A 72,089-nucleotide genomic window follows, 5' to 3' on the forward strand; every position below is an offset into this window, starting at 1 on the left:
GAAATCATATTCCATAATTGTACAGTCTTCTTAGAGCCAGTGAAATTATTAGAGCATTATAAACCCATCACTTTTCGGTGTAGGCTTACTATGTGTATTATAGTATGGGACATAGTTTTCAAAGTCAACCAGAAACTAAGATACTGTTGTCATCCATGACAGGTCGATCATAATGTTATCGCTAATAACTAATCCACGTTGAAGAATGTAGCTATCAGGCTGCTTCTCAGTGTAATCTATCGTCTAAGTACGCGGATCCGGCTCCAGAAGCAGAAATTTCAAACGAGTGAAAGGACAGTACGTTCGTTTGCTAAACTTTCCCTTGCAGGTGGTATTCTCTGGTTTGAAGTCATAGAAACATGAAAAATAGATACGTATACTTATGTCTACTTAGACAAAGTAATAGATATCCCAAAGTGAATCACATGCATTACAAGCCATTCTTGTGTTCCACGAAATATAGGCAGTAACACAGTGGCAAAGACTAATTTCAAAATTCGCAGAGTTATAATGAGAGCAAGTAATTCTTCGTATTGAAGATACGACTAGTCTCTCGTGGTCGAGAGACAGATCGACTACGTGATACGCTTCTTCGCGTGGTTCTTGACCGACTACGATCATTGCGAAAAAGAAGGTAGCGTGTGAGAGTATGATATAATTCAGAGATGTCATTCGGGGTCGTTTGAGGCTTTTCTATGACTGAAAAGACCTCGGCACTAGTGGATTTCGTAAATTCTAGAATTCGATCGACAGACGCAGCTAGTTCGTCTACGGCAATGTTTTGGAACGAGACGAGCGCAGCCTGTACCTATTTTGGGAGTTTGGATAAGAAAAGTTGTTTGAATAGGCCTTCGTCGAAGGTTCTTTGATCTATCACTTCTCTCATCCTAAGCAACATATCTGTCGCAGAACCATAATGCAGGTTGATGTTATTGAGGAGTTGGTCTAACCGTTGTCCGTCAATTAGATCTCCACGTCTCAGAATCGATTGTTTTAGCGTTTCGTAAGGTTCTGAAGCATTACCAGTAAACATACTAGGTGCTATGTACCTGTTAAATTCGCGCGGTAACGCCTTAACCACTGCGAGGAATTGCGTGCGCGAGTCCGTGATTCCGTGATCGCAAAAGTCGGCTTCTGCGTAGCAGAACCAGGACTCGATATTGTCAGGCCAAGAAAGCGTTAACTGAATCGAAGTTGGGGGAATAGATTGTAACTTAAAGACCTTAGGTGTCTGTTCCGTCATAGTATTATTAGAACGAGAAATATATAGTTAAAATATATCCGAAAAAAGGTATATCACAATATATATAAATCAAATAAAGAAAAACAATTAATAATGAAATTCAAAAAAGGAACACGACTCACAGTCTATGCTCTTGGTGTACCAGATCACGTCAGGTTCACCACTGAAGATACGACTAGTAATCTGGTTTGACAACTAGGGACCGGAAACACCTATATTCGAAGTTTTCCCAACCAATCGAAATCAGAATTTAGACGAGAAGAGGTAGGAAAGATATATTTGATGCGTTATCAATATATCGAGAAGCGTTTATTCTAGGCTGGCTAGTGAACGTAGGAGCAGTGTCACACGCTAAATCAAAACATGATCTGGTACGGATGCATGACCGAACGCCTTCAGTTAAACAAGTCCACTTAAAACAACGTGGTCAGCATCCAATGTCGAACACTTAATGAGCTATTGATTTTGGGGAATTATTCACAGCTACAGATCAATCACCCCTAGTGAGGTAGTGATGACCCTAAGACGTGACCAGCCAACGAGTTTGTCGTTGGTAAACACTCTACTGATAGCTTGCTATGTTTAGCAGCGTCTGGTCGTCTTTCCTTACACTAAGGGACCATGAAGTACAACATAGTAATAAGGAAACAAAATACAATGAAAATTTCGATTCCTCGTTCTTTTCCAGCCGTCCTAGAAAAGAAAAAAAATAGAATGTGTGAGTGCGTGTCGAAATACACGTACTTGCGTAAGGACACAAGGTGAGCGGGAAAAATAAATAAACGAATACATTTGCGACAGCGTAAAAGCGATTGTAAAAAAAATTTGGTTTTTTTTAATAAAAAATATATATATACGCTCATAGGTAAACAAATATTTTCTTTGTTTTTTTGGAATAAATATATAAAAATGAGCATAGTTAAAAAATTCTTTTTTTGTAATGAATAATGCAAAGGGAATTCGAGGTAAAGTTTGTGTCCTACATGCAATAGTCGTTTAAGTGTTCTGGAAATCTTACTCTTCTTCCAGAACGCGTTGTCTGATGTTTATTTTCTGCCGTTGACGAAGTATCAAGGTTTGTGTCGGCTGTCGTATGGGGTACTACAAATGTAGGAGCCGTGTCGTTCGATTATACCGAAGGAAAATCGACGCAGCCAGGGTTTCCTTCTAAGTACGCTGCTTTGAGGCGATCGATACTGATGCTATTGTTCGTGCCGTTCTTATCGACTACATAGTACTCAGGTTCACGTTGAGGAACTATGAAGGGTCCTTCGTATGCTGATTCGAGAGGTCGCCGATGTGAGTCTCGACGAACGAAAATGTGTGTACTATGTCGTAAGTCAGGTTGAACGAAAACATCAGTTGATTGAGGTTGAGTGTGAGCAGGTTTAACTGAACGCATCGTGTTTGTAGGTCTGGAGCATCTGAAGTCAGTTTGAAGATTAAGAAATAACATAAGGATGATCCGCAATTTTACTTTGAGTATTCTGAATTATTTCCTACACCAGACAAATCAGGGCGTTGTGGATCCTGGTGATCGCCACAATGCGGTTGGAAACCTAAGCTGGGGTATCGAAATTGTTGTTTTGCAAGGAAACAGGGTAAGGGATTACTTGTCGTGGAAACCAAAACAAAAAGGTTTTTCTGAAGCCGCTATGAGAAGAATCATACCTAATGGCTTTTCCTATTTGCAACAATATTTTTGTTACAAAACTATGTCCTGACTTATATTGTGGAAATTTTTCTTTAATTTCTGTCGATCCATTGGTTCTCCTCGCTAATGGTTATCTCTTCTAAGATTTCGTCAGATTCTGACATATCTCTGGTAAACATTAAAGATGTAACGCACCTGGTAAACTCGCCCGGTACATGGTTTATCTTGACAAGGAACATCAAACATGGGTTAATAGCACTATACTTGTGAAAGTCGGCCTCTAGATAACAAAATGAGGCTTCGATGTAATGAAAACAGAACAGGATGAGTTGAATCTAGCGGCATTCAGAGTGTTGACTGAAATAAGTTTGGGATTATGGTCAGATATGAGATTAAAATGTATAAATATGTGATAAAATCGGTGTTTGTCTTGTGGGGAGTAGTGTAACGTCGTGTACTGTATTACACCTACATAGTTTATTCTAGTTTCTGGACAAGCCAATTCACCTATAATGTTATGAGTCATATTTTGATCTTGTTAATTATTCGCTTATTGACCTTGACTATATTTTTTATATGAGCGCATGTGTATGCACATTTCGTACCTTATTCATCGCATGTCTGTCATTCATTTTTGTCTGACTATAAATGTTGATTAATGCTTGCTCATAGCGAGTTGGCTTCCCAGCCATCTCCACTATGCGTCATCTTTCCTTCGCTTGCTTACATTTGCTAATGTGCTCACTGCCTTCTAGCCCATGTCATTTATCAATAAATATGTAGTTGCTGCTTCCCTTTGTCTTCTGATATTATACACCGTTTACGATGATATAATAACGGTTATCGAGACGATCGATTAACGAAGCACTCCACTACAGTCTTCGAAATGAAGTTCACAACCAGGATGACAGGATAGCACTTCAGTCTGATGTAACTTGATTTCAAAGTTGAGCGAGCAATAAAGGATTCCTCTCAAACTTTTCAGGACTCAAATAAATCCACTTGTGATATTCTGAGATCTATACATGCAGCTTAGTTCACTCCACTACAAAAGTGTCATTAATTAGGAAAAATCTTGGTGTCTTTTTACCATGTGATTTAAAACTCTATAATAACAGTGAGAATCATGTCTTTCGGGAAGATGTTTAACTGGAAAATTTGAAGTTCATCTTAAGCTAGTTCAACTTGGACCTTCACACCTTTAATAGTTTTAGTTCACCTTATATAGATTATGGAAGTAGACTTTTTACAAATTTTTTCCTAGAGAATTTGAAAACTACAAAGCATATCCAACAGAAGGCCTCAGAATAAGTCCGATGACATAAATTCTCAGTTAATGAAGTACGTGACGCTCGGTAAGTATAATTTCCTCCCATTCCATATACAACCATTTGAACCATTTGAACCTCTACGAGTTTTTGTAAAGATCTAGCTTAGAGACTCGTTCTCGAACACTAAAATTCCGCTCTATATTCCTGTTTTATGTCTGTTAACTCATGCATCCATATGAATTGCCTGTTTATTTCTGCCGGAAACGGTATCTGATTCAACAATACGAAAATAATTGCCATTATTTTCGATTAATGGCAACTTACATCACCTATGGCGAAGACGAGATATCCGTCTATCAATTAAGGGACGAGTATACTGCGCATCAGTTCGCTCTGTTCTACTTTACGGCTGTGAAACATGGCCATTAAGAGTAGAAGATACTCGTAGGTTACTAGTATTTGACCACAGATGTCTTAGAAATATTGCTCACATCTGCTGGGATCACCGGGTAAGTAATAGTGAGGTTAGACGCAGGGTATTAGGGAACGATGGTAAATCAGTTGATGAGGTCATGAATCTTCGTCGACTGAGATGGTTGGGCCACGTGTTACGTATGCCTGAACACAGATTACCACGACGCGCTATGATGACTAGTATAGGGGATGGTTGGAAGAGAGTTAGGGGTGGCCAAACCAAAACATGGTATCAGTGTTTAAAGTCACTAACTTCTAGCCTGAGCCATGTTGGCAGATGCAGACTACCTGGTTGGGGTCCGCGTGACTATCGTAACCAATGGTTGGAGACTCTAGGTGACATGACTCAGAATCGATCACAATGGCGTAGGTGTATACACTCTTTATCTTCCCTTAAACCTTGAGATTAAAATTGCTTCATATCTCTCTTCCTTCCTGTACTATATCCTTATATACAACCTATCTTTTATATACTACCACCACTAAATTAATTGCTTCTATGAATCCGGTGTTGATCTTGTTGTGCTAACGAGGTATGGCAACTTGGACCGATGCATAAATGTGCCTGGTCCTACGTTGTAGCTGACTGACTGAAAATAATTGCCAGCCAAGTAATATTTTACCAAAAATTAGGCTTCCGATTTTCGGATAAGCATAAACGATCCGAAAGATTTGAATGACTTCAGTTTGATTTTGTTTGACTTAGTTTTTCATTCTCTACTAAGCGGCCAGTTAACCTGTGACCTCGAAGTCAGCTGGTTGTGTCGATATGCCTTCTGAACAGTTGCTCTGGGCTGTCAAAAATGGTGACTTGCAATCAATAAAAGAGAACATGAAAAATGTACATGTTTACAGTTATTTAATTATTACTTAGTTTTCTGGCGTTAATTCTACTTTTAAAAATGGAAGAACTCTAATTCACTATGCTGCTGACTATGGACAGAAAGAAATATGTGATTACCTCATACGAAATGGCGCAGATATCAATGTATGCCCCAGTTATCTTTCCCTGATTCAAGGTCTGTAGGTTAATGACGGTTTTGGAGTCACACCTTTGCTTGCAGCCATATATGAGGGCCATATAGACTGCGTATCTTTGTTGCTCAACAATGTAACTCCTTATTGGCTCAATAAGTTTATTTTTCAGGGCGCAAAGCTGGGGCTAGCTCCAGATGGCTCAACGTATGTTGACTGTGCCACATCAGAAGATATAAGGAACATCTTGAGAAACTACTTTACTGTATGATACGAGATACACAGAATCTACACAATAGGTGCCTGAAAAATTTGTATTTTCGTCCCCAAAACCATCAATTTATTGGCACGACTGGACCTCCTCCAAGTTTCTCCAAATGCATGTATTACAGGCTGCAAAATGATGGTTGCTTACGCACTTGCACGACAATTTGTTTTTCACTTCTGCTCTACGTTCACTTAATTTCTAAATATTATTGTCCATAAAACAGGGTATATTTTCTTCCTTTGTACACACCGTTTTTCGTGAGTTGTATGCTTTATTATGTATTAATTTGTCTAATAAACTTTTATTTTTAAGTTCTTAGTTTTTTTAAACTTGGATTTCAATGTTTCTATGTACTCATTGTTCTATGCCTAAAAATCGTGTTATGAAATTAACATTTGTATACTAGTGTTTGGTTTTTTGATTGTCAGGCTAGGTCAAAACAAGTACATTTATAGCATATTTTTACATTTTCCCCAGGTTATTTATTATTATGATCATTTGATACATAGTAGATGTTTTATTATGGTTGACAAATTAATCCGTTGAAAAACAATGGCGACTAAACCATTCAAGGCATCAATGATAAGATACGTTGAAGCATGAGCTGGTTTTACAGTCTCTAAGTCCAGTGTTGTTGCTTTGAGGCCTCCACAGAATTAAGACCTACATCTCGGCTTATCTCTAAACCGTTTGGTTCTGTAATCTATCAAACAATCTCTGAAGAATAATTGCCAAAAACAGTAGCAGTAAGTACCAGACCCAGTATATTGGGTAAATGAACGTAATGTTCTGCGTTGGGGATCACTTTCTTTTATATTAGCACTGATACTGTTACTACCTCGGGATTAGCTCTAACAACGTCTCGCTGCGCTAATGGAGTATGGAAACTTGAACCGGTGTGGATACTTACCAGGTTATATTTTGGGTTTGACTGACTGGTATCAGGGGTCTTTAAAATTACATAATGATAACAAAGTCTGGAAGATAGATGGTGTAATTACTTATCTTTCTCAAATAATTTTGCAATATATTTAGTTTTCATTTGACAGGGTAAGTTTGAGACGTTGTCTATAGGTTTTTTGACAATCATTCGTTTCAGTGATTACTATTGACGCTCTTAGTTTCCTTGGTAAACTTCTATATTTGTCAATAACATCGTAAATAAATCATAGAGCTGTGTCCTTTATTCCTCTGATTTGTAAGTAGTTTGAAATTATGCGTACTTTGTCTCTAAAAGCTCCAATAAACTCATGCTCATTGTAATGTGTAGACTTTAGATAAACATGCACCTTAGTGGAGTAAAGATTTTCAGTGATACATATATTAATCATGATCTACTATCTAAAGTGTGCAAATATGCTAAGCTTTCGGTATTAAAAATTAGCCTTAAAGTTTATTTCTTGGAGATAGAGTCACTCGAAATAACTATTTAGAGTACATATTTACACACAATTAGAGCCTCATAATACTAACATAAGGTAGTTGGTTGTTCAGAGATAATAGTATCGATAACTGTCCGATTTTTCCAATTCATAAAGTAACATATCTTTTTAGATAATTAGAAAATCTTGTTTTTTGATCCCAGTTGTTTTTCTTAAGTTTAAGTATTGTTCTTTCACTTATTCTTTGTATTAAAACTTTATTTCCACTATTAACCGGTCAGTGCCTTGAAAAATATTTTACTTCCATTGAAACAGATAATATTTGCCGTTGCTGACAAAAAAAAATTAAACCATGTCTACTAGTGGTGTTCGGTTCTGCCTTACAGTCCCAAAGTCTTTAAAACATCCAGAGTATTCTGATAATATCTATCAAATACGTGTTGTTCATAGACTAGCTGAATGTCTTAAAACTTCCATTATGGAAAATCGCCTAATGTCAACTTTTATTCCTACTGACAGACAGATTAACACTGAATGTGATGACCAGCCAGTATTTGCATCTTGTTGTACAATTGATGAAACATCAACAACTGGTGATTTTAATAGTTGTGGTCATTCTACACACTTTGTTCTGATATATATACCGAAGTTGTGGCTTAAACAATGTGCATCATTACTAAGACCGGATTTATCAATCGATAAACAAGGTTAGTTCTCATTTAGTGTCATTCAATAAAGAAATAAATCCATAGTTGAATGTTCTAAAACTTTGTACCCTTTCAGAACTGTCATGTCAATTTTTGTTTCATGTACCACTTTAAACTACACGAAAGATGAAATAGACCTTTATAAATATTAAATATGTCATTCTCAAAACCTTACATTTATTGATATTCAAATGATTTATTTAAGTTGAGGTATAACAGATAATTTATTTGAACATATGAATATTTTATTTATTTAAGCACATAGATATTGATACAAAGGGGAACCAAATACATATGCTCTGCACAAATGTCATTTGATTTGTGTAAGGGCTATGATACTGCCCGGGTTCCCAAACCGAAGCAGGTGGTTTTCTCAGGGGATCACACTCGGAGCCTCTGACCTAAAGGTCTGATCCACAAGGCAGTGGAGCATCGTAAGGAGATGCAGTCCCATGGTAGCCGGTGACCAACGATTGATTCATACGTCATTTGTTCCCTCAGGATACTGGAGCCCATGTGCACCATTGGTTTGGAATAAGGGTTTTCCAACTCCCCTAGGTGGACTTTCCGTGTCCACCAACCCGGTTAAAGCGCCGGACATTCGCTTTTCGTCCTTTCAATTTCGTAAACAACGGTAATGCCACGAGAAGGCAGTGAGTAGGACTTCCCTGACAGAGGCTATCTACGCGTGGCCATGTGAGAGCATTTCGAGAGGGAGGGCGGACTCTCCCCACTCTCGGCCATACCAGGGCATTTGGGTGCACCAAATACGTAGTCGATAAAGAATTAATGAAATTAAATCCATTTATCTCATTCTACAAATCTTGTTATGATTAGATTAATTGAATGTATGATGATGACCTATCTCAAACTCATGAGTGAACAAAGAAATTATTCATATCATTGCAACTAATTTACAGAAGTATCAATTAGTGACTCCAAATTTCGATTTCCTTTATATTTCTCAATTAGAATCGGGAAGTCAATCGTTCGTTCCATGAGATTGAAATCAACAGTCAATGAAATTTTGGTCGCTACCATGTACATGCCTAGCTTCTATCATCCTTTATTAAATGTCCTTCGTTATACTTTGTATTAATAAAGGACTCTGAATTTATAATCGATCCATTTAAGAGATAATATCCAGGTTTTTAACTATTCACCTGTGAATCCATAAAAGAAGATATTTTTAGTAGATTCTTACGGTATGTAGCAATTTCTTGTTCCAGTAGCTTAGATTTTAATAGGATAGGGAGTGAAGTAGTCGGGCGCGTCGACAACTTCGCTTATCTCGGAAGTCTGATCAGTCCTAATGGGTTGGTGTCTGACAAAATCTCTATACGGATTCAAAAAGCTCTTTTGGCTCTCACCAACTTACGTCACCTATGGCGAAGACGAGATATCCGTCTATCAATTAAGGGACGAGTATACTGCGCAGCAGTTCGCACTGTTCTACTTTATGTCTGTGAAACGTGGCCATTAAGGGTAGAAGATACTCGTAGGTTACTAGTATTTGACCACAGATGTCTTAGAAATATTGCTCACATCTGCTGGGATCACCGGCTAAGTGATGGTGAGGTTAAACACAGGGCATTAGGAAATGATGGTAAATCAGTTGATGAGGTCATGAATCTTCATCGACTGAGATGGTTAGGCCACGTGTTACGTATGCCTGAACACAGATTACCACGACGCTCAATGCTGAGTAGTATAGGGGATGGTTGGAAGAGAGTTGGGGCGGCCAAACCAAAACATGGTATCAGTGCTTTAAGTCACTAACTTCCAGTCTGCGCCATGTTGGTAGGTGCAGACTACTTAGTTGGGGTCCGCGTGACTATCGTAACCACAATGGTTGGAGACTGCGCGACATGACTCAGAATCGATCACAATGGTGTATACACTCTTTGTCTTCCCTTAAACCGTGAGATTAAATTACTTTATACGGTTTTTTCTACGAACTAATTCTTTCTTCTTGTATCATATCCTCATATGCAATCTTTCTTTTATATATTACTACCATTGAAGTAACTACTTCTATAAAGTTGGTGTTCATCTTGTTGTGTTAATGAGGTGTGGCAACTTGGACCGATGTATATATGTACCTGGTCCTTCGTTGTAGCTGACTGACTGAGATTTTAGCATGGAGTTCCAGCAAAACGTGAATGTTTCGCGTTCTAATGTTCATATTATATTGCTAATATGATAAGCATTATTTTCAGGAATTATCAATAATGTTACTCAGTTTGCTAGTTGATTAATTTTTATTCTGCTCTTATACGTATTCTGTAACCTGTAGAACAATTGTTGAATATCTCTTCAAAAGTGAAGCTGGTGCACATACGTTTAGATGTAGACGATTAGTTGAATAGTCCTGTGAATTTTAGTTATGTAATTGATGTATTATACCCGTTTTCGGATGTAAGGTTTATCAAAAGCTTTGATGTTTCAAAAATCACGTATCTTATCGAACCCCTAAATTATTTATAAATGAGTTTATTATGAGCGGTGAAATGTGCTTAAAGTTTTCCAATCAGTCACTAATAAACAAGACAAAACCTGGTGCATATTTGTATCGGCCGAAGTTCTCACACTTTGTATCAACGCAATAAGAGGAAATGAATAATGTGGAAACAATGTTGCCAACTGTAGTAGAAAACTAAATACGGAAAACTTACTTTAAAGGTACGATTGAATTTCAGGGGTACAACGTATTGAAATCCTGAACATATGAATTAATACTGGACTCAAGAATTGTCTCCAGTCATAGATTAGCCAAATTTCTGTCAAGGTGTTTACACTTTCCGGGACAGTTCAAACTAACAGTTAGTGATTTCATTAAGTGATCTCATTTCTTGGGGTAGGAACCTTGGATTGATTTCCTTGGTTCATTTTTAAAAACTAACTACAGTCCCACCGGATATTTACACAGAAAAGTCTTACTGTCTTAAACACCGAAGTTCTAATTCTTTGTACAGCTTTAAGTTTCCACTTTGTCCATTCCCGTTTACCAATCGAGTTAAAAAAAGTTTAAACTGAATCCATATGTAAAGGTATCAGTATGTCAGCCATAACACTTTCATCTTGGCTTCCAGATAGTTTTATAAGTTTGTCCACTTGTAAAGATAATAAAAAAAGTGTTTATTCTATTATTATCAAAACCTTTACGACTACCACTAATTTCTTAAAGAAATAATTTCCAAAAATACCGAAAATTCTTAACTAGTCTTTAATTTTTTATTAAACCATTTTAGTTACTTTCCTTTTTATCTTTTTCTATTTACACCTTGTAGAACTCAATAATTGTATTCAAAAATTAACCCGGTGGGCAAACAGCTTGGCTTGCCGAACTCGCTATTCGTAGTTTAGTTTTGTCTAAGGCACAAATTGAAAGTCTTGTATATGATCTGGGTTTGCCCATAAATCTGATTGCTGGTATTAATGAGTATATTTTATCAAATCGTCCTGCTTTATTCATCTTAGAGTGTTTAGGACTAATATCTAATTTTACTAGAAGTCATGATAAAATGGAAAGACGATCTATATGGACCGATCGTTTCTCCACTTTAAATGTATTTCCAAATTCTGAAAAATTACGTCAGTATTTTGGTGATTCGGTTGGATTTTATTTTGTTTGGATGAAGTCATATTGTGTTTATTTAACTTGTCCGTTAGTCGCTGGTTTATTGTGTCAAGTGTTCAACGTACTAAATGGTCAACATTCTGAAGATAAGCACGTATCACTAGGAATTCATTTATTCTATACTGTTTTTATGATATTATGGGCTGTTATCTGTACTAAACTGTGGCAACGTGAGTATATTTCTTGTGTCGATCGATGGTCTGGCAACGCCTTAATTGAATTAGCAGCAAATGATTTAACATGGCTGTTTAACTTTATTGATCAGAGACCAACTTTTCATGGAACTTGGAGACAAAGTCGCGTTACTGGTTTGATGGAATTGCACTATCCCGCTGCTAAACGTCGATTACGTTATATGGCATCCGGTCTCATTACATTAGCATGTTTGTCATGGGCTATATTTGTAAATATCGCCTTGTTGAATATGGAAGTAAGTCATTTTATCATTACGCAGAATGCTTTAATAGAGTTATTTACTTGTTATACAGGCACAGTTGAGGTGAACCTAACCGGATGAATCTTTAATTCGTCCACCAAACCGTTGCCCACATCCTAGATAAATGGATTCCAGAAGACGGAAGCTTTATTCAAGTGAATGGATGTATTATCAAGGAATTACAGCTGTCATTTATACACCTAATGTTAAGTCATTGAAGATCATTTAGTCTATGAAAATTAAGATTTAAATAAATGAAAGCTCAAATTTTTAACTTGGAACTGTTCTGACATTTAAAACAACAACTGCTGGTTGATAGTTCCAGTGGGAGCAATGTGGCACATTATAATTTAGATACATTTAACGAATGTAAATTGGGATGGGATGTGCTGCTTAGATTTCACTAATAACCTATACAGTGTCATTATAGTTTATTTAAATATAATGGACTTAGTATAGTTGAATTGTTGCTATCAATTGAACCCAGGACACAATCCTTTCAGGATTTACATACCCTATTACAAAATTGGTCAGTTGCAGTCAATATCAACAACAACAAAATATAAACCTATACATATAACTAAAATAACGGATAGTTTAAAATATTTTTTTCTCTCAGGTAAACTATGATAACATGTTATACGATTATGAGACTAGTCACGTTATATCAGATCCAGGATTCACCACCCAGAATAGAAAACCAGATAAACACTAGATAATAATCTATTCAACACAGTTACAAGCAGTCAAATTCAGTGAGTCTGGAGTAGAAATCAATAGCAGGATATCACTTATTTAATAATCAATAAGCTAAGTGTCTGTTTGTCCATGCTCACCAACCAATCATACTTTCACTACCACAGCAATAATAAATATCTTGATTCGTCTCTAAAGTTTCAGTATTAGACACAAATATATTATTAGTATATTTCACAAATTGTGTAGTCTACAGTCAACTAGAGAGAAGTAACCCGTTCAAAATTTCTAATAGAATTTATTGGATAGACGTCTTTTAATCTTTTGAGATTTAAAATCTCTGAATGTTTTCGGTGAAGTGAATTATTGCTCAATTCTTTTCGTCCAGTCAATCTTCTTTTTAAATATTCGACATCCATCTTTAAAGTTCACGAAGATACCGTGTTTCTTCATAATTCTATATACTAATATTTTTTTAAAGTTGATCTGTTTTAAAGATTTATTTGATGTAATGCATAATGAAACGATTCTATTTCTTGGATAAGCTTTCAGGCATTATTTCTAGTAATCACATAGTCACTATCACAGTATGATCAAACTGCTCAGGTTAGCGTAGTTTCATAATCATAGGCGAAATAACCCTCTATTAAAAAGAGAGTAGTCTGCCCAGCGTTTCGATCTGTTTTATTTTATAGCTGTGAAACATTTTCCAATGCAGAGGAGATAAATGGGTTAGTAGTATTTGATTATAGATGTCTTCGAAAGTGTTCACACATGGTAGAACAATCATATGATTATTGTTGAATTTGGGATGTAAGGTATTAGGTAAAAAAAACGAAAACTATTTGTGAATCCTCATTAACTGACTAACTTGTTGAAATATATAATTATGTTATAGTTTGAATCGTTTTCATTATTCACTATATATTCCTAATCTAATAAGTAATTCGTAGTCCTACTATTTTATTTGCATCTTTTATGTTTTGCTTTGTTTTATTAAGATAATTTCATCATTTTAATAGTAGTTATGTTATTTAAAACATAATGCTTTATTTGATCAAAGTTTATATGTCCGGTTATCTCAGCATTACATTCACCTGTTCGGCAATTATCTCAACATTTTATTGTATCAATAACTTTGCGGCTTTTTCAGCAATTGCTAAAATTATTCACACTGCTTGTGATCAAATATTTCCGTAAGCTTGTACCTACTTCTAAAGTTTTTGATCAGATGGCTGAAACAAATAGTCTGACATAGCGGTGGATTAGTTTCAAACTTTTAAGGCTGAAACAGAGAATAAGGTATTAACATAAATTATTTGACAGGTAATAAATAAAGTTGAGTATTTAGTGATTGGAAACAATCTTGAGGAGTGTCTGAATACAGGTTTCATGTTAGTTAGCATTCATTAGGAAAGTGTGTTTCCATTTTTGGAGAAACTGATGTTTTCTGTCGGATTCAGTTTCGAAGTATACAGGAATGTTTAGCAGCATTGTAAGTTGATATATAGATATCAATCAGCAGTAAAGGTTATTGCATATTGTTGAACACAAGCTGGTTATAGTGACATTTTCCTACTCCGAGAATTTTCACTAAGTAAACCTATGATATTATATAATTTAAACAATCAAATACATCATCGTTTTGTATTGTTTCTTCACGTAATCACTGTAAATTTTTGAGAGCGTTATCATACGTACTTTAACTCGCATTTGACATCAGAAAAGATATTGATCAGACAATGAATTTAGTAGTGTTCTAAAACACCCCTTAACATTTTTAATTTTGTTTTTACTAAAATGTACAGTGTATTTTGGTTTTTTATTGCCTTCATCATCATATCAAAATATTATTGTCTCTTAATGATTAATTGATACTTATTATATTTATCTTATGTAGATAAAAAAGAAAGTTGCTTTATTACTATATTTTTGTGTGTATTATTCATTTCAGTCATCATTAGATTTGATTATCTTTTTATTTATGTAGATTATATGGTAATTGATTACGCAATAGTCGAGAAATAATTCTAAACTTTTAGCATATAAGCAAAGATGAATAGTCGCTAGCAGTGGAATCCAGGACGAGCGTTTCGTCCTATTTGGGACTCGTCAGCTGGATGTACCTTCATCTCAGAGTTGATATTCACTCTGTAACTCGACTCCAGTATCGTTCACCTCAAACACCATTACGTTATGCACTTAGCTATTAAGTCCTGATAGCCACTTGCTTGTGCAATGAGGTGAAGTTATAAATTTCAATAAATAAAAAGAAAATTAATTATATTTTGATAGTTTTACTACATACAAACTAATTCCAAGTATATTTTGATAGTAATATTATATCAGTCAGTCACAGCGTAGAACTTCGTACGTACGTACATCAGTTCGAGTTGTCATACCACATTAGCACAGAGATTCAGCTGTCGATTCAAATCCCATAGTGGTGGAAGTAGTAAAAGTATAAGCATTATGTCAAAGATTAGGGTTTGAAGAAGTTATTGAACAATAATACAGTTAAATAAATTTGGAAAAAGAAAAAGATAGAGACATGAGGAATTCAGAAGATTAGAAGTTGGTAGAACACAAAGAGTGGATGCACCTTCGCCATTGCAAACGATTTTGAGCCATGTCATTCAAGGTCTCTATCCATCGATTGCTATCATCTCGCGCATCCCAACCAGGTAGTCTGCACCTACCACGTTTTGGTCTGGCCGCCCCTAGCTTTCTTCCAACCTACTCCTACACCATAAAGCATTGCACGTTGGGGCAGTCGGTGGTTGGGCATACGTAACACGTGTCCCAGCCATCTCAACTGATGAAGTTTCACTACTTCATCAATCGATTTGCCATCCTTACCTAGTACCCGTTTCCTAACAACTGCATTACTTACCCGGTGGTCCCAGGATATACGAGCAATGATTCGAAGACACCTGTGATCAAATACTAGTAGCCTACGAATATCCTCTACTCTTATCGGCAATGTTTCACTGCCATAAAGTGGGACGGAACGAACTGCTGCACAGTAAACACGTCCTTTGGTTGCTAGACGGATATCTCGCCTACGCCATAAATGACGCAAGTTGGCGAAAGCTAGACGAGCCTTCTGTATCCGTGCTGAGATTTCGTCACACACCAGACCACAAGGGCTGATGAGACTCCCAAGATAAGTGAAGTGGTCTACATACTCAACTACTTCACTCCCTATCATTAGTTCAGGTGTCGATGCAACCCAGTCCTGAAGTAACATTTTGCACTTCGAGGGAGAGAATCGCATTCCGAACATGCCTGCATAGTTGCTTATAGTGGTCAAAAGACTCTGCATTTTGTCAGCGTCTTCACCAAATAAAACTATGTCGTCGGCGTATTCTAAGTCAACAAGTGAGCCTCCCGGTAAAAGTTCTACTCCTGGAGGTTTAGCTGATGAAAGCGTTATCTCTAAAAGTATGTCAATGACAAAGTTAAACAAGAATGGGGAGAGTGGACAGCCCTGACGAACACCATAGGCTCTAACTCGACCAGTTGTGTTCGAGTAGAGAGCCTTTAGTTGTGTTCGAGTAGAGAGCCTTTATGAGGTTAATGTACTTCTCTGGTACTCCTTTCAGTGACAAACACTGCCATAGAACTTCTCGATCAACTGAGTCGAATGCCGCCTTAAGGTCAAGAAATAATACGATTGTGGGACGTCTGAATGTATGTCTATGTTCTAGGACCTGACGTAGAGTGAATATCTGGTCTATGCAACCACGTCCAGGTCGAAAACCAGCCTGGTTTTCTCTAGTCTGCTCTTCACGAGCTTTGGTTAGGCGTCCTAGCATTATTGAAGCTAATATTTTAGACACTATATTAGTCAAACTGATCCCTCTGTGATTGTCACAGGAGGACTTTTGTCCTTTCTTATAGACTGGCACAATCAGTGATTGGGACCAGTCAGATGGAATTACGTCCAGTTCCCAGATTCTACCTAAGACCTCAGTCAATCTGACTGCCAGTACTGGACCACCATCCTTAAAAATCTCAGGGGTCAACCTGTCAGGGCCTGCGGCTCTCCCTCGCTTCAGATTTCCTATAGCTTTTCCAACCTCGTAGGGAGTTGGAGAACTTACATCAATTTTCCATTCAGGACGACTGGGGATCGTGGGTGAATAGGTGAATAGGACATACATTACGGTAATCATCAAACTGAATCATGAGGTAAGCACCAACTTGGAACCCTGAAGGGAAACGGAAAAGAGGAACGCCCAAAGAACACACTGTGCTGAGAATTGAAGGCAGACATCAAAAAGATGAATAGCAAGTTGAAACAAATGGAGAGGACTGCCCCAAACGGAGTTGGATGCAGAATGATGGTGGGAAGCCTATGCTCCTCCACAAGGGTAGGAAGAATAAGTAAGTCAGTTTAAGGAACAATTATTCCTAATTCCTATCTATTTCGAAACTAATGCACACCCAGTCTTGTTTCTAAACCTCTTCTAAATCTTAATTAGTTATTTAAAATATTCTGCGACATAGCATAGATATTTCTTCAATATTGTGAATACATATAGCAAACTGATGATCTAGATATGTTTAAAGAATACGACTGACCTCAATAAATTGAAAAATTCTTGCATATTTAAAAGTAGTTTTTTACCATATTTTAAAATTAAACATTGAAAATCGTGGATAATTAAAAAAGAGGTTCAGACTTATTCTTGGCATCTAAAGCAATAAACATACATGATCCGATTTGGAAATTAAATCTTTGTGACTTTAAGTTTAACAAAACCCATAATATAATTTGACTTACTCTCCAATGTTATGTATGTTATCTTTTTTTCCGTAGAACATTCAATTAGTTAACTGTTTTAGGTAGATAATTTGAAAATTTTAATGAATAGTTAATTAAGTAACGTGAATAACTATTTGTCTCTTAATTTGCTTACTATTGATTTATTATGGTATTTTGAACAGTTTCTCATCATTTCAGTGTATAATACATACGTACTGCTTGAATATTATACAATACTGAAGAAGGTTTTAAGATATAAGTATTATTCACATAAAATTTTATGCATATAATATTACTCTATTCAGACTTGTTAAAGAAACCAGTATTAGGAACCCAAGTATCAGTGAAACTATCTCAGATAAAGATGGGCATATCATTCATTTTCAATCCAGGAGAATGGATCGATGGGCAAAACACTTTAGGGATCAGTTCAACTGGCCTTCAGCCACACTTCAGTTACCCACGATCCCCAGTCGTCCTGAATGGAAAATTGATGTAAGTTCTCCAACTCCCTACGAGGTTGGAAAAGCTATAGGAAATCTGAAGCGAGGGAGAGCCGCAGGCCCTGACAGGTTGACCCCTGAGATTTTTAAGGATGGTGGTCCAGTACTGGCAGTCAGATTGACTGAGGTCTTAGGTAGAATCTGGGAACTGGACGTAATTCCATCTGACTGGTCCCAATCACTGATTGTGCCAGTCTATAAGAAAGGACAAAAGTCCTCCTGTGACAATCACAGAGGGATCAGTTTGACTAATATAGTGTCTAAAATATTAGCTTCAATAATGCTAGGACGCCTAACCAAAGCTCGTGAAGAGCAGACTAGAGAAAACCAGGCTGGTTTTCGACCTGGACGTGGTTGCATAGACCAGATATTCACTCTACGTCAGGTCCTAGAACATAGACATACATTCAGACGTCCCACAATCGTATTATTTCTTGACCTTAAGGCGGCATTCGACTCAGTTGATCGAGAAGTTCTATGGCAGTGTTTGTCACTGAAAGGAGTACCAGAGAAGTACATTAACCTCATAAAGGCTCTCTACTCGAACACAACTGGTCGAGTTAGAGCCTATGGTGTTCGTCAGGGCTGTCCACTCTCCCCATTCTTGTTTAACTTTGTCATTGACATACTTTTAGAGATAACGCTTTCATCAGCTAAACCTCCAGGAGTAGAACTTTTACCGGGAGGCTCACTTGTTGACTTAGAATACGCCGACGACATAGTTTTATTTGGTGAAGACGCTGACAAAATGCAGAGTCTTCTGACCACTATAAGCAACTATGCAGGCATGTTCGGAATGCGATTCTCTCCCTCGAAGTGCAAAATGTTACTTCAGGACTGGGTTGCATCGACACCTGAACTAATGATAGGGAGTGAAGTAGTTGAGTATGTAGACCACTTCACTTATCTTGGGAGTCTCATCAGCCCTTGTGGTCTGGTGTGTGACGAAATCTCAGCACGGATACAGAAGGCTCGTCTAGCTTTCGCCAACTTGCGTCATTTATGGCGTAGGCGAGATATCCGTCTAGCAACCAAAGGACGTGTTTACTGTGCAGCAGTTCGTTCCGTCCCACTTTATGGCAGTGAAACATTGCCGATAAGAGTAGAGGATATTCGTAGGCTACTAGTATTTGATCACAGGTGTCTTCGAATCATTGCTCGTATATCCTGGGACCACCGGGTAAGTAATGCAGTTGTTAGGAAACGGGTACTAGGTAAGGATGGCAAATCGATTGATGAAGTAGTGAAACTTCATCAGTTGAGATGGCTGGGACACGTGTTACGTATGCCCAACCACCGACTGCCCCAACGTGCAATGCTTTATGGTGTAGGAGTAGGTTGGAAGAAAGCTAGGGGCGGCCAGACCAAAACGTGGTAGGTGCAGACTACCTGGTTGGGATGCGCGAGATGATAGCAATCGATGGATAGAGACCTTGAATGACATGGCTCAAAATCGTTTGCAATGGCGAAGGTGCATCCACTCTTTGTGTTCTACCAACTTCTAATCTTCTGAATTCCTCATGTCTCTATCTTTTTCTTTTTCCAAATTTATTTAACTGTATTATTGTTCAATAACTTCTTCAAACCCTAATCTTTGACATAATGCTTATACTTTTACTACTTCCACCACTATGGGATTTGAATCGACAGCTGAATCTCTGTGCTAATGTGGTATGACAACTCGAACTGATGTACGTACGTACGAAGTTGTACGTAGTGACTGACTGACAACAGATATTGAATATTTATCGCAGACAATTGTTTATACATACTTTTACATTTTTTATGATGGTTGTGGTAGTTCTCGAAGTTTCAGCTGTGTACAAAAGAAATGTCCTGACGTTCGTATTGAGAATTCTTACTTTAGTGTTGATTGAAAGTTGTTTTGAGTTCCATATGTTCTTCATTTGTAGGAATGCTATCCTTACTTTGCCAATCCTTTCCTTCACGTCTTCATCAGATCCTTTTTGTTCACCGACGATGATGCTCAGGTACACGGAAGTTTCCACCTCTTCCAGAGTTTCTCCATCAAATATGATTAAGTTGATTTTCTACGTGTTGTATTTGAAGATGTTGCTTTTTCGCTTGTGTCTGGTGAGTTCTACTAATGCAGAGGCTGCTGCTACACTGGCTATCTTCACTTGCATTTGCTGTTGTTGATGGGATAGAAGGGTCAAGTCATCTGTGAAGTCCAAGTAGTCAAATTGCATCCAAGCTATCCATTGTAAACCTTACTTCATTTGAGATGTGGTTTTCATAATCCAGTCTACCACCAGAAGAAAGAGAAAGGGAGGGAGTAGGCAGCCTTGTCTGACTCCGGTCCTTACTGGAAATGCGTCTGTCAGCTGTCCTCTATGCACAACTTTGCAGTGTAGTCCGTCGTATGAATTCCGTATATTGTCGACTATTATCTCAGATACACCATAGTGTCAAATAAGGTTCCATTAGGTTCTCCTATTCACACTGTCAAACGCCTTCTCATAGTCAAGGAAGTTGATGTATAGTGATGAGTTCCATTCAGTTGATTGTTCAACGATGATCTGTAGTATTAAAATTTGGTCTATGCATGACCGATCCTTACGGAATCCCTCCTGTTGATCTTGAAGCTAGACGTTCACTGAATCTTTCATCCGGTTCAATAAAATTCTGTTGAAAACTCATCCTGGCACTGATAGTAGTGTGATTCTTCTTTAGTTCTCACGGTTCCTGAGATCTCCTTTCTTTGGTAACCTGATGAGGTGTCCTTTTATCCAATCTGTCTGCACTTGTTCTTCCTCCCAAATCTTCCTGAATGGAACTTGTTGTATGTTTGCAGTTACTTCCATATATGACTTCAGTGCTTCAGGTGGTCCGTTGTCTGGTCCGACTGCTCCTGTGCCACTCTTGATTTGTCTAATGACCATCCTGATTCCCTCGATTGTTGGTAGAATGAAATCAATAGAAAGGTCTACGTGTACTACTTTCCTTAAACATATTCTTACGGATAACTAAGATCTCAGAGGTTCAACGATGATTTAATGTCTAAAGCACTTAGATTTCAACACAATAGATCTGAGGTTTGAACCTCACTCCACCTACTTAGGTTTGGAACTCCTGTTGTCGTCACTAGCCCTCAAAAAAATTATACAACCTATGCTTGGTAAGTCACTTTTATCGTTTTCAGTGGTAAAGTTGCTTCCAAATAATAGGACTGTCCTGTTAGTATGATTGATTCCTTAATCGCAGTATGAGTATAGTACTTGAAACATTGTTTGTTCAAGTTAAAGCTTTTCACAAAATCGTATAGCTAATTACTGCTGAATAAAACATAGTTATTGACTAGTTTCTTAAAGATAATAAAGGTGTCGGATTATAGCTCATTTTTCTTATTTTACTATCATTTTTCATCTTTTATCTCTTCACATCTGTATCATCACTTGGATTTTTTGTTATTGTACTGTCTAATTGTGTCCAACGAGATAAATCAGCACATTTTGATACTGAATTTAGTTAACTTAATTTCGTTGGCTTTAATTCTATGGTAAAAGATAAACATTTCAATACACCCTGTATGATGTTGAACTCATGAAAATTTTCTACACTTCCATACATCCATATTTCATACTCTTCTCTCTTAACTGTGTAATACATTATCTTCCTCTCACTTCTTTTCTCACAGGGTTTTATCGTAGCAGAAAAGTCGCCATGGTTTCATATAGGATTAGTAAGTCAATTCGCTGAACCTGATGCAATATTTGATCCGAACGCCAATGGAATATTATCGTATATTCCTGGGGTTTTACACTCTTTAATGGTTTTCGTTATGAATCAAATGATTTTTCGTGTTATTGCTGAACATCTAACTGAATGGGAAAATCATTGTGTTAGTTATAATTCATTATTCTTGTTATTTTACCATTTTTATGGAGTAATTATAATGAGGTATACAGATTAAATAATGATATGTTTTTATGGCTAAAATTTTAAGTCTCATATATCTCTGTGAAAACAAACAAATCAGCATGCAGATTTAGTTAGTTAACTTGGTTTCAGTTTTGTTATTCAACGGTCCAGATTGAAGTACTCCAACTTAATGAGTCACCATTTCAAATTTAATGATGTCTACGAGCCACCTGGACTACAGATCATTACAGAGGTCTAACTGTCAATTTGTTGAAAAATGCAGACAAATATCAGTCATACATACAAGACTCCATATCAAGTTCAATAGGGTCTGTATAACGTTTCGGAACACCTCAACCTACTCCGGTTAATTAGGAGTATAAAAACCAGTGAAGCTGGGCAGATGCAACATACTGTCAATGTGAAGAAGTTAATTGATTTAGCAGTCTTTGGAAAGTATAACTAGTAACCAGAACCGTATTGCCGGAGAAAAGATATATAGGGTTGGTGGTATAGCTATAGGGAATCTTCACAAATGTCTCAAACTTTGAGTGGGAAAATTTAAGGAACATTTCGTCTGGTTCACAGCTCCACCAACGTTAGATATATTATTCTGTTCTTATTCACAGGTGATTAATGATGAGTCTAAGGAAGCAGTTATCCAATAGAATTTTCTACAGAGTTTCGTTATCCAGGAAACCAAATTCCAGCTCTAATCAAGGACCAGAAATTCCGTAATTTAAGAAGTTACTGAACTGTTTGGAGAGATCTGATAAACTCAGTGTTTTTCATCCTTTTAGAAAGCGGTTGTCATTCTCATTTTTAAAATACGACCAGCATAATTCTCAAGGGATACGTCTATTACTACTTCCGTATAAGTTTCAAAAAGTCTCGAAAAGATCTGGGCGGTTTTCGTTGGGATCATCAGTGTTTTGATCACGTCTTTGTGTCGAATGTTTAATTACCATTGTAGGTATCTCAGTGTCCCTCGACACTAGCGTGCCTCCTCTTCTTTCGACAAAACTTCTCCAAGATTCTCTATTGAAGGAGGGTGTGATTGAGAAATTTACTACTATCTTTTCAGGTCTTTACAAAGATATCCCAGACGTACGTGTACACAAGCGCATCTCTTTACTGCTCCGAACAAAAATTAGCTAGATAGGATTGCCCAATTTATCTGTCAATAAGTTCTGATGACGTTTCTTGAGTGAATCCCTGGTGTTAGTGTATATCTGGTATCAGGAGATAGGCTTTTCTATCTCAACTATATAATCATTATTGTCTTACAGTAAAGTGACATGCAGGCCACGGAAATCGTATTAAATGAGTAGGCGATGAGCTCCCCGATGCATAATATGTGGTTTGCATAATAACGATGCAAATTGCTTCTGCAAGACCGGTGCCTGCTCATTAATCACCTTTTGCAATGAGGTGTTGGAACTAGTCTAGAGATTCGCATGTCTTGTTAGATGTTGTTTTCGGTGGCCATATTCCAGATGAGGATAAGGTCTGAGGGCGTGTATTAGTACACAGCAATTAATAATTCTCGATGCGTTACAATCTTGATATATACTCTTTGATGAATTATTTGTGCTTAAAGCAAGTCCTTTGAGTTGTACATTGTTTTGCAACTCCGATCGACTGCAGAAGGTGAGAAAAATCAGGTTACAACATTTCAACATGGAATAAAGAATGGTGTTAGATTGAGACTCGTTGATCAACTAGGTCCCATTTGATCAAATTTTTAAGATCGTACAGCTTATTTGCTTACAAATTTTCTGAACATTGCTGAGCACATAAATAAATGTGTAATCTCCAACAGTTTTTTTGTTCCATACTTTAAGTAGTGAGATGCTTTTCCTAACCGACTAAAATTTGTCTTGGCTCCCATCTTAGACTGTATTATTTAATGCTTGCTATCCTTGCTTTTTTTTAAAAAAACAATTTGTGATTACGTAAGTTCATATAGTCTAATTTTTCCCAATATTATAATTTCTAATACACTAATTGATACGTTTTGTTGATTGAACGCTATACTCGGATCCTAAGCTAATCTTGTACCCCCAAGCTAGAACTACACAGCGATTTGAACACGAGAGAAAAGACACAAAATATGCCGGAAGCACTTTACTCCAAATGTTCATTTATGTACAGAAAATATAGGGGTTTTTATAGGATTTTAAAAGTCCTTGGGTTATCCTGAAAATTCTTAATACTACTAAACATAGTAGCAGTGTAGTAATTAGTCAATCAGAACCTCTACATGTGACTTTTCATTTTCGCGATGTTTCTAGCAAAACTTCTAATCAAACGCTGATTGAATAAAATGCTCCTTAATGTTTCCTGAGCTTCTCATGTCTATTGCGAGAAATTTACAGGATCATCACTAATAAACTATTTGCTATAGATTAATCTGTTTTAATTTCACATTCATCTTAGATTGAAAGTGGACTTTCTAGCTATCGAAATAATATCAACCAACCAATATGTTATCAATAATTATTAGTTGGCGCGATAAAAAGAATTAAATTCACTTATATTTTCAACATAGTAACTATTTTAAAATAAGAAATATTATATTAATCTGTTTGCTTTTTTCCCCTTTTTTTGTAGACAAATAAAGATTATGAACATTCATTGATTATAAAACGTTTCTTATTTGAATTGGTTGATGCTTATGGTGGTTTAGCTTATTTAGGCTTTATTTTAGCTGATCGTTTAGCATTACGTTCACTTTTATTAACAATGTTTGCTACTGATTCAATAAGACGTTTAACACTTGAATGTATTATACCATACATAATTTATCGATTTCGTGCATGGAAAGAGAAACAATCAATTGGTTTAATTAAACGTAATCAAAACACTGAGAAGCCTGTATATCAAATACGTGTTGAACGTGAATTATGCGCAGATATTTATGAATCATTTGATGATTATTTAGAAATGGTTTTACAACATGGTTATCTTGTATTATTCGCTTATGCATCACCATTATTTATTACAATTTTAGCTATATTATGTACATTTCTTGAAATACATTTTGATGTATTCAAATTATTTTGGGTAACACAATGTCCTAAATCGAATTTATTACTTAGAGGACAATCTATATGGTTATTGCTATTAGGTATACAAGCTTGGTTATCTGTATTAACTAATGCTGGTTTATTAATATCAGAAATTCATCGATTAGAAATGTTAACTGATGTGACAGCAAGCACTATATTTCTAATATTTGAACATTGTCTTATATTCATTGCTTTGTGTATACACTTTTTAATATCTGACATACCAGTTACTGTACGAGATGCTAGATTAGCTCGAGATTTCGCTAGAGCACGTTTGTTGAACCCTAAAAAAGATAATTAATCGCATGAAGATAGTGCACATGAATGTACGTATTACATAATTCACAAAGTTTAAAAGATCGTAATGTGATATATAAGTAAATGTTTTAGCTCTTTTCACCTACTTACATTTATTAGTATTTTTTTGAATAAGTTGTATCTTGCTTAATATACTTTATACTTTTACTACATGAGATAGTAAATTTTGTAGACTTTTGTTTATACTCACCAAACATACACAGTACTTTTCTTTTCAATGAATTGTTATTGAATGATATTTTGAACGTTTATCCATAAAAATCAATACAAAATATTTCTTTCCAATTATCATCCAATGCATCGAAAATCAGTCACTTTTGATCCTAAGTTAGGGTTAGTTAGAGAACGGTCAAAATCTCAGTAGCATTTGTCAACTGTTTCTTCTTAATCTTAAATATCTCAAAATTATGCACATCATACGATGTTGAGTTGTAAACTTGTAGATCTCTCACAAAGCATGTTACATTTAGACCACTAAGCTGGAGTCCATCATCTTACATCTTTGACTTCAACCAATCAACTTAAAACAAACCACTTGTTCATGTTTAAAGTGTTGGGGACGTTAGGTCCCCAGAACTCACTTGTAAAGGTCCTAATTTCGTTATTTTACTCTGAAAATTCGAATTTTTTATGTTTTCGTGCCAAGAGACGTTTAGTTGACCTACATCTTACATTTCCCGCTCGAAAATCCTTGACTGTCATTGGTTGACGGATTTTGTTTAGTACGCTCTTTTGTGGCTCTCCCAAGAGCGTTTCTATCATTGTATGAATAAGCTTGATTTGTGTGCTTAGTGACCTCGTATTTTCTGGGTGCTTGTAGAATACATTCTCTAGGCCTCATCAAGACTTCTTGATCTAGTTATCAGGGGCGGGAACAACGGATTAGAATAGCCTATCGTGTCACTGTGTCATTGACCTTCGCTCCGTTTACCGAGTAAGGTGAACTCGTAATAGCACCAAGCATATAATAAAGGACAAACCATTTGAGGAGCATCGGTGGTTGTAATTAATTTCCCTATGTATTCAGATCTCTCCAAAATTAAAAGTGACTAAATAGTTTGCATATTTTTTGATGACAGAGATTTTAGTACTTTTTACATATATTATAATAGCTCAATTCGTTGGCAAAATCACTGAAGTTACAAAGCTGTTAATTACGTCATAGATACATTTTCAGAAGAATCAGTCACAAATTGATTGAATCAAGATATTATTACGGCTGTAAATCTGTCATATTCAAAAGGTCTAACCAAGATGATATCACTTATCCATCAGTTAACAAATCATCAACCAACGAGCAAAATGCAGACTAAAAGCTAACAAATTTTTCTTCGCTTATATCTGTCATCAGATTATTGTGACACTAGTTAATGAAACGTACATTAGTTCCTGTTTTTCATATATCCTATCTAATTAACCTGAACACTTCAAATTAAATTTGTTTGGATACACTCCATTAATAAATTGAATTTTAGGTTGAAGATCTACACGCGTATTGTTGGCTTCAATGTTCCACCATTGTGAAAGAATTCATTGGTTATGATTTTTCGTTACTCTACGTTGCTTTAAACCAATTCTGCTTTCCCTTCTCTCTCTAAAACGCACGTACTCAAGTAGATATAGTTAGAAATTGTCTAATACAAAAGCCTTATATTCCTATATGTTATTCTTTCTTTCATATGTGTTGCTGACTAGATGTTTATTTTCACTTGTGGTTCTCTGTATTCTAGTTATTTTCCCACTTTATTGACGAAGTCAGTTCCAATGTTAAAGATATTATGCTATATACAATTAGGGAATTTGAAAACATCAGATATAACTTCCTATATTCCCTTGCAAATGTTTTCGTTATATTTATCGAAATTGTTTGCATGACGAAAACTGATAAAACTCCACTTGAACCTCATACTATCAGATATATATTACATAAACACGAATTTCAGCGAAGGGATCTCTTTTCAACGCATTTATTATCAAGCTGTACAATCGTATATATATATATATAAAAGTTTTGTTAAACTACTAATTCCGTGAGGAAATGTGAACACTAATAACCAAGATTATAATACTAGATTACGTAATACGAATAATAACAATAGATTTAGTGAATAGAATAAGATGATTGAAATGTTTTGGTTACAATAATTAAGGGAATTTGAAATCCACCATACCACCGAATAGCCCAGTGGTTAGCTGAAAAATTGGAACCAGTTAGAAGGCAAGTATCTAAATATTCTATTCATGATACTTTTCAATTTATTGATCGTATTAAGGATGTTAATACTTCCGGAAAACACATGTTCTCGCTTGACGTTAATTCTTTATTCACTAGTGTACCATTAACGGAAACGATTTGTTATATTTGTGAGTATATTGACTCTAACAACATAGATCTAGGTATTCCAACTGAACACTTAAAAGAATTATTGTTACGTTGTACCTTTAATGTCCAGTTTAGTTTCAACAATGAAATATATCGACAAAGAGATGGGATTGCATTAGGATCTCCATTAGGTCCAATTCTAGCAGACTGCTTCATGGCAAAACTAGAAAACAATCAACTCAGTTCAATGATAAATCGATTCCAACTATACGTAAGATACATAGACGACACATTTGTCGTTTGTGACGATAATATTGATTTGGACGATATCTTACACTCCTTTAACTCATGCCACCCTTCCATAGACTTTAGAAAGAGAGAAAGACCAATCAATCCCTTTTCTTGATGTACATCTATTGAGAAGAAGTAATGGTTCTTTGAAAAGATCTATCTTTAGAAAGCAAACATGGAACGGCCAACTAACCAACTTCTATAGCTGGGTTCCGTTAAATAGAAAGAGAAATTTGATTCATTCTTTATGCTATCGTATACATCGGATATGTAGTACTGAATGCATTAACGAAGAACTCGAGTTCCTCAAGAAAACTTTGATGAAAAATGGCTACCCAGACCGATTCATAGAGAAGAATATGAATAGAAGTAGCGTCGATAGGAATCCTAGTTATTCAGTCACAAAGAAAAGCCTTTATATAAGTCTGGAATTTAAAGGTGATCGAACATCAGACATAATTAAAAATCGTTTAACAACAACGATTAAAAGGACATTTAACGCTGCTAAATTACGAATAACCTTCACTAGTAAGAACTTATTCTCTGTGTCCCTAAAAGATAAGCTCCCGCGTTTGGTCGCCTCTATGTGCATCTACCAGTTCACCTGCTCTTGTGGAGCAAGGTACATCGGCCGTAGCCAACGCTCGCTTTCAACCCGGATACGAGAACATATACCAGTTTGGTTCTACAATGGTGAAAGGAAAGCAGTTAGAAGTTCTATACTTGAACACTTAATCGACTGTAATCATTCGACGAATCCACAGTCTGATTTTAAGGTTGTTTATATGATTCGTTCAAATCTACCAAGATTTCTTCGTATCAAACTCTTAAAAATAGCCGAAGCTCTTACCATCCACGAGCTCAAACCAGAACTATGTGTACAAAAGAAGTACGTTTTATCATTATCGTTACCATGGCCTTAATATTATTATTAGTATCATTCTATTATTATTATTATCATTATTATTATTATTATTACTCCATTCCCTCTTTACTTATGATTTATATTCGCATTATTTTATTCATGAATACTCATCATATCATCTTAGTTATTTTACACCTCTATGACCTTTAATGACCTATAATTATTGTAACCAAAACATTTTAATCATCTTATTCTATTCACTAAATCTATTGTTATTACTCGTATTACGTAATCTAGTATTATAATCTTGGTTATTAGTGTTCACATTTCCTCACGGAATTAGTAGTTTAACAAAACTTTTATATATATGTATATACGATTGTACAGCTTGATAATAAATTCGTTGAAAGAGATCCCTTCGCTGAAATTCGTGTTTTTAATTTTAATGTTTAAATGGGAATTATATGCCAATATATTACATAACCTATCGTGATTCATAACTAGACATAACTTTATTTTAACTACATATTGAATAGAACAATATGTATTGAAATTATTGTCTGATAGATTCCTTGTACTATAAAGCTTGAAACATATAGTGAAGTCTCCAACCTATTTCACAACCATGGTAACCGGTGATCAACGATTGCTACATACGCCATTTGTTCCCTCACGGTACTGTAGCCCATGTGCACCACTGGTTTGGAATCAGGGTTCTCCAACTCACCTAGGTAGAATTTCCGCGTCCACAAACCCCGTTAAAGCGCCGGACCTTCGCTAAAATTTGTTTAAAAATGGTAGTTAATATTAAGTTGACATCAATAGAAGCTGCGAATACAAATCTGAGTAGTTCTCCGTTGCGTGAAATACGTAGTCTTCTCAGTAAGCGTAGTAGCAACAAAAGTATAGAATTTCATCACTGTGATAATAGTATATGACGTCATTCAAATTTCAATAAGTTTTTGAACTTGAACGATGCGAGCGAGAATGCCATCAATCATTACTCGTTCACGAATCATTGATTGATTAAAGTGTTCTCCCTTCACAGTACGATTCAAAGGGTATATACATTTAAACAAACTCTGGTTCTATGTGCTGACTAAAACAAGAGAAAATGTTTAGGCAAGCGCTATATTAGTTAACTACGGAATGTTGAGTATGTTTACAAAATTATGAAACCTTCATGTCTAATTAACCTACCAACTATTTTGCACGTCTTTACGTTGTGAATCTACTTTCCAAACTAAGCATAACACATGGAATCTCGTTTCATTATATCCTGATTATTGTGAATCGTACATATTTGATTATAGAACAGTCACACAAATGTAAGATGCTTTGTGCACTTATGGTGAAGCCTCTAGTATATTTCACTACCATTTATTCTTCTTGCAATGAATTTGGCTTAATTACTCTGACGACCATCAAATACACTTTGCATTGTTCGCTGCAAGTGGCGAAGCTACTTAACATTTTGATATCGTGTTCATTTCTAATTCCACAATCAGGTAATTGTAATAAGTTTATGCAACGAATAGTGAATGGAGAATAACAAGTATTATTACATTTGGCAGTTTCTTGGAGCGATAGAAGTGAAAGATTTAACAAGTTGGAAACACACAAAGATATGTACGAGTTACTTAGCGAAATAATTAGATAAGTGTCAATAAGATTAGTTTTCACCGATACGACTGCACAAGCATGGGGTAACAATGAACACTGATAAACGTCAGTTAACAAATAAGTTCGTGTAGTTTCCTGATCAACTGGAAAGCACTCAGGGTGTTACACCGATTCCATGGGTTAGTAGAAGCCATTCAAAATTATTACTAACACTACCACTCGAATAATAAATAACCCAAGAATCTTGAACACATTGAATCGCATTGTTAGTGATCGCATTAAATTGGTCGAAACAATCTAGAACGTGGTAGATTTAGCCTGAGCATAATTATACTGTTTACCATACACAGATTCGTGGTCAATCAATCTCAAGGTTTTCTTGAGCGATTCCCAACTTTGTCATTTTAGAGGAGTCTAGTCATTAGATAAAATAGGTATTTATTAATGACAACTGCTAACTACGAAATTTTATAAGTGTTAGTTCCGCTATACGCAAACGATGCCTTGAAGACACCATCGTTTAAGAATGCATCACTTACCATTTTGGCTCAACTTGAGTGAGTAAAGATTAAGATTCATAAAATAGGACAATCAACTCTGTCATATTCTAGGTGAAAACTCTTAAAACACCAAATCCATGAGAATAGTGAACACCATAACAGACGTTCTTTAAGAAAGTGAGAGATGTTGTACGGACGTTTTTATATATATACACATATACATATAAATAATAAAAGCCAAAGCTGATTACCTAAATTTACGAAAAAATGTTTTAGATGAATTACACAATACATTCATGACAGCTTCACAGTTCTTCTGTAAACTGATTAAATATACACACTAAAGGCGAACTTAACACAACAAGTAATAAATTATATAAGAGCACAATTAAATAATTGAATATTAGCTTAATTATGACAGACTGATGAATGTTGTTTTTCAATAAAAAGAAAGGAATTACAGATAACTATGAGTTAAGTGAACAGATAAACAAGAGAAAAATGCTTTATAAAAAGCTAATAGATCTTTAAAATACATGACAACATTTGTATGGGAAAAATATTCCCAATCCTTATTAGAAGGGGAATTTTCTTTAAGTGGAAATCAAACAATAAAAATGATCAACAAAGGAATGCAGTCAATCAGCTGATAGTCGGACACGTAAAATCAAAGAATAACTATAAACCCGTTGTGAATCTATTATAGGATTCATTCTTCACTGTCATTTCCCGACACTATTTATAATATTGATAAATAAATGTGAAATCCAGTTACTGTTATAATAGTAGATGCGATGTAAAGCCGTATACAAACAGAAAACTTTCGTATTTTCAGTAGAGGTGGATGATGTGATTATGTATACACTTCTTAATTTATGACCAATCTACTCACACATTTTAATACATCCGTTTATGTAATACAGCAGAGGTATATTCATGAAGAATCTCAGTGAGAACAGAGTTAAAATGCGATGAAGCAAAAACACATCTACTAGTTAGCAAAAAGAGATTGTGTAAGGCCAACTGTGGGAATATGTACGCATATAGTTCAGCTTAACATATATATATATATATATATATCGCACAGGCTAAACACAAACTAAACAAGGACGAAATGATGACATGAAAATACACAACAAAAATACAAAACTTTTAAAAAGTGAAATACAGCAAGCAGTAGGTACATAGACACATGTTATTGTTAATATGCAATGAAATATGAATTAAACAATGAAGGTATTAATAAGGAATAATAGTAAGAAATAAAATTGGAAAAAGACAGAGATGTAGATTTCTTTCTTTTTTCTTGGTTGAATCGATACGAGGTATATATGTGACATTGACAAGAACTTATTTAACAGTATCATTACAACATATTAAAATTCAATATCAAACAAATTGTGGAGCATCTGGATCTGAAGAAGGAACAGGTATACCAGGATTATACAACAATGGACGCATATATCTAGCATTATCTATTGGATCGAATGCAAAAACCTAAAAAGAAAAGAAAACATTTCGAAGGATAAGCAAAAACATATAGCCATGAAAAATTCATACTTTTTATTGACTAATTACATTTTATGCGACGATTTATGAATCATACTTTAATTTATGTTTATTTAGTTGTATAATTTGAATTTATACTGAGAAACCTTTGGAATAGCAGTATAAAATTATATTAAGTCCTATTGGTTTGATCTTTTTTCCTTGACTTTGATCTAAGTAGTTCGGTAGGGTATTCCGAAAAAAAAATTGTCATGGCTTTAAGTAAAGTTAAACAAACTTGGACTTGATTGTTGGATAATTGCAGAAAGACGGTGGGATAAACAGATAAAGTAAATTTTTACACATAAAAATTCATTTCTGATAACTTTATCGTTTTATATTTTTACAGCAATCGATTACAGAAGGACTAAAATGATTTAATAACAAACAATAAATAACAATTGAGATGCACTTTTTGCATAGATATTTTCAAGTTATTTACAACGTAAAACGATACTAAGGACGAAGTTGAATGAGATGAAAATGATATTATTACCAATAAATAAAAACGAGAGAAATATTTCTTATAAACAACGATAATGAAGAGGGAGATAGGTAGCTCAAATTGATTCACGACGAAAGATGTATTTATATTCAGTACAGTAAAAATGGGAAAGGTGTTTGAAAGGACCAGACATATAACTGAATTAGTCAATATTGAATGTTAATTGAGGAACTTTGTTTTTATGATATTTGTGAATTATGTTTATATGGTTATTTACTGATGAATCAGTGGCAAGTGCGGATCAGTTTAATTTATTCAAAATCTGACTATTAATCGATATATAATAATCGTATATAAGAAAACAAAACAAATCTACTCAGACATAAATTGGATTTGCTTTCAGCACACAACAACTCATCTGTCATCAATGTTTCATTGTCAACACGTGTCGAGTCATATTAGTTTGGCAGCAGCATCAGTAGTGCAACTATATTGATTTTGTTTTCGTCACGACACTATTAATGGTCGTAAGTAAAAGATGAAATCTAGATTGAAAAATACGCAGTAAAATCCAACTTAGATTGAGAAGGAATTCTGTTATTGGTGGCAAAGTGAAAGGAAATTACAGTGGAATCTGTTACATACTCTACTTGATTACGGCAAAATACGATACACAACTAATGGCACTCGAATTTGTAGAACCCCACAGTCGCGGATCAGAAGGAAGAGGAAGCAGGGGAAGTCATTATTGGATAAGAATGAAAAAATGTGCAGAATAATATGGGTATTTGTAGTTATTAGTATTGGCTATAACATCATTATAATTCATTCAATCCTCAAGCACCCAAGTTATGCTATCGTCCAATAGCAGCATGCCAAGTTAGTATTCTAGAAGGCTCTATCAGGTCCTAATTGGATAGAAGCTCTTCGGGTCCTTTAGAGTCTCTGGAAGCTTCGTTGGGATTTTCCAAGAGGTTTCGATAGAATTGATACTGGATTCCGCTTTGAGCAATCTCTAATGACATATCAAGTCACCAAATTATGCAATCATTAAAACCCCCTCAAAAAGGTCCTGCGGAACAAAAACAATTATCAACCGAACAAAACTGTTGTTCACTATGCCGCGTTCTTTCACAAAATGACCGTCTTTTCGCTGATTCCATACACTCTGAGCGTCAGAAGACAAGATAGTAACAGTTGATGATTTATCGATCTCATTACGTCCTAATACACACCACCACAAATCTCCATTGTTTACATGGTGTTGTCATAAAAAGAGAGCAATCCCTCAAGCAACAATTATATATATATATATATATATTGCATGAGAACGTCAAGAAATTCACACTGATGTGTTAAAACACTTATTTTGTTCAAACAACAATCATGTAACACAAAGTTGTATTTTATTGTTGTTGTTTTTTATATTTCAGTTATCTACCTCCCAAAGGTTACATTATTACTTTGACTTTCACCCCTTACATGCCAGATAGTCTTGTGGTTGAAAAACCAGAAACATTGTTTGTTTCCATTTATAATTCATCTTATTGGTTAGTTAAGAGTAGTTATCAATTTTAATAACCTTTTAGCAAGACATAGAAGGTTCTCTTGTAAAAAGTAGTTCTCTCATTTGATACCGTGCACAATCGGATGCTATTAAAACGAGCTTTTGTTACAACTTTTCTGGTATTTTTATTTGTGACATTAAATTCGAAACCATATGAACAGCTACGCTCGGAAAATAACATCGCTAGAAGAGATTATAAATTTTACTTGACTTTTTGGTAGACTACAGATAGCTGCTTCACCGATAGACTATCACAAATACCAGTCTGTCAATAAGTTTTTTTAAATCCTTCAAAGTCTCACTGTACGAAAAATGTGTTTTTTTCTGGTAATAATTTAAAACCTTTTCTGACAAATGAACGAGGAGTAAGATAAAAGATTTTAAGCATCTTTTTCATGCCACTAAGATGCACAAGGATAAGAAAAAACTATCTATAAAGTTAACCAAACTCAACTATTTAATACAAGTTAATGTACTTGACTGTGAGCGACACATTTCTGTGAAAGCTGTTGAAACTGTACAACTATCCAACCAATAGTTGTAGCGATGACTTATTCGCAGGTCAAGACATTCTGATCTGGCAGATTTGGACTTCGTTTTACTTCGGTTTTAGGAGCTGTAATGAAAATCTCTAACTCTTAAACGGTGTTACTTAACGTGAAGTACATAAGCCTGTATTTGATGAGTTAAATAAGAAAATTGTATACAATACCAGGAACGTAAATTGAAGATTTGAATGAGCTCATGCGCTCATATCCTGTATTTTTTAAACTTAAAATCAAGGTACTACTATCAGATTCACTGAATAGAATGGTTTTGATTGTTATTTAAGTTTAGTGAGAAAGTCAAAATGAGTCTAACAAATATTTACGCTGAAAAGTATTTAGAAAGTGTTATTCTTACAAAAATGAACATTAGGTTCAAAAATGTATCCTTTGAGATTCCTGAATGAGCTCTCTATCAGTTTGAGATCTACGACTACATAAAAACGAAATAACATGATAGTTACGCTGAAACGATCAGCATCAGGGTCTTTATTTCATATTTAGTCCAGTAATGTTCAAATCGATTTAAATATATTTCACAGTGGGTGATATGAAAAGTGTTACCATGTGAACGATGAACAGATGTTGAACACTTAATAAGTGAAGAAAAAATAATAGTGAATCAAAAGGAAAACAATTCACATATCATAACCCGGTATTACTACATCTTTAAATATACATATATTTAGGAGAAATTGAAGACACAACACCCCAAATAAATATTTCCTAAATAAAGCATCACAGACCTTTTTCTTTAATTATTAAAAAGTATTCCAATTAATTAAAATAAGTCTAACTAATCTCAGAAAGCTTCACTAGTGAATGAGTTCACAATACTGATTAGTGAGTCAGTGAGTTGCAGAAACTTTATACTTTTGAATAACATCATAGTATTCTAGGATGTTAATATGGCAAAACAAAAATGATCATGGTTCAAAACGACCGTTGAAGATATTTGGTGGGAGGGGAAGAAGTGGTGGTTGAGAATTCATAGAATGGGAAGAAACAACTATTTAACATCACTTTATTTTTTAATGTTATTGTCCAATCAGATTATTGACTGTATGACTTAGAAAAGTCACCAACATATAACAAAAATGATTTAAATAGTAAATGAAAATAATTACTGTCGAAAAATCAGACATCCATTTAACTAATCTAAATATGAACAAAACAAACAATTTCAATAACTTAGACAAATTATAGTCGCCAATACCTTTTATGACTATGATAAAAAATAGAATGGATGTGACAATTTCAAATCAAACCAATGTTATACACAGAAAAATGAATGTTATCTCATCTTTTTTATTCAAAACTTCAATATTTTAACTTATTATCATCATTATTTAAGTCCATTACCACTAGCTAGCTAGTAGTGTTATCCCATGTGAATTTATTTGTTTGAGAAAATGATGAAACACTCCCTATTTCAAAATATTAATAGTCAAGAGCAAAGAAGCAATAATTGAGAAATAATCTTCATGCTGAGATATGTGTTATGTATGTACCTTAGTTAAATTATGTTCTTTGAGCTAGATGGTTTAACTTCAGGGATTTTATCTTCACTATTGACAACCTCTTCAGAGGCTACTTCATGTAGAAGTTGGAAGCCAGGAATCCTAACCGCTTCGGCAGTACATATACTAAAATTGGAACGATACAGAGAAGATTAGCATGGCCCCTGCGCAAGGATGACACGCAAAATCGTGAAGTGTTCCATATTTTTTTGCCCCCAAATGCCCTGGTACGGACGAGAGTGGGGAGAGTCCGCTCTCCCTCTCCAAATGCTCTCACATGGCCACGCGAATATATAGCCTCTGCCAGGGAAGTCCTACTCACTGCCTTCTCGTGGCGGGGGTGTTGTCTACGAAATTGAGACGACGAAAAGCGAATGTCCGGCGCTTTGACCGGGTCGGTGGAGACGGCGCGTCCACCTAGGGGAGTTGGGAAACCCTGATTCCAAACCAATGGTGCACATGGGCTGGCTCCAGTATCCTGAAGGAACAAATGGCGTATGAATCAATCGTTGGTCATCGGCTACCATGGGACTGCATCTCCTCACGATGCTCCACTGCCTTGTGGATCAGATCTTTAGGTCAAAGGCTCGGGGTGTGGCCCCCTAAGAAAACCACCTGCTTCAGTCTGGGCACCTGGGCAGTATCACAGCCCTCACATAAATCAAATGAGATTTGTGTGGCGCATATTTATCTGGTGCTTCCTTGTACCAATATTTATGTGTTTAAATAAATAAATAAATCATGTAGAAGTGCGCTTTCGCTCATTCCACAAGTGTTGTATCAAATCGTCACAATGATCATGGTCTTAATTGGATGTTTTGGTGGATTCTGTTGTTTTTTATTTATTTCTGGGTATTAATGTATCCAGGTAATCATGGACACATATTCGATTGGAAAGATATCGAAATCCTGGATCGGGAAAACCTTGAGAACACCAGAGGATTTCTAGAAGCATAGCATTTACATCAATAAGCAATGAATCGGCACAACAACATAGTTATGCACCTGTACTCTACAGAATTTCACAGATATGTATGTACTTTTCTGCAAAGAATAAACTCAAGCAATCACACATGAGTCGCGCTACATTACGAGTCAATTATGGACGAAGCGTAACTTGTCTAGCACATATTAAATTACAATAACTGTTTGACTGATGCCAGTTTAGAATTAGAAACGTCCTGTCCGACAAGTGACAGTTAGCCAATAAACCATTATTTCAATGACGTTCAAAAACACAGTATAGACGCTGTTGAAGTGGTCCAAATAAAAAAGAAGTACTAAATAATTTCTGCTTATTTAATGATTGAAAAAACCAAGATCCTCAAATACAACACAGAGAGAACTAACACAATCACACTTGGTAGAGAAACTATAGAAGAGATGGAAAGTCTCACATATCTGGGCAGCGTCACGATAAACGAGGATCTGATGCAAATGTGAAGGCAAGGATGGGCAAAGTAAGGGAAGTATTCCTACAAATGAAGAACATATGGAACTCAAAACAACTGTCAACCAATATCAAAGTCACAATCTTCAATACGAATATCAAGACAGTTCTACTGTACGGAGCTGAAACTTCGAGATCTACTACAACCATCACCAAAAAGTAAGATTATTTATAAACAATTGCCTACTCAAGATACTCAATATCCGTTGACCGGATACCATCAGCAACAATCTACTGTATGGGAGAGAACAAACCAGCTTCCAGCTGAAGAGGAAATTATGGAAAGACGTTGGAGGTGGATAGGACACACACTAAGGCAATCATCAAACTGCATCACAAAGACAGCCAAAACTTAAAATCCTGAAGGGAAGAGGGAAAGAAGAAGACCAAAGAACACATTACGCCGGGAAATAGAAGCAGATATGAAAAGGATGAAGAACAACTGGAAACAAATGAGGAGGATCGCTCAGAACAAAGTTCGATGGAGAATCGTGGTTGTCAGCTTATGCTCCTCCACGATGGGTAATAAGCGTAAGGAAATGGCATTATTGTGTGAAGTTCCATTTGTCACACTTTACACTGGCATAATAAGACTAGATTAATATGTAGTATAAAGGGGTCAAATGTTCACACCAATAGTAGTTGAAAGAAACTGGGCGGAATGCCCAAGCATATAGAAACAAAAATTGAAGGTACACAACAGTCAAGTGTCCAAAATTGAAAGGAAGAATTATACAATGACTGGATCTTTGCCACCGTAACTACCACCATTTTAACTATCGAATTCAGATGCATCACGCATCATAATCACCTAGACTAACATTCAGAATTTATGAATTGACAATAATTCTGACTATGAAAACATTGGAGATTTCTAAATCATACAATTAATCGATACAGCTGGTAGTTAAATATGAGTAAGTATGACCTCAAGAACTAATTACTATGGAGAATAATCTACAAGATTTGTGATAATAAGCACGTTTAGGGTTTTAAAAATAATTAACAGAATCCTGATCGATAAATGACCCACAATAGTACAACTAGGATGATCAGTAACCGCTTACAAGATAGGATTATTGATATAATCGACTGAGTAGACTGAAAATGAAACCCAATGCAACTGATTAATAAAATAGAATTCTCTATAGTAAAATAACCTATTTATACACAAAATATTAAACAGAAATAAACATGATTGGAAGATATTGATAGATACAGGCTTCGTAAATCACTCACAAACTAATGACATTAAAATCAGACTCTCTCTAGCTTTAATTTTGATCTCTGTATCACTAATTTATCTTTAGGATTGTATGGTCAATATCATAACGCTACTTACCACTCCAAAGTTCAAACAAACTCCAATTTCGGGTGCATGTAACGTAAGCAATTTATCGCCTGCTAATAACCTTTCTTGAAGCAAAACAAAAAGGTCATAAACAAAAGACTCTCTAACCAAATCCGTACTTACTTCTGAGTATGAAAAACTTTAACACCCCATAGGAAGTATGGCAATAATTCGAATCATTTCAACGTATGCAACAAAAATAAGTAACATCTGAAATTTCGATACTGAGATAACAGCGCTTGTAGATGTAGAATGTAGATAGTTTGGAGATTAAATACAGCATAGAATTAACGGCTGGATAAGGGTCCTTTTATACACAACTTTAAGTTTTCAATCTATATAAAAAACGTCTACACATAATAAAAAAAGATAAAACTGAACTGCATTTGACGAGTTTTCCAGCTCGTAATGACTCTGAAGGATAAGTTTTTAACAATGATAAACACTATAGATAATTATGCATTTGCGATCAGACAGATCTGAAAATGAAAGACATCTCTTCGATAAACAAGTAAGTGAATTTCTCAGTTAAAATAATTTTAAAAAATCGTTCACCATACACAGTGTTATATTAGAAGCGCCAGTACGAGAATTACATTCAAGAAAGCTTTTAGAAGAATAAACATATTGATCATTCATAATGTAAAATAATAAGAATATAAAATGGATATCTTTCGATTTGTCCAAATAAAATTTTGGTATTAGGTTAATGAACGAAAGCTGAAAGGGAGCATGACTGCGATGAATTTTGAAAGGTTTTCCAAAGGATTTTATTGAAAACTCTTAACAGACTAAACGATCACCTATGGCTATGGAGGGGGTGGCTTAGTGATTGAGGAGCTCGATGATCGGTCCCTAGTTTTTAATCCCGTCCTATATTAAGCTGTTACACTTAGAGTGTGACTTGTGCCCAAGCGATTAATGAATGACTTTATTCTTAAAACTATAGAAATCTTTAGCAGTTTTGATGAAGCATTTTTAGACTTAGTTTTATGTACTACTTTATCCAGTGGTCTATTATCAATTTTACAAATGTCATGGGAATTTTTAAGAAGCTGAAGACTATTTTTTGTCTTATAAAGAATGTTGTGCAGAAGAATGATGTGTCGATAGGGATTCGAAACACGTAATTCAACACTTACCAAGTTTCTGTCTCTGGTTATGGAAAAATCAGAATGACTAGCCTGCATTGTTTTGAAAATGTATAAGCTCAATTTACTAAAAATATTCTCATTTTTGAAGGATAGGCTTGAGTGTGAATTCGGACTAAGTGAGTACACAAAAATATATATGCACTAAATAGAGGATCAATGAGAAAAACCCCAAAAATGCTAATCTACTCAAATTTCAAATAAAATGAACAAATACATACATGAAACTAGAAAATCATCAAAATGAGAATATCAAGTGGCTAAGAGCACTTATGTAACTCGAATCTAAGTACAGTTGTACAAGATGATGCAACTCATTTCCGAAATAATACAGTAGTGTAACCTAACACTAAGCTATGCTACAAGAGTTCACGATATCACCCGACTGACCAAAACAAAATAGGTGGATCAGAGTTTAGACTTGTAACTTACTGGCTGAAAGCCAAGTGTTTTAGTCACGAAGAAACCGCTTCGCACAAAACGATCCTAACAATAGTGTTAGTTTGGTGACATTTTCAATCATAAACTGTATTATATCACGAAAACTATGTGCAAAATTTAGTCCTATTCCCTCCTCTGTGTAATTAGCAATAGTTTTGAGCAATCGTACACCACGAAACTGACTAAAACAGCATTAGTATCCTATGAGTGGCAAGTATCATACAAGGTATTAGCTCGGCTCCCACTGATATGCTTCTTAGAAACAAAAATTGGGAATTCAGTTGCAGCCGCTTATTTAAACAAAAGGTACACGTAGAAAAAGTTAACAGTGTAGCAAAATATTAGAGTTTAAAAAAAGAGAATACATCTGCACTATTTTGACAAATTTCAAGTCGAAATATAGAGACCGTCTTGAAACCTATTTAAAAGGTTTCAAAGACTTCATTTATGAATATAACTCAAAACTACGATCAGAAATTTGAAAGATGTGTACTATCTTCTAATGTGACCATTATTAGTTTTCTATTGACTATACTTTTGAAACAATTGGAATTACACATTGTCATGAATCAGTATATGTAGAACATATATCTACTGCCTTTTTTGAAGTAGATATAGGACTTAATCAGTTAATCTACCAGACAGATAAAGAAATTCTAGATTCAGAAAACAAACAGAAATGCTAAGAAAGGTCACAAAAAGAGATATGAGATAGGGAAAACGTATGAGTAATAGTACAATAAGTTGGTAGAATAAACAGTCGATTTATCCATACTATACTGATATAAACTTTAAACGATGCAATTTCAAACTCAGACAAAAGAATGGAATAAACAAAAGCTGAAAACAACGGTTTGTACTGTTACCTAATATGGCAAAATATAACAGAACTTGGAAGGGAAGCTAATGTACAAACGAAAGATAAATAAAACTTTAACATTCGATCCATTAGGAATTGTAGAACGAGTCAGTCAGAATGAGTGCAATCTAAAAGCAATAACATATGATTTAATTCATTCATTTTATTTATTATTGATGGCAATTTCCTTTGTAAATATGTCCGGTGTTTTTCGCCATAAAAAGTTCCAAAAAATAAAACAAATTCAAATATAGGTCTTTTGAAAACATTACAAGAAACTCTCATTTTTTACTACCGAAGAAAAATCAATCGCACACGAACATCATCATAAGAATCAGTCACTCTGTGTGTTTTTCTAACTAACTGTTATACCCAAATGAAAAACAATTATTTTCACGACGTTACACAAAACACACATGCTTATATGAATTGTAATATCTGAGTCAACGCTATAAACTTCTTTAGCCAAAGATATTATGGAGATATAAGTGAATCACATGACGACAGTTAATTGATGATAATGGATGAAAAAACATGAGATCCTATGGCTTTTTTTACATCATTATAAATGCGCAACTAATTGTAACGATACACCGAAACTAATCGATAGATAGAAATACCGTGATATCAGTCTTTGAAGAAACAACATGATCCACTTGTATATCAGTGTGTATGCAGAGTAATTCCGTTTCAGCTGATATACGTAACTAGCAACATAGTGGATATGCATAGAAAAGAAGAATTAATAAAAAGTGTAGAATAAAATAGACCTACATATTTCGCACGACAAGACAAGAAGAAATACATGCCAAACAATAATTAGGTTTGTGTTTTAGTCATGATGGTGTTATTTAGCCACAATCAGTCAAACTTTAGACTATGATCAAAAAAAATAAACGACACAACGTTTAGTGATTTTTGTAATCATTACAATAAATTCAAAAAATTCTAACAATACTTACAATTATGGTAATAAATGACGTAGGCTTTAATCTTAGAGAAGAAATGATTCCAAGGAGGACACCTTAATAGTGATTGAGGTCGATGGGCACGAAACGGTGGGTATAAAGATTACATATGGTCCATATATTGGAAAGTAAAATTCAGTTAGAAAATAGATGTTGCCAACCAGAGAATAAATTGAGACTGGCTCAAAAGCAGTCATCTGCATTAAATTAGTAGTGAAACAACAGACACATCATACATTGAACTTACGAAGAAATCTAGAGACGGATCCAGAAAAACCAATTGGCCTTTTTCAACCTGTTTAACTTGTAGAGTAGGCGAGATGTTTTTCTGCTGACCATTGGATGAGTATGCAGCACAGCAGTTAGCTCTGTAAAACGTGATCATTACCAGTAGAGAGTATTTGTAGGTTGATCAAAGATGTCTTTGAAGCATTATTACGGCTCGTCGGGACCACTGAGTGAGTAGTCTTGAAGTTAGGCGCAATATACTAGACAAAGATGGCAAACTGACTAATAAAGCTGTAAAATATTTCCTACTGAGTCGGATAGAACAAGTGGTGTGTAAGTCCAACCACCGTCTATCTCGACGCACAATGTTGGGTGACATAGTAGGTTGGAAGAAAGGTAGATGTAACCAAACCACAACGTGGCACCAGTACGTTAAACTATCGACTGTTGAGCTGAGATATATTGGTAGATGCAAGCAACCAGGTTTAGATCCATGACGTTATCATAACCAATAGTTGTAGAAGTTAGGTAGTTTGGTTCAAAGTTGATTACTTTGGAGCAAATGCATTAGCTTCTTGTCTCCGCTTCGATCCCGATCGTTGCTGCTACCTTGATGTGGTGGTCGGGCTTGCCTATCGTGGTGAAGCAATCGAGCTATGCTGGCTGGAACAGTCGTTCCTCGAGGTCCTACCATGCCAGACAGGTCGGTTGAAGAGCGGTGAGACTAAAAGCAGCAAACCCAAGGTCCGAAGGCGAAGTCGTACTGCTGACTGTACAGAGGTGTGACGGCAGTAAGGTGTTTCCTTCAGACAACCAGCATGACAGCGATGCTGCCTTCCCACAAGGAGGGGTGGGGTTAGAAAAGGTCGACCCTAAAAATGCACACCTCGCCTTATCCCACGGATTTCCGTCTCCGGCGGTAAGGTTTTTTTTTGAAGAACGGAGCTAACACAAAAACTACCCACAAAAAGGTCGTGTGTGACCGACCTCAAGCAGTTGTCCCTTGGGCACTGCGGTCACGCTCTCAGGTCATTAAGACCACTCCTAACCCAATTTCCTTTTCAGGTACCTCTAGAAGAATCCTTCCACGGTGTGGGCAACCGGGAAGTGATAACTGCCTTCATACCTCTAACAGCACTCAAGACCACTGTATTCATAATCAATCTTCTTCTTCAATTCCTACTATTCCCTCTACCTTGACTTTCAACATTAAACTTCCTCTCTCGGTTTCCTCCTCAAGTGTCACCATGGCCAACGATTCTAGTGCGCGAAACGCTGTCCCAGGTCTACTTAAACCTCGCTCCAAACTACACATTGGAGCCTTCAACGTACGTACCCTATGCCAAATCGGTCAACAGGCCTCCTTAGCTAAAACCCTAGAATCTCGTACCATTGATGTATGCTGTGTCTCCGAAACACGCATACAGGATCCCAGTGTGGTCATTCACTTGACCTCACCTCGCCAAAATGGACAGCCGACGAAATACACCCTCCGTGTATCTGGCGACCCGTTGGCTAGTTCTCGCGGACTTGCAGGTGTAGGCATAGCACTAAGTACAAGGGCAGAACAGGCACTACTAGAATGGATCCCCGTTAACAGTCGCCTGTGTGCTGTCCGGCTAAATGGCTCCATAAGAACTCGGAAGGATAGGGACACACGTCGTTGCCTTTTCGTCGTTTCTGCCTACGCTCCCACTGACTGCAGCCATGATGAAGTAAAAGATGACTTTTACAGAAAACTCTCTGAGCTTCTTCAGAAAGCTAAGCGCTCAGACATAGTAGTCGTAGCGGGTGACTTTAATGCCCAGGTAGGCAGCTTAAATCAAACAGAAAGACATTTAGGTGGGTGTTTTAGTATTCCGGCCCAACGAACCGATAATGGTGATCGTCTGTTGCAACTATGCTCAGACAATCGTTTATTTTTAGCAAGCACTAATTTTAAACATAAGGAGAGACATCGTCTAACATGGCGACCACCTGCACCAAACCAACGATGGACTCAAATAGACCATATTGTCATCAGTCATCGTTGGAGAGGCTCAATAGAAGATTGTCGCTCGTATTGGAATACTTGTTTAGACTCTGATCACGCTTTAATACGAGCACGCATTTGTCTGCGCCTCAATGGACGCAGGAAAAGTACACTAAGAAGACCCATTAGGATTGAACTGGAGGACGAGAAAGCCAAATGCGAATTCCAGAAACAACTGAGTTCACATCTAGGCAGTTCTGTAAACGAGACTGACCCAGATGCTGCTTGGAAAGACACACGAACAGCTGTGGAAACGGCAGTAACATCTATTAGTCATTTAAACCATAGGGCTCCAAAAAACCAGTGGATTTCCTCTAAGTCTATTTCACTGATGGATTCGCGTAAACTCATCCCATCAGGCTCTGAACATGACGAAGAGCGTAAACAAATTAGATCTAGGTTAACTAAAAGCCTAAGGAACGATCGTGAGCAGTGGTGGGCAACGAAAGCAAAAGAGATGGAAAAGGCAGCGGCTGTAGGCAACACCAGGCAACTATTCAGACTAATAAAAGAAACCGGAATTAAGAAGTCAAGTGTAAGTGAGACAATCTCGGAAAAAGACGGAACCCTTATCTGCTCTCAACCTAAACGTTTAGAACGATGGGCGGAACACTTTAAGGAGCAGTTTAGCTGGCCTTCAGCTACTGCACAACTACCCACTATTCCCAGAAAACCTGAATGGAACATTGAAGTAGGCCCCCCGACCCTACTTGAAGTTCAAAAGGCTATAGGTAATCTGAAACGGGGAAGAGCAGCTGGTCTTGATGGATTGGTTCCAGAGGTTTTTAAATACGGTGGTCCAATTTTAGCGATTAGGTTGACTAATATTCTGGCTAAAATCTGGGAGACGGATGTAATCCCATCCGACTGGTCACAATCACTGATTGTCCCAATATATAAAAAGGGGTCAAAATCATCCTGCGATAACCATAGAGGGATTAGTCTGACTAACATAGCATCTAAAATACTAGCCTCAATAATTATCGGGCGCCTAACTAAGACTCGTGAACTGCAAACACGAGAAAATCAGGCTGGCTTCAGACCTGGTCGTGGCTGTATCGACCACATATTCACCATTCGTCAAGTTTTAGAGCACAGACACGCTTATCGGCGTCCGACAATGATAGTTTTTCTTGACTTGAAAGCAGCATTTGACTCTGTAGACCGAGAGGTTCTGTGGCAGTGTCTGTCATTGAAAGGTGTACCTGAGAAGTACATAAACCTTTTGAAGGCTCTTTACTCGAACACTATTAGTCGAGTGAGAGCTTATGGCGAACTGTCATATGATTTTACAACCCCAAGTGGTGTCCGTCAAGGCTGTCCACTATCCCCATTTTTGTTTAACTTCATTATAGACCTGTTGCTGGAAATAACACTCTCATCGACTGAATTTTCAGGAATTGATCTCCTACCAGGGGGACCACTAAGCGACTTAGAATACGCAGATGACATAGTCCTGTTTGGTGAAGACGCTGGCAAAATGCAGAGTCTTCTGTTGGAACTCAGTAATAATGCCAGGATGTTTGGGATGCGTTTCTCCCCATCCAAATGTAAATTGTTACTCCAGGACTGGCCTGCGTCAACACCCGAACTAAGGATAGGAAGTGAAGTAGTCGAACGCGTCGACAACTTCACTTATCTTGGAAGTCTGATCAGCCCTAATGGGTTGGTGTCAGACGAAATCTCAGCACGGATTCAAAAAGCTCGTTTGGCTTTTGCCAACTTACGTCACCTATGGCGTAGACGAGATATCCGTCTATCAATTAAGGGACGAGTATACTGTGCATCAGTTCGCTCTGTCCTACTTTACGGCTGTGAAACATGGCCATTAAGAGTAGAAGATACTCGTAAGTTACTAGTATTTTACCACAGATGCCTTAGAAATATTGCTCGCATCTGCTGGGATAACCGGGTAAGTAATAGTGAGGTTAGACGCAGGGTATTAGGGAACGATGGTAAATCAGTTGATGAGGTTGCAAATCTTCATCGACTGAGATGGTTGGGCCATGTGTTACGTATGCCTGAACACCGATTACCACGACGCGCTATGATGACTAGTATTGGGGACGGTTGGAAGAGAGTTAGGGGCGGCCAAACCAAAACATGGCATCAGTGTTTGAAGTCACTAACTTCTAGCCTGAGCCATGTTGGTAGATGCAGACTACCTGGTTGGGGTCCGCGTGACTATCGTAACCAATGGTTGGAGACTCTAGGTGACATGGCTCAGAATCGGTCACAATGGCGTAGGTGTATACACTCTTTATCTTCCCTTAAACCTTGAGACTAAAATTGCTTCATATCTCTCTTCCTTCCTGTACTATATCCTTATATACAACCCATAATTTATATACTACTACCAACACTAGATTAACTACTATGAATCCGGTGTTGATCTTGTTGTGCTAACGAGGTATGGCAACTTGGACCGATGCATATATGTGCCTGGTCCTACGTTGTAGCTGACCTGACCTCCGCTTCGATCTAAGGTTTTAAATTACTTTCTACATCTTATTCAGCAAAATCATTATTTCTTCTTAAGCTCTGTTCTCTATTTCTAGTCTTTCTTGAAGTCCTAACACTACTACTGAATCCGCCAGTAGCCCTTCTAGGGTTACTGATCGTCCCAAGCTGGGGTAAAGGAAAAGGGTCGGGGATTGGGCCAGCAACCCCATACTGTAGAAAACAACCTTGGTAAAAATAATCTGACTGGAATAAACAAATTAGACCATTTAAACTCTGCCCTCAGAGTTCAAGGAAAAATTATGACGCCTCAGAATTAAAACCGAGATTCTTCGGAAGTCACGAGACTGATGCCCCTTCTAGCAACCAGAGCAACAATTTTTATGAGTACATGGAACGTCCGGACAATGTGGGAGACCGGAAAGACCAGTCAATTAACAATGGAAATGAGGAGATACAAATTGGCAGTACTTGGAATCAGCGAAACCCATTGGACTAAAGCTGGACAGAAAATATTAGATTCGGGATAAATGCTGTTGTACTCGGATCACGAAAAAAATGCTCCGCACACGCAGAGAGTTGCTCTGATGCTGTCCAAAGAAGCACGAAATGCACTTACTAGGTGGGAATCTCATGGATCCAGGCGCATCAAAGCATCATTCAAAACAATGAAAAAGGGAATCACAATGAATATTATCCACCCGCCAATGATAGCAATGACGACGATAAAGATCAGTTCTATGAGAGGCCGCAATCGATCATAAGGAAGTGCCCAGGAAAAGACCTGAACATCCTGACGACAGATCTAAACGCTTAAGTCGAAAAGGACAACACCGGATACGAAGATATCATGGGACGACATGCTTTGAATGGGAGAAAGGAATGGAAATGGGGAGAGATTTGAAAATTCATGTGCATTTAACAAAATGGTTATAGGCGGCACAATATTCCCCACAAACGCATACACAAAGCTACATGGGTCTCAACGCGTCATTACACAGAATCAGATCAATCACATTTGCATCAGTAAAAAATGCAGAAGGTCAATGGAAGATGTGAGAACCAAGAGAGGATCTGACATAGCTTCAGATCACTACGTGGTGGTTTTCAAGATGAAAATGAAGCTAAAGAATCAATGGGTAACTGAAAAAAACAGCACTACGAAGGTTCAGTACAGCCTTCCTTCGAGACATTGACAAACTCAGCGAATTCAAGATAGCTCTTAACAACAGGTTCTAAGCCTTACAAGATCTACTTAAATAAGATACTACAACTGGAAAGGGATCAAAGAAGCACTCAATTCAATATGTAGGGAGATGCTAGGGAGCAAGAAGCATCATCATAAGGAATGGATCTCTACTGTAACCCTGGACAAGATTCAAGAAAGGAAGACCAAGACAGAAATTAACAACAGACGAACAAGAACAGAGAAGGTCAAGGCGCAATCGGAATACATTGAAGCAGATAAACGAATAAACAAGAGCATTATAACCGACTGGGTGAAACGGCTTAGAATTGGTCACAATGACGTAGGTGTATACACCCTTTGTCTTCCTCTAAACCGTGAGATTAAATTACTTTATACCTTTCTTTCTACGAACTAATTCTTCCTTCTTGTATTATATACTCATATGCAATCTTTCTTTTATATATTACTACCATTGAAGTAACTACTTCTATGAAATTGGTGTTCATCTTGTAGTGCTAATGAGGTGTTGCAACTTAGACAGATGCATATATGTGTCTGGTCCTATGTTGTAGCTGACTGATTGACTGATTAGAGCCCACAAGCAGAAATACGTGGAAGAGCTAAAGACGATAGCAGAAAAAGCTTCAAGAGAAAATATGAGAAAGCTATGTGAAACAACGAAAAAACTAGCAAGAAAATATAGTAAACCAGAGAGACCCGTCAAGGACAAGGAAGGCAAGACAATCACCGAGATTCATGAACAGAGAAACATATGGCTAGAATACTTTGAGGAACTTTTAAAAAGATCAGCTCCATTGAATCCACTGGACATCGAAGCAGCACCTACAGACCTTCCTAAAGATGTCAATCCACCAACGACGAAAGAAATCAGAATGGTCATTAGATAAATCAGGAGTGGGGAAGCAGAAAGACCTGACAATAGACCAGCTGAAGCACTGAAGTCAGACATAGAAGCAACTTCAAGCATGCTCCACGTTTTATTCAGGAAGATTTGAGAGGAAGAGCAAGTGCAAAAAAAAACAGGAAAAAAGGATACATCACCAAATCACCAAAGAAAATAGATCTGAGCTCATGTGAGAACTACAGAGGAATCACACTACTATCAGTACCAGGATGAGTTTTCAACAGGGTTACTGAACCGAATGAAAGACTCAGTGGACATCCAGCTTTGAGATTAACAGGAGGGATTCCGTAAGGATTGGTCGTGCACAGATCAAATTGCAATACAACAGATCATCGTTGAACAATCAACTGAATGGAACTCATCACTATACATCAACTTCCTTGACTATGAGAAGGCGTTTGACAGTGTGAATAGGAGAACCTAATGGAACCTTATTTGACACTATGGTGTATCTGAGATAATAGTCGACAATATACGGAATTCATACGACGGACTACACTGCAAAGTCGTGCATAGAGGACAGCTGACAGACGCATTTCCAGTAAGGACCGGAGTCAGACAAGGCTGCCTACTCCCTCCCTTTCTCTTTCTTCTGGTGGTAGACTGGATTATGAAAACCATATCTCAAATGAAGTAAGGTTTACAATGGATAGCTTGGATGCTACTAGACAACTCGGACTTCAAAGATGACTTGACCCTTCTATCCCATCAACAACAACAAATGCAAGTGAAGACAGCTAGTGTAGCAGCAGGCCTCAACAGACACAAGAAAGAAACCAAAACCCTCAAATACAACACAAAGAGAACTAACACAATCACACTTGGTAGAGAAACTATAGAAGAGGTGGAAAGTCTCACACATCTGGGCAGCATCACGATAAACGAGGAGGATCTGATGCAGATGCAGATAAAAAATATACGCATAGTATTGGTCCATAAATGGATCCCAAAGTTACTGTGACGTGATCGAAACGCTCTGATAACTGTTGAGTATACGATGCAGCGTTTCATTGTTAAGTAGTCTACGCATTTGAAACAGGATTTACAAGCAGGGAGAATGTCTGAAATGCAACTCCGATTATCGGCGTCTACGAAGTTCTACCAGCACACAACGCAATACCTAGGTGAGCAGTTCTGACTTCCGGAATGGAATAATGAGTTAGTATTGAGTTGATTAATGAGATTGTGAAATTTTATAGACTGGGATTGTTGGGACACATGTTACACCTCAGTGACCGGTTAATGCAGTAGTGGTCAGCAAAAAATGAAGAGTGGAAATACGAAGACATGGTATCAGCTAACAAGTCAGTCAGTCAGCTACAACGTAGGACCAGGCACATTTATGCATCGGTCCAAGTTGCCATACCTCGTTAGCACAACAAGATGAACACCGGATTCATGGAAATAGTTAGTTTAGTGGTGGTAGTATATAAAAGATAGGTTGTATGTAAAGATATAGTATAAGGAAGAACGTTATGAGGCAATTTTAATCTCAAGGTTTAAGGGAAGATAAAGAGTGTATACACCATTGTGATCGATTCTGAGCCATGTCACACAGAGTCTCCAACCATTGGTTACGATAGACATGCGGACCCCGACCAGGTAGTCTGCATCTACCAACATGGCTCAGACTAGGAGTTAGTGACTCCAAACACTGATGCCACGTTTTGGTTTGGCCACCCCTAACTCTCTTCCAACCATCCCCTACACTAGTCAGCATAGCGCGTCGTGGTAATCGGTGTTCAGACATATGTAACACGTGGCCTAACCATCTCAGTCGACGAAGATTCATCACCTCATCAACTGATTTACCACCATTCCCTAATACCCTGTGTCTAACCTCACTATTACTTACCCGGTGATCCCAGTAGATGCGTGCAGTATTTCTAAGGCGTCTGTGGTAAAATACTAGTAACTTACGAGTATCTTCTACTCTTAATGGCCATGTTTCACAGCCGTAAAGTAGGACAGAGCGAACTGATGCACAGTATACTCGTCCCTTAATTGATAGACGGATATCTCGTTTTCGTCATAGGTGACGTAGGCCAAACGAGCTTTTTGAATCCGTGCTGAGATTTCTTCAGACATCAACCCATTAGGGCTGATCAAACTTCCAAGATAAGTGAAATTGTCGACGCGTTCGACTACTTTGCTCCATATCCTGAGTTCATGTGAAATAAACAGTTATGAGGGACTTTAGATTCTCAGAACTTGAGGGAAGACAAAGGACGGGTGCACCTGCGCCATTGCAAACGATTTCGAGCAATGTCATTCAAAATTTCTAACCATTGGTTACGATAGCTACGCGGACCCTTACCAGATAGTCTATATCTATTAACATGGTCAGGTCCAACTGTTAGTAACTTCATGAACTGATGCCATGTTTTAGTTTGGTCACTTCTAGCTTCCTTCCAGCCTACTTCAAAACCAGAAAATAACCCCTATACGAGATAGGCGGTGGTTGAGCATATGTAACACACGTCCCAACTACCTTGGTTGATGAAGATTTGCTACCCCCAATCGATTTCTCATCCTTACCTAATACCTCATTTCTAATCCAAGCACTGCTTACTCCGTGGTCCAAAAACACATGTACAATGCTTCGAAGACACTTCTGGTTTGATGATCGAATACCAGTAACCTACAAATATCCTCTATTCTTAATCGCCATATTTCACATCCGTAAAGTAGAATGGAGCGAACCGCTGCGCAGTCAACTCATCCTTTGGTTGAGATACAGATATCTCATCTACGCCACAAGTGACGCACGTTGACGTTGAGTCGTCCGAGTCCTTTGAATCCGTGCCGAGATCTCGTCAGACACCAGAGATTCCCAAGGTAAGTGAAGCGGTCGATGCGTTCAACTATTTCACTCTCTATCATTAATTCAAACGATGACGCAATCCAACCCCGAAGCAGTATTTCACATTTGGAGAGAGAGGATCGCATCCCAAACATGCTTCCATTGTTGCTTAACGTGGCCAGAAGACTGCATTTTGTCAGCGTCTTCACCAAACAGAACTATATCATCTGTGTATTCTAAGTCAGCAAGTGAACATACTCGTAGATCATCAACTTGTGAAAAGTCAGACGATGAAAGTGTTATCTCTGAAAACATGTCTATCACAAAGTTACGTAAAAATGAGGATAGTGGACAACCCTGACGAACACCACCTGAGGTAACAGATTTCGATGACAGTTTGCCATAAGCTCTAACTCGACTAGTAGTGTTCGAGTAGAGCCTGTACAAGGTTAATGTACTTCATTGGTACACCTGTCAATGACCGACACTCAGAGTATCTCCCGGTCAATGGAGTTGAACGCCGTCTTATGGTTAGGGAATACAACTACAATCGGATGTCGAAAAGTATATCTATGTTCCAGGACCTGCTGAAGGGGGAATATTTGTTCCATACATCTATATGCAGGTCTGAAACCAGCCTGATCTTATCGGATTCGCTATTCACGAGCTCTAGCTAGAAGTTAAAGTATTATTTAGGCTAATATTTTAGATACTATATTAGCTGAACTGATTGGTCCGTGATTGTCACAAAAGGAGTTTTGTTCTTTCTTATAGACTAGGACGACCAGCGATTGAGACGTTAGATAGGATTACGTCCAGTTTCTCAGATTTTAGCTAAGATTTCAGTTAATTTAACTGCTAAAACTGGACCACCATCCTTTAAAACCTCAGTGATTAGTCTATGAGGCCCTGAAATGATCAGTGTGTAGTGTTAACATGAATCCGTTTGCAGCTCAGTAAAAATTGTGAGACTAATAACCAGAATAAACATGTTATCTATATTTGCATGCTATTTGTCTGTAAGTTGTCAACATTGATTCTGACTGTTAATCTTATAGTTCTAATCAACCTATAAACTGATTAAAGGTAATATTACACACTAGTCATCTCCACACAAACAAGACCGTTTTATCTTACTAACATTTCTCACCCTATCGTTGCAATCTATTAAAAACCTGTTTGAATTAAATTCGGCTCTCCTTTGTAACACTAATTTGATTTACTACTGTAGGGCCTAATGAGAATTTAGCGAAAAAAGTAATCCTCATTCAGTTCATATAGTCGTTTTTAGTTTACTACTCTTAGATTATTAATACTGCAATTATGATTTTGACGAAATTACCCTGACCGATTGATTTTCTTCGCCTTAGCGATTTTATGTAGCTTCTTACTGCATTGTGGAGTATAATATTTTCAACATACAAACTAATTAAAATAACTTGGCGTGTTACAAGCATACATTTACAGAGAATGAACTAATCAGCGTAGCAGCCGGAATTGAATCCCACCCAGGGTTCAAATACTCAATATTTTATTTTCTATATTCTTGGAAACAAGAAGATAGGTTGTTTTATATTTACACTGATAGGACTATAACAGGATATTCATTGTAAAACAGGAAGACAGCTGTCAGAGTTCCGTCTAACTTACTTGCGGTTCAAAAACGCAGAGATCAGACAATAGGCTGACATAAATCAATAAGCCTTATATATAGCTAATGGAATAAAACTGCTACACAATACTCTCAAATTTCAAACCAATTTGTGATAATTGGAAGTTTCAAGTCTATTTTATCTTATCTTAGAATTACTGACTGTTCCCCTAGATGTACTGAAACTACTTATCAGACATGATTGGCGGGGTCAAACTTTTTAGTCCCACATACAAAAAACACTAAGTATTCTGGTACGAAGGGATTTTCAATACGTACACATTGCGTTACAGACTAAGAATTTGGCGATTCCAGTCTTAATACCAAAAAAACAGGTCTATCGCATCCTAACTAGTAGGTTTATGAAGACGATTTTCGATAGTCCAGTGAGACTATATAGGCAGCCACATCAGCTTAAATAAATGATGAACGAGTTATACTTTTATGAAACAAGTGCATAAAATGAAGCATTACATAGGAACAGCGTAGTAAGGGTGTGTATATTTGAATGACCTTCTAAAAACCATTCAGCAGGTGAAATGTTCCCATTGCGACTAATAATAATATGATTGAAACAATAAAGGGAAAAAGTCATTGAGCAACTGACAGCAAGATCTTGACAAAAAGCAACAACTCCGAATCAAAGTACAATAAGGTTTATAAAATTAGGAGTGGAAAGACGATCTGAATGGAAATCGGATACTTATAGGCAAATATGCTACGGTTTTAATATAAACGCCAGCAATATTCTGTATGGTGTGAAGGTTGGCTTTACAGCTAATAAATATTCAAGGCAGTTCCTATTCACGAAACACACAACAATGCTGTGATAATTTCCTAGGGCCAGAAAATTAGATTAGTGAATTGAAGTCGCGACCAAACGCTTTAAGTATAACAAGCAATATGAAGAAGTCAAGCTATTGTCCTTATTTGACTTTGCCCCTAACATTCGAGTGAAACCGAATGAACCGCAGATTAAAAAGACAAATCAGTGTTACAAACCTTATATATCCTATCGATGAATTCACAAGCTGTTTTGGCTTTCTCGAAGCAAACACAGAAAGGAATGATGAACACTTCAACTATGGCTAGCACAAAAGCCATTGGCCAAGCCAAGAACCAGATGAGCAGCCACACAACGGACCAACACAATCCAGGACACCAACTGGTCTTATTCTAAAAAATCTTTGATGAAAGAAAAATGAATTACTGATGGCATCTTCATTGGGTGAATCAGCGACGACCTTGATCGTAACTCAGTAGTTTGAAAACGCGCAACCAGGCGAAATTTAAAAGTTTCAAGATCAGAAGACAGGAAGTTAAAGCTTGTGTTGACAGCTTTTGCGATATATTTTTCAACCTCAGACCAGCTTTAACGAAATATTAGTTTGAAGAAACCTCGAAATATACTAGCCTAGTGTTTTCGTAAAGAACCCACTTATTTTGGGCATACGTATGGATCATTTATGACATTTTCTTACGCTTGTTAAGCTTTGTTTAGAATACCTATTTGTCAGATTTTGGACTAATTTTGGCGACTTGGTGTCCATTTCTCGAAGCACGAGCTTGCCATTCAACGTTCATCAGATTGAATATAAGTCTACTCGAACAACTTCCCCTCCCTTATCCACCTGTAAAAGCGAGACAAGAATAACTGTCGATTGTGAAATCATCTTTCTGCTTAACCACTATCCACTTACTGCCGTCAGAAACTACCTAGTAGTGTTTTACTTACTTGACCACTGCCTGCCTAATTTCAAATTGCTGAGTTCCATGGTCAAACAGTATACGAATACTAGGAATTTACAGTGAGTTTGAACTATGAATTTCCTGCAATGTCAGATCCTATTTAGACTGTTCGTCAGGCAATGCTACGTATTTGGACTTATACAAATTCAGTCTACAAAGCCGTGTGAACCCAAGAATCGAATTAACAGTATCTCGTATATAATCCAGATTCCAATTAGTTCACTTTAAATTTCAGTTATTTTGCGAGCGAGAGTAACCTAGTTGAGTTTCATAATTGCATTAGATTTTTTCCTACTATGCTTGTGGTGCCTAATGACATTTCATAGTTGCTTTCACGTAGAGCAGTCATATACTCTTTCACTGCCGTCAGGTTTTAGTCGAAACCATGTGTATTTATGATTCGTAAGTTTTCATACTGTGGAAAAACGTATGGCATGTACACAAGAAATTTTATTTCATGTCTTAACTAGACACATTCGTATGTAATATATCACTTAACGCTAAGTAATAAGCTCTTTGCCTTAGCCTTTAATGAAATGGTCAACTCATGTAAACGTTTTTAACTTTAGTTACGTTGGCGGTTACCATTTTATGCAATGTTTACTATACGCCTTGTATTTGCTGTTATCTTATACAGTAAATCATGGCTCCAATTCCTTATTACATGAAAGTTATTTTAATTCCGTCTTCGGTTTATTCACAAGCAATACGGGTTTGAAAAATATCTAAATAACCTCCGAAACCCTCTGCGAATCTCACCACAGTCTTCGTATATGTTTGTTTTTACACATCCAACTGTTACATTGATAATAACCAAACGAACGTTCAGTGCAACTGTCAGTATACGAAAGGAAGATGTTACTTCGATGTGACGTTATAACACATCCAAACTATTGTAGTTAATCAACTTCGACTCCGTGCTTTGCTTTTTGAAGTATTGTTTCCTCTTGGCCGTTATGTGACAGATGATTTCGGTACATCGATCGGCCGCTCAACTACTGGACGATTTAAAAACCTGTCCAGTTCAATTGGTGATCTGACAACCCTATCATTGTCGAGAACCATCAGTTTACTCAGTCGAGCAAATCTCCTGCGAACTGGAAACGACATTGTTGCCCCTATCCCAACACTGACAGCGTTTCTTACTGATATCATTAGCATGAGTCCAGAGTGACACCCTTGATTTTTGATGTTCTTTTCGATATTTTCGGGCGACCTATCGAACAAACATGCAAAACTCACCGTTTATCATCTTTTAGAGACTTTGTCGTGCCACGTTTGCTCTCGATCTGTATTCACCGACCATTGCTAATTGTAATAGCAATCGTTGGCTTTTGAAACTCTGACCAAAAACTGATCAAGTCATAACTTTTCTTCACGGTTATACTTCTGTACTTACAGTTACTTTATTGAATACAAATACAAATAGAATTGGACACTTATGAACAGAAGCTGTCAACAACACTGTCTAGCTTTATACGTTAAACCAATGGCGGCATAAACATTGGCATCGATTGATGATGCATTTTTCCCAATATCACCATATAATCATTAATCTTGCGGCAAACTTAACGCTTCTCACCTGAGGAACTCAATCACTTGTCAGAGCATTCTATTTCAACGCCGCTTGATGGGACTTTAAAATGTTATGTTTTTTCTACTGTTTATGTGGTTAATTGCTTTACACTCAACCAACCTTCTAGTAACTCGCCATGTGCATCTGCTTTATATTGCCATTTTACTCCCATTTTCAAATATTATGTCTGACCTTTGAGGAATGAAATAGTTGTATTTAGTAAATGCAAGCTTATTTACCTTAATGGAGATAAGGGAGGTCGTGATATGTTAATCAGGACTTCAGTAGTATTTTCACCAAAAAGCTAGGCGAGCTGGTAGACCGATGTATAGCACCATAGGGGTAACATCGTGTTACTAGTGTTTCATTAGTGTGGATAAAGGCGTTGCTTACATATCATAGGGAATTTGAGTAAGAAACTATGGGATTAGACGCATGAATGGTTAGGATGTGCGTAGCACGCGTCCATACATCAACTGCAGTGACACATCATGGTGGCTGGAATAGGCAAGAAGTCTTGAGTTTGTAGGTTTTCCGAGAAAATAACGAAGATGTGTACCATACCACCTTAATTTATTACATACAAACTAGGTGCTGTGATGCTCGTGCATCACAATTTTTTACGACTGTTAACTTGATAAAATAAAATAACATTAGATTTGCAAAGTTATGAAAGAAGTTTCATTAACAATGGAATATCAAACAAACATTTACATCAGGTTCCATTTAAAACCCCAATTGGTAATGTTAAGCTGTAGTCCTTGTTATTTTTTAAACCGAAGGATGAAAGAAGTAACTCATAAATGCTGGAAGTAGTTGTGAAACTAGAATGGACGTCTAGCATGCTTTTATTAAGCTTAAGAGAAGCTACTGTTAGTTAAATCTTCCGTAAAAAGTTTCATGAAGCCATAGTTCTAACAACGAAACTGTTTGTAAGATCTGTGAAGACTCACTCCTGTTGCATTTTAAATAAAAAATAGTATTGGCTATGGTAAAAAATGTGGAGTAGAAAAAGAAGCAAATAAACATCTGGAAAATGTCATATATACGTCAGATATAAAAAGTATTCTCTATTGTAAATGGCCACTTGGTCGCACACATAGACATGATAGCCTACTTCGTACGGCTCTCGATAGGTATACTAATATCCCTATCAGATGTTATAGTCAATAACAATCGGGAGACAGTTTTGTAACCACGCCGGAGTTTTTGCAGGCAACGGTGAATATATTACAAATGATTACAAAGTTGCTGAATTTACTTACTCTCGCAACTCAATTCTTACTGTAGCCAATCCTACGAGTGTTCATGGAACTACGAATCGTGGTCTATACTCTAACCTACTTCACTATGAAACCTCTTAGTTTCTTATACTTTCGTTCAACGCCCACTCTCTGAACAATAAAATTACTCATCTTAAAGTTTCCGTGATGATTTTCTTTCCGAAAGTGGATTGTGTCACCTAATGAATATCAGTGTGGTTAACAATGATTTATGCAAACAAGGTCCGTCATCTATCTAATTCACTGAAAAGCAAAGTAGAAACTTTGAAACTTTTCTCGTTTATTTTCTTTTTTATTCATCTTAATGTCTGAATTTCGCTTATGTTCATTTTTATGATAATTATTATTATGATCGGTCCCCGGAAACATTAGACACTCATTTCATCCCTTCTTTTCCCCCCAAACATCGAAAGCCTGTGACTAAAAACAAACTACCTTATGTCACTATTAAATAAACTAAGTTCTCAGACTCATTTTATCTTCACCACACACATATATAGCATAAAGTATTTTACATTTGTTTATCCTTTGCAATTAAATATGACATTTATAACGTCGTTCCAAGTTATTATTGCACAAGAGTTAATACTAATATCAAGTTTCACTTGTTATCCTATTACGTAAATTTACGCGTATTTACCTAAGTGTGCTTTAAAGAAATTAATGGCTGACTTCTGAGGTTGATATTATCATGTTTTAACCCTCTCACCAGGTGTTCATTTTTTTCCTTTAGACATTTCTTTCCCTCTCTTCCTTCTAAAAAATATTATTTTGACGTATCCGAGGTTTGTAGTTAAGACAATATCTTATACTCAAATTAACTTCTCAGACTCATTTTATCTACACTATGTATACAAGACTTATAAATATTGATACTTGATTATTCTTTGCACATAATTGAATTTCATAGCATCGCTCCAAACCATTACTGAATAAAGACTTATTCTACCACCATATCTTGATTCAGTAATAAGTTGTGTTCCTATTTATTCATTTATAATCTTTTCTTGTCCTTTCTTTTTGTTATTAATTTGGCAATATATACATATTCGTTTATTCTTGTTCTGTGTTCACAAACATGCTCATTAAACTATTTACAAATTTCACGTTTTCTTCATTTCTATTCCCTTGTTTTCCCCATATCTTTAAAATCAACTCAATATTCTTCTCAATTACACAGAACCTGATTTATTGATATGCTGTTATCCCTATTATTTTTTCCTTTTTTTCTTTTCATCAAAATATGTTAAACGTTATGCTAACATTATTAAAACTTGTGTATTATTATATTTCTGAAGAAATTCACAATGGTTTCTTCATATTACTTATGTACCCATAGGATGTTTGTGAATAATAATAATGTTTTTAAGCAAAGAATTTACGCGGCCGTGATTTACTACGAGTTCGCGAATATCGGTTTAAGACCGGGTCAGATACTACAACGTGTACAAAACATAGTATGTGCTTAGTACCGTATTGCACAGACTTTATTAACTTACTTCCTTTCAAGCATTCCAATGCATCTGCGCCTGGTTTTACGGGAGGATATACATGTAGAGTAAGTGTCTGATAAACTAAAATCCCCGGTTGTCAAAAAGATTTTTGGTGTTTGTCCACAGCAAGCTGCATACAATTAAAGTGCAGAACTCTTCTCATCCAAGACTGTATACGGCTGTTTTGCAGGAATGTAAAAGCACAGACACTTAGCTATCCTGCCATCAATGTTAACGCTGGTGGCATTGTCTAATGACAGTGATCTTGGAAATTGATCGGAGCTAGACGTACAGCCTACAAATAAACACCAAACATACGTATCACCTGTTTTTCAAAATGAGCTCTGTTTTATAACATATGACAACAATAGCATATAAGGCATTTTTTTACTATTTGCAAACATACTGGTTTGAATCAGTATGATCATTGAAAGTGGGTTAATATGGGAGTTACTGTAGTTTTTATCAAAGGCTAAGTTGTTACAATGGGTCCATATCACTACCATATTGCGTGTAGCCTATTAAAGAAATGAATCGGAGATATGTTAGATCTACTGAGAATGTGATAAGCATGATATAGTAATATAACATCCCAATGATTCCTTCTGATCTGCACAAATTCTGAGCATTCAACTTCAGCTTCCTGGCTCTATTTATTGTGTAACGTATACACAATTTCGCACTGATCGTTTACTAGTTGTGATGATTGAGCATGCTAACGGAAATGAGTGAGCAGCTCTACCTACTAAACTGATCTTTTTCATTACATGCTTCAAGCAGTATACTTAAGTATGATATTATTATATAGACTGAACGTAATTATACGATAACCGAGAATGCCGAACAGAGCGGGTGTCATAATTATTGTCTCATTTGCACAGATCATTTACTCAAAGTATTTAAATGAAGATAGTTAAGCTTATAAAACCAAAACACGAACTATAGGCCGGTAAAACTTACCTAACAGAAGGCAAACGATACTGTCCTGAGACTGAAGACAACAGTAGCTTACTTATAAAAACATAGTTTACAGCACAACAAACCTTAATCCAGTTACATAATTCATTGACAGTCTACTAGAGAAAAATCAACGATGTGAATGAACTAACTATTACTTAGGATATCGTTCCAACATGCAATGCATGTCCGGCCTAACACAACCGGACGTGGCAAATAAAAATTACAACCACAGCAAATTTCGTAGCATAATCTAGTTGTTTAATAAAAAACACATAATAAAATGACAAATTTGAAGGTTCAAATTATAGACAAGCCAAGTGCAAATCTTGGAAAAGAAAGTATGTTGAAATTTGTAAAGAGGTAGTATTCACAAACATAGTTATTATCAAGTTAGACATTCCAAAGTTTTTCGTACTAATGGTTTCTATACTACGTAGCTAAAAAGGACAACTTATCCAGGCATTAGAAACAGTGTGACAGTAGTTTACTGAAGTTAGTTGACCAAACTTATGTGGCCCGAATATCAATTTTGGGAGAAATTGAGCGCAGTTAGGAGGCCTGTACAACTGTCTTCCACTTTTCGCTCATTTACTTTGCCTTTTACAAACTCTACCTATTTCTTTATGGAAACATGTTACTGGTATGATCTCTTAATCTAAGAATGTCAATGAAGTTTGTTAATTCAGTCATTCGCTTTGAAAGAATTGCCAATAAACGATATTATAATTAACATCTCCTGGAAACGTCTCATTGTGCTGTGAAACGTCACTGAATTTTTGAGAAATTACCATAATTTATTATTGTGTAGTGATAAAAATTTCAATAGTAGGTCTGTATGAGGATAAGTGATAAAATGATGTCCATTCCAGTAGACAAAGCAACGTTTCTTTGTATAGTGTATGAAACCTGTTCAAGTCCCGTTCTTCAAATCATTCTAAAATATGAACTTCCTGCTTGGTATAATCGGTTATATTTCAATAAATAAAAAGTTATATAAAACTATAAAATACGTCGTTGAATACAACCCGAGTTATATAATCAAACGTTTTGTGGAACAAAGCAGTGTGCTAAAAAGCAAAAGAAATGTTTCACGAACGAAAGTATTCACTACAAAAACGAGATTAAACGTCCATCCCTGAGAATTTGAGCAACTGTTTCCAGCATGAAGTTTTGTAACAGCTCAGGTTGTTTGGTTAAGAGTCGACCCCAAACAACCAAGCATATGCTAAAACAGTATTGTTCAAGTATTCATTCACTTCCTTACTTTTTGTAAGCGTTATATTCCCTATTATCTTATATTGAATGTTGAGAGCCTTTGTTTGTCTGAACAGATAATCCCACGCTCCACTGTGACTGCGCGAAGATCGAAATAAAGACCTATTCACTACTTCTCTGGTTTCTTCTATCAATAGCACGAGGGTTACCTTAAGGCACGAAAGTTTAATGTCCAAAGTAGCCAATGTATTTATACTGCAACTTTGATTTCTGTCCACCACGATCCATCAGAGGTCCGGCTCCACACGACAACAAAACTAGATGATGAAGGTAAATATTAACCAGAGTTAAGTAATGAAGTCCAGGATAGATGAGACTGAGTGATATAAAAGATTGCTAAAATATTCCTAAGTAAGTATTAGATTACTGGACAAGGAGATAGGATAACTTATTCCAAACTAAGGCTGTTATGAATTTGCAGGAAATGTGGGTCTATTCACAGAATGGCGCTCTTGCCCAGTCTAAATCCAAAAGAAAAGATTTGGAAAAGCAACTATTCCACATACATTTGTAAATTTAAATGTATATTATTACCCGAACAATTATCTCAACCCAATTATCCAACCAGTAATTGCTCAAAAATTCAAATGACTGAATTATCTTAAGTAGACAAGTTGATGAGAAGCACAAGAAATTACCATTTCCAGAAAACTCTCTACCAATGCAGAAACATTATTTTGTTGTTTCTGGATAGACCGCGTGGTTTATTCAAAAAATAAAGCCTACCCGTAAAAATACCAATAACACTTAAAATAAAAAAACCAACAAAATGTTCGGCCTAAGGGATCAAGAGAAATAAATGTATGTTTAGGATTAAAGCCAAAATTAACATTGCGAAGGTGTGCAACTGGAGGGGTTTCATGCACATTCAAATGAAACTTCCATAAAGGAACTTACAATAAGGATATTATCCAACAAAACACTTTGGACGAATTTTCACGATATTCCTTTTGTTACGTTTGGTTTTATACCAAACAATTTCGCTGTATCTTTGGTTATTTCTTGCAAAAACTTACATATCTATGAATTGGTCTTTTTTCTATATTGTATCTTGTATTCAGCTGTTTCTGTGGTTCTCTCTAAGTTCCATTACTGGGGACAAAAGCTGCTGGTTCAGATTGTCTTCCCTTTAAAGCCGAGTCAGTATAGTAGGTTTGAAATATGCTTTCGCCATAGAAACCCACCAAAAATCAAAGGCAAACTTGCATATGTATATCAGTAACTGTGACGTGCAGAGAATAAGTGATCCAGTTTGGAAGTGTTGTCCCTCCTAGGAGTTCGATCTTCCAGGTGTCACATGACAATCGAGTTGTTTGAAAACGATCAATTGAACTTGTTTGGTAGTGGCCAGTTTCAAAACATCCAGAAAACCTGCAGTCATAGTTCCTACTTGGAGGTATATTGTTCACGAGTTAAAATTTATAACAATAATGGTGATAGATCTCTGCCAGAGCATGAACACACCATTTTTACAGTCGTGATCTACAATTTGCAACATTGATTTACATACATAATGTTTCTCAAGTCCGGTTGATAAGTGAATAAATAGAAATAAAAGGCAGTGCATTCGCGCAGATATCCCAGAAGGTGAATGATTAGGTTTATGTTGTATTATTGAATTATGGATTCAGATTTTATAGTCTGTTTCTGTTATATCCCGAAGAGGATTATGAATGGTAACTTTTGAGCACTATTTATGGACCAATACGACATGTATATTCCTTATTGTATAATTGTTAAGTAACTAAACTAGTCATATTCGTGTGCCTCTTATTATAAGCTTTGTTTTGACCTATGAACCACTACTATATGATTTGCCGTTCTTGAGTTATCGTCAGTTTATTAATTACTGTTCCCCACATTCACTCGGTATGTTTGGAATAGAATGATTCGTACTGCAGAGGCTGAGATTGGTGTTCTGGACTTAACTGACTGGGCTATGCAGAAATAGAACCGACAAGTACTCTAGACTGCTCGTACGGCTTTCGTGTGTCACTGGTCCGATCGATAATTCACTGCCTTCTAATTGGCGGCATCGTCACATCATACATTAACTGGGCACGCAGGAAGGCATACAAGTTATAACAATGGCTGGCACAAGTTATAACAGTTTCAAAGATGGCATCGCACCCACACTGCGACTATGGTGAACACACAATAGATCGAAACTCAACACTATTGTGTTAGAATTCTCGTCCTGCTAAGTACTTATGCTGTACAGAGTTTTAGAAGTTTATAAGTCTTATAAAGCACATATAAAGGGCGCTTGGTATGAGCTCTGACTTTGAAAGACGCGCACTTCAAGTTTGTTTCTGGGGTGAGAAGCCCCGTAGTGGTGCATTGAGAGCGTGATGCTGACATATGAGAAAAGAGGACAAAAAGGCATTTGAACATAAAACCTAAACAGTGCTTAATAGTTTGTACTGAAACAGGAAAAGGTATGGTAAGTTAGTGGACAGAACTCATACTAGATGCTCTCGCTAGAGTGAAATGTGGCTAGAGCTTTTGGATAAGAGAATACAGGTATAAAAAACATTGAGTTATGATAGCAACAAGGTAGACTTGGTTCGAATGATGGAGAGAAAGTCGAAGTTAGGATAGAGAGGTCTGTTTATGAAGATAGAGAGTACATCAGGAGAGAATAAACTGTTAAGAAACGGTAATAACCACATCCCTCATTGTCTTTTTTGATTGCCTATTTTTATCTAATGCCATCAATAAGATCACGATGTAAAATTATGAGTAAGGATGTCATAATTTATCTTAGTAGGACAGCGAATTCAATATAAAATTGGAAACATGAGCTTAATTGGTGAGCATAGAAGAACATCAGTAGCACTGAGTGATCAACTCGTCTTCTGTCATAAATGACCTGAAGCAAACAAAATGTTCTACCTCACAAATATGGGTGGATTGAAGTAATCGCCTTCACCATTAATAATTGCTGGTCAGCAACTCCACTCTCCTTCCTCTTGTGATGTTAGGCTCATTAAAGGTTTGTTTTTAGGTTAAATATTGTATCTCATATTTTGCTCTATGTTGGGAAACATCATTTGTATAATTACCACTCTACAAACCTATCAGGCAGTTACAAATTACGAACTGTTGGTAAGGCATTGATGAAGGTGACTATAGTATAAATTATGGGTATCCAAGCAAAGTATATAACTCCGCCTGTAGCTCCTCCGGGGGCTACTGCTGGTCCCAAGCCCGGGTAAAGGAGGAGGGTTAGGCATGGGGTTAGCGACCCCATCCCGTAGAAAATCAACTCGCTAAAAAAACGCTAACCAGAAAAAATTATTCAAACCATTTAAACTCTGTCCTGGGAGTAGAAGGAATAATTATGACGTCTCATGATGAAAGCCGAGTTCCTTCGGAAGTTATGAGGCCGATGCACCTTCCAACAACTAGAGCGACAACTTCTATAGGTACATGGAATGTCCGGACAATGTGGGGGACCGGAAGAGTCTTCCAAATTGCTGCGAAAATGAGAAAATACATTCTGGAGGTGCTTGGAATCAGTGAAACACATCGGACGCAGATTGCACAACAACGACTATCTTCAGGGAACTTCTGTTATACTCCGGTCATGAAGAAGAAAATGCCCCACATACACAAGGAGTTGCATTGATGTTGTCCGAAAAAGCACAAAATGCACTTGTAGGATGGGAATCTCATGAACTCAGGATCATCAAAGCCTCCTTCAAAACAAAGAGAGAGGGCATTACAATGAACGTCATCCAATGCTATGCGCCTATCAACGAATACAATGAAGACGTCAAAGATCAATTCTACGATAGGCTGCAGTCAATTGTCAAGAAGTGCGCAACAAAGAACTTGACCATTCTGATGTGAGACCTAAATGCCAAGGTTGGAATGGACAACACTGGATACGAAGACGTCATGGGACAACATGGACTGGGAGAAAGGAACGAAAATGGTGAGAGATTTGCAAACCTGTGTGCTTTCAATAAACTGGTCATAGATGACACCATATTCCCATACAAAAACATACACAAAGCCGCTTGGATTTCACCGGATCACACTACACAGAATCAAATCGACCAGATCTGCATCAACAAAAAGTTCAGGAGGACGATGGCGGCTGTGAGAACCAGAAGAGGAGCTGATATAGCATCCGATCATCATTTGCTGGTCGCCAAGATGAAACTAAAACTTAAGAAGCACTGGACAACGGGGAGGACAACATCACAAAAGTTTAACACGGCCTTTCTTCGAGATGTTGACAAACTCAACAAATTCAACATAGCCCTCAGCAGCAGGTTCCAGGCCTTTCATAATCTACTCAATGGAGAGGGAACTACCATGGAGAGCAACTAGAAAGGTATCAAGGAGGCAATCGTTTCAAAATGTCAGGAGGTTCTGGGCCAAAAGAAGCGCCATCACAAGGAATGGATCACTGTTGGTACACTGGATGAAATTGTAGAAAGGAGGAACAAGAAGACAGCAATCAATATCAGCCGAACAAAAGCAGAAAAAGCCAAGGCATGAGCTGAATACAGAGAAGAAAACAAGCAAGTGAAGAGGAGCATCAGAGCTGACAAACGTGAATATGTGGAATATCCAGCAATGACGGCAGAAGAAGCTTCAAGAGAAGGAAACATGAGAAAATTGTATGACTACAAAGAGGCTCGCTGGTAATTATCGTAAACCGGAACGACAAGTGAAAAGCAAGGAAGACAAAGTAATCACCGCCACTGAAGAACAACGAAACAGGTGGGTAGAACACTTCAAAGTACTCTTGAATCGACCAGTTCCACCAAACCCACCCAACATCGAAGCAGCACCCACAGACCTCCCAATCGATGTTGGCCTACCAACAGTTGAAGAGATAAGCATGTCCATTAGACAAATCAAGAGCGGCAAGCAGCGGGACCAGACAACATCCCAGCAGAGGCACTGAAAACAGATTTAGCAACAACTGCAGAGATACTCCACATTCTCCTTAGTAAGATTTGGGACGAAGAACAAGTACCAACAGACTGAAAAGAAGGACTTCTGATCAAGATCTCAGCAAGTGCGATAACTACAGAGGCATCACTCTTCTCTCAATACCAGGAAAAGTCTTCAACAGAGTATTGTTAAACAGGATGAAGGATCCCGTGGACGCCCAACTTCGAGATCAACAAGCTGGATTTCGTAAGGATAGATCGTGTACAGACCAAATCGCAACTCTACGTATCATTGTGAAACAATCAGTCGAATGGAATTCATCACTCTACATCAACTTCATTGACTACGAGAAGGCATTTGATAGCGTGAAAAGGACAACACTATGGAGGCTTCTTCGACACTAAGGCGTGCCTGAGAAGATAGTCAATATCATACGGAACTCCTATGATGGACCAAAATGGCAAATCGTCCACGGAGGACAACTCACCGGCTCATTCGAGGTAAAGACCGGTGTTAAACAAGGTTGCTTACTCTCACCCTTTCTCTTTCTCTTGGTGATCGACTGGATCATGAAGACGTCAACATCTGGAGGAAAGCATGGGATGCAGTGGACAGGCAGGATGCAGCTTGACGATTTAGATGATCTGGCTCTTCTATCACAAACGCAACAACAAATGCAGGAGAAAAAGACCAGTGTAGCAGCAGCCTCAGAAGCAGTAGGTCTCAATATAAACAAAGGGGAAAGCAAGACTCTCCGATACAATACAACATGCACCACTGGAATTACACTTGACGGAGAAGCTTTGGAGGGTGTGGAAACCTTAACATATCTGGGCAGCATCATTGATGAACACGGTGGATCAGATGCAGGTGTGAGGGGAGGATCGGCAAAGCAAGAGCAGCATATTTACAACTGAAGAACATCTGGAGCTCAAAACAATTATATACCAACACCAAGGTTAGAATTTTCAATGCAAATGTCAAGAAAGTTCTACTGTATGGGGCGGAGACATGGAGAACTACGAAAGCCATTATCCAGAAGATACAAGTGTTTGTTAACAGTTGTATACGCAAGATACTTCGGATCAGATGGCCAGACACTATCAGCAACAAGTTACTGTGGGAGACAACAAACCAGATTCCAGCAGAGGAAGAAATCAGGAAGAAGCTCTGGAAGTGGATTGGGCACACTTTGAGGAAACCACCCAATTGTGTCACAAGACAAGCCCTCACATGGGATCTCGAAGGTCAAAGGGGAAGAGGAAGACCAAAGAACACATTACGCCGAGAAATAGAGACGGACATGAGAAGGATGAACAAGAACTGGATAGAACTAGAAAAGAAGGCCCAGGACAGAGTGGGTTGGAGAATGCTGGTCGGCGGTCTATGCTGATTAGGAGTAACAGGCGTAAGTAAGTAAACAAAGTATAGACGTTTAGAAGAATATGATGAAGGATAAATAATTAACCAAAGTAGGTGGAGAAGTGTAGGAACGAGATAGTCATAAATAAGGCAATGGATAATGAAATAAAACTAATGGTAAGTCAGAGTAGTGTACGTGAAAGTGGTAAGCTGATGTAAAATAGTCAAGAAGGAACTCACATGAACTTGGTGCTGATGGGATTTCGTGCTCTCCTGGCCAGTTGATGCGTTACCGGCTCCACAGATGCAAGACCACCGACCGTAGACAGGACATTGTGAGGTTCTCTTTGAATTTGTTATTACACGACAAATGATATACCATTTATAACTAGATGTTTATGAAAGGATTGATCTTTCGCAATTCTAAGAGGAAATAATCCGTTCTACTCTAAGTGAACCATTGTAATGATTGACATTGGTTCTAATGGATAGTTTCTGGTTGTTCCCGATTTTCTACTGAATAGTCTCCAGTTGCGTCAAATTCAAGTGGGTCGTGGTCCAAGATATTTCTATGCCCAGTGTGTGCGACACCGTCAATAACTGTGGAGATCAAAAGAAAAACTCAAGAAACATGGTTATTTGGTAGTCGTAAAAAGGTAATACGGAGCATATAATAAAAGAAAACAAATAAAGCACGTTTTTGGGAGTGCAATATGTACAATGTGAAATTATGGAGGCTACTCGGGGGTTGAGTATTTGTGGTATTTGACATGGAGATTAAGTGTCACTCAGTTACTAATTCACAAGGTTGTATGTTGAATGGCCCGTCGTTTAATGTAGCATGACTTGGGTAAGCTCCATAGAGCATGCAGAAAACTCCAGATTAGTCCACAAAGCAGTTCAAGGAAGGTTCAAATTAAGTAAGCGTTTGATTTGACAGGTTGTTTACTAGTGCCATATTCTAGAGGCTTGCGTTGCATGTGAAAAAGAAAGTTGACATCAATTCGCTTGATATTCTCGATATCTTTAGCGTAGAATCCTGATTTTAAAGTTTATAATTACTAGTTTTGGCAAATTTAGTGTATAATAATTCACCGTTGTTTTGTTCTAAAAAAATTGGAGAAGGTAAGGATAAGTTTAATTCGTCTTAACCATGAGGTATTCAGTTTTCATGCTCAATATGTCATTATATGGTAGGTCTGTCGTGAGAAGTTTTGTAAGTGAAGTTGTACTTCCTCGCTTTTATGTCGGTCTAAAGAACGTATGCAACTAGATATAATTGGGCAGTATTCTAGTAGGGGACGAACACTTACCTTATGTAGAGTCAAGACCATTGTGCAAGGGAAGAGTATTTGAGGCTGATAATACTGAATCTCTACAGTAACACTCTAGTTTCGGAGTCTGTTGAATGTTGAATGCGTATTTGAATGTAAATATTTCTAGCCGGGGGGAGCACCACTTTGTAAAAGAATGAAACTCCTAGTTGTGGCTGGAATGGAGTGTCGACAACTTTATAGTTGCGTAAATTACGCGTAAGTTAGGCGTCGCGTCCTCTTCCAAATTCTCAGCCACAATCCTTATCATTGCCTGAAAATTGGTACCTGTGCTGATGAACAGTAGCTGGTGCTCGAAAAGGATCAAACGTGATCAACATTCAGAGGCCACCAATGTTGTCATTGAGATATGAACCCTGACAGATGCTCATGGACTCTCTTGGGGTCGAATAATTCCAGTAACAAACGTACTGTCGAATACGTTTCTCATCATTCTAAGGTTTTTACTAGTTAGTCAGCCGTTTTCCAACAAAGCACGTTGTTTTTAGATAGTATCATGATGCATAAAACCATTGATTATGCATCGTAAATGCATTATCGCTTTATAGCAACTCTCCTACAACCAATTCCGATGATAGTTAAGTTTTGCTAAACCTTTCTAATGGCTTATTCAACAGACAACATATTCGAATACTAAATATTCGCATACTTTTTGTCCTATAATTATCACCATCCTGTCTGCGTATACGTGTACGCTTGATCACATGTGACAGCCTACGCACATAATTCTCACACCATCTTAAACGCTAATTGCTTATATATCGTTCGATGAATCATTCTCTTCCCCATGCATATATGTTCTCGAATCCCATTAATAGCCCTTGCTTTGCCTTGCTGCGCCCTTATTCCATTTGACTAAGAGTTCACCACTGTATTCGCTCGCTCACATGTATTAGCCTCTTTGCCTCAAATTGTCTCTATGTGTTCATAACTTTGTTACCCGTGCTGTCCTCTAATGAACTGTGGTCACCACTTCTTATTACCTTGTAAATTTAAACACCGTTTGGATTTATATAATAACGGTTATTAATGTGATTGATTGACGAAGCTAAGCCACCACAGCTGGACTTTTTGTGCACATATCAATAAATAGTTCAAGGGAGGAAGCCAATCATCAGTCAGTATTAAACACGGCTAGAAAATGTGTTGCAAACAAAGTTTTGTGTTTTTGCTCACCCGCCGCCAATCTGTTCAGTCTATGGGCGCGTTTCAATGGTCGGACAGATTTTTGTCCATATTAGACAAAGAAAAATCGCCTGGTATAAATTTCGACCGTTTGGATGGAGGAAGGGTTACTATTTGGTCAGCTGCTTCTTCAACTCTCTGTTGGGTACATGACACTTAAATAGCGTTCTATATGATCAGTTATGTACCAAAAGGGCTTATACACAGAGTGCTATCCCAGTTAAGATTACTTCGATAAAGTGGAAAAAATTTGCAAAGAAATGTTAATGGATAGAAATTTGAGGCATTCAATTAACCAAAAACAATCATCATGATTATCTTCTATTTTTACTGATTTATGGTAAAAAAATTTTGCCTAGGTCCTGAATTTGGTTTATTTATAATTTTAACCTCTTTCGGCATAATTTTTGTTCTTCGTTCGTCTCTTCGCTTTCTGACTCTAGTAGATTTAAGCTTTGGGGAATGATATTGAGGGAGGCTCGGAAATTCCTACTTAGTTGTGGGACTTATTTTGTCTTGAGATTGGTTGGTTCGGGGTTGTAAATCTGTCAACGATACGTATTTCAATGATCCTGAAAACTCGGATGTAACATTATGTATGTGCAACAGACTTGCGTAATAACCTTAACGAGACGAAGTGGCTGTTTCTATCTGTTGTGGTTGTCACTGATGCGTTTAACTTGAGTCGCTTCTCAAGTTGGACGCCTTGAGCCTGAGGAAATTCCAGGGACGCTTCTACGTCCATATTGTGGAGCGTACAACAATCGGAGTTTCCATGTCTTACATAGACTGAAGTGTTGGATACAAATTAAGTTTGAGTAAAATGGACAGGAAGTGGGAAGGGAAATGGCTATTTACTGTATCTGATCAAGTCGTTTACTTGACAAGTAAAGCTTATTGATGCTAGTCTTCTAGATCGTGCAGAACCAGGA

The 72,089-nt window shown here is 37.0% G+C and overlaps 3 protein-coding genes across 3 annotated transcripts; 2 read left to right on the forward strand and 1 right to left on the reverse strand.

Annotated features, from left to right (window-relative positions):
- Positions 1–5,411: 5,411 nt before the first annotated feature.
- Smp_075030 (putative myotrophin) lies at positions 5,412–5,888 on the forward strand (the record flags this gene model as incomplete). Its single annotated transcript, XM_018799069.1, has 3 exons — positions 5,412–5,483; positions 5,517–5,630; positions 5,670–5,888. 3 exons carry the CDS (start codon positions 5,412–5,414, stop codon positions 5,886–5,888), a joined length of 405 nt encoding a protein of 134 aa, XP_018650894.1.
- A 1,731-nt stretch (positions 5,889–7,619) lies between these two features.
- On the forward strand, positions 7,620–25,574 carry Smp_162650 (putative anoctamin; the record flags this gene model as incomplete). The annotated part of the gene is made up of 4 exons (XM_018799070.1): positions 7,620–7,974; positions 11,455–12,044; positions 21,679–21,882; positions 24,516–25,574. The coding sequence occupies 4 exons, from the start codon at positions 7,620–7,622 to the stop codon at positions 25,272–25,274; spliced, it is 1,908 nt and encodes a 635-aa protein (XP_018650895.1). The 3' UTR covers positions 25,275–25,574.
- Positions 25,575–32,282: 6,708 nt separating this feature from the next.
- Smp_162640 (hypothetical protein) lies at positions 32,283–55,130 on the reverse strand (the record flags this gene model as incomplete). Its single annotated transcript, XM_018799071.1, has 2 exons — positions 32,283–32,390; positions 55,029–55,130. 2 exons carry the CDS (start codon positions 55,128–55,130, stop codon positions 32,283–32,285), a joined length of 210 nt encoding a protein of 69 aa, XP_018650896.1.
- Between the last annotated feature and the right edge of the window lie 16,959 nt (positions 55,131–72,089).

This window comes from Schistosoma mansoni, chromosome 3 (assembly GCF_000237925.1).
Source record: "Schistosoma mansoni strain Puerto Rico chromosome 3, complete genome".
Classification (NCBI taxonomy): domain Eukaryota; kingdom Metazoa; phylum Platyhelminthes; class Trematoda; order Strigeidida; family Schistosomatidae; genus Schistosoma; species Schistosoma mansoni.